Raw genomic sequence first — 72,089 nt, 5'->3', positions numbered from 1 at the left:
TTTTGACTGGAATTTTTATTGTGAACAGGATTTAAACTTGGGCTGAAAATGTCGAGGTGTTTTTTTATAATTTCACAATGGTATACACTATAAAATCTTTTTGTAGTAGAAACCAAAAGCCATAAACAACTGACTGGAAACATTGTGTCTATTTTGATTCTATTTAGGTTCTATTTACTTAAATTTGAATTGTAAGCTGTCACGTATGCAGAGGAATTTGAAGTGCTAAAAGTATTTTCAATTAAACTAGGACAAAAGTTGATTAAGATAAGAAAAAAAATCTAGTCAAAAGTTTTTTGTATAAACTATACAAGACTAGAGAACTTCAGTCATCATAGATTAGAACAAAGAGAGGAAGGTCACCTTCCGAAGAAAATAGGATAGCCGGAAAAGTTGTAATTTTGTAAGAAATTTTAATCTTAACCCGCACCAGCACAGAACTGAAAAAAAAAAAATTATTTCAACCCGCTCCGCTCCGCCCTGCCCCGCCCCGCATATATCTAAACCCGCACTGCTCCGCACCTGCACTGCGCCATTGCCATCCCTAGCAGTAATACATATCAACAAATTAATAGTGAAATATCAAAGCGTTGTACTAGCTATCATATATATGACCATTTTTGTTATCTGGAAAAGATGGATAACGCCGAAGGTATGCCAAGGCAGTTATGACGATTGACGTGACCAAAATATGACTTGCAATATTGTGAGGAAAATAAATCATGGTGCATTAAATATTATTATGCAACATTTTCAGCCAGTATCTGATGGTTATATGTCCATGATATGAGACATATAAAGTTACACAGAAAATGAAAAAGAAAAATATATATATATATATCGAAGAAAAGGATGTTGTTTTACGTCAATCTATTTTTTGGTGAAAGACTTGGTCGCTGAAAAGCTAATAATTTTTTTTTTTAAAAAACTTAAGCGGGGTGTTACGGGTGGACATGGGTGTAGGTGCGAGGCAGGTGAACGCAGGTCCAAATACTATGCGGAGTGGGGTGGGTTGAGAGTTTGCCGGTTAAGACCCCTCCCCACTCCTTCCCCCCGCCCAAATTCCTAAACTAGGATCTCTTATCTCTCACCCGAGAATAGGGATGACAAATGGGGTGGTGCGGGTGCAAGACGGATTTAAAACTATGCGGGACGGGACGAGTTTAAGCTATGCGATGTGAGATGGGTGCAGAGCAGGTTAAGATTATTTTTTAAAAGACCGATGCGGTGCTGGGCAGATTGCGGGTCTAGGCAGGTTTATGCGGGGTTGCATAAATTTTCTAGATTTGGCCTATTGTACAAGTTATCCGGTGCGGCAAACCTTAACCAGCTTGTTTAAATATTTGATAATTCATAGAAATAAAAATAAATCATTTTGTAATTTTTTTTTCAAATATACCTTTTAGTGAAATGTTAATTAAGTTAGAAATTTTGAAAAAAAGAAAAAAGTTAGACATTCTAGGGAATATAAAATGTTGTTCAGACAAATATTTTTATGATTAAATTATTAACGTTTGTCACTTAAATAATCATCTAATGAAAGTTCGTTACACAAAAAATACTATTTTAATTTTTGTCACTTAAAAAATCATATAACTAAATCCTGAATTTATATTTATATTAAACTAAACTTCATTTTTATTTCGAAATTAAAAGCATACAACATAATACAGCCAATCAGAATTGTAGAAGTTTGAAGCCACCGATTCCCACATTTGTTTTCAAATTCCAATACCATCGGCAATAGTGTTCTGGTTTTTGTCATTTTTAGTATTCGCTCTTTTTCATACAAAATGAGGGAATCCTCAATTCTAATTGAACAAATTTAGTAACATAGCAACAAAAGAGCCTTTCATTTTTTGGTTATGAAATTGAAAATCAAGCAAAAAATTAATTAAGAAAAACTAGGAAAATGAAAAGAAAAAAAAAATAACTATGCGGGCAGATGAATGCAGGTGCAAATGCTATGCGGTGCGGGGCAAGGCGGGCGGGTTGAAACCTTCGCGGGTTTAGGCGGGTTTGCCCTGCAACCGCATCGTGTCGTTTGCCATCCGACCCAAGAATACAACTTATTCAAACTGTTTGCAACTAATTTTCAACATATGAAAAATAAACTGCAATCACAAAATAAGAGAAAAATATTTTTACTAATTAATTATGAGTACAATTCTTCTTCTTCCTTGATTCTTCTCTCCTGATTATTTCCGTGATTCAAAGGCTGAAACCGATTATTTCTCGAATGTAGGATGATACAGACCTTCTGAGGTTAGTATTTGATCTTCAGCTCCTTGAACTATTTGCGTGACAGTGGTTTAAAGGTAGTCTCTGAGGTCTAATTAATTACAATTCTTAGATCATTAGTTTACTTATTGTCAAATTGAGTCCTTAGTTATTTGCTGTTAAGTCCCTGAAGGTAGAAGCGTAATTAGCTGCTTTCTTTATATTCCTTTGCACTCTCCATTTCTTGAATGAAAAATCAAATTTTATCTTTCGCTTGTTCGGGAATCGCTACATTTGGTATCAGAGCCGACAATTCTCGGTTGGCCATCGGTGTTAATGGCGGAGAGACAGAAAAATATGGAGTCCGGCGGAGGTTCGAATCAGTTAGAGCAACAGATCCAAGCTTTCATTGATAGATCGAACAGAAAGTGCAGCATATAGAAGAACGATATCAACATCTTTGCAAGACTTCGTATAGTTCACCAAATCAGTGTGGGGTTCAAAGGTCGCAGAGTGGGCAACGGGTTGCCAGCGACCCATTCACATATCATCAGTATTCGGGTGCAAATACACATTCCTATCGAGAGTTCTCCGAGGTTGAGCATTACAATGAAAATCCATATGCATACACTTACTTTCATCAGTATTACAGTCTAGCTCATCAGTATCACAGTCCAGACCTAAGTTCCAATTCCTATGGCTGTGAGTATCACTATGGCGACTCACATCCGTACTCTTATCATGTTCCACATGCTTGTCAGATTGACAATAATAACCCAGGTTTTTATTTCGTTCAATTCCGTGATGGTTCGGTAGAGTCGATGACTGCGGCATGGCTGGAGAGCTTGCTTAACTCTAGTGCCAAGCATTTGGAGACTGGTCACCCTTTAGCAAGCGATGAGTCACCAATGAAAGATGATGATTTAGCAAAGGAACATTCTGAAAATATCGAATACCAGCTGTTCGACAAATTGCCCCAAAAGAACGGAACTGAATCCCTGGTTAAGTTTCAGTCTACAAACGAGAAGGAGGAGATAATGGTGGATGTGGTAGGTTCTGAGGTGTTTGCTAATGGAGTCGGGGGTAATTCCACTGGCCTTGGGCAAGAGGATTCGGGAAAAGGAGTCGACACTTTGGATGAGTATAGGGACTTACAATCAAGGTATGCTGAGGAAACTTCAGGTCAAGCAGGTCAACAGGATGGGGGAAAGGTAATTGAAGATGCAGGATTAATTATCATTTTTCCACCAGGTGTTTCGCCAGTTGCTACGCCAGTATTGGGCGCTAAAATTTCTGATGTACATTATACATCCCTTGCATTTTCCAATTGCAATAAGGACCAGGTTTTTGAAATTGATCCAGATGTTGTGAAACCAGAGAATTGGAATAAGGAGGTTCCAGTTGGGATCAAAAGTGAATATGAGGAAAGTTCTGTAAATGAAGAGAGCCAAGTGTTTCACAATTGTTCCCACGAAGATAAAGCTGGATTTCCGGCTACTATAGTGACGTTAACCGATCTTTTCCTTACAAAAGCTCAAAGTGAACTCAATTGCGAGAGTTTTGTATTAGCTGAACTCTGGTTATATGAGCTAGGGGGAAGGTTCTCTAGTGCTATTGATCAAGCCACACGGGTTGATTAATACAATATTTGGATAGACTGTATTATTTGCCATCGTTTCATGATATCATGCACCAGCAATATGAAGAATAAACTTGCAATATTATAAAGAAAATTATGATACAAGGTAGAATTATCTATATTATATTAAAAGCACGAAGGCCCTTAGCGAAATGTCGTTCGCCTTTTTCACCCCTTTAAAATAGAATTTATACGGGCCAAAATAGTGATTTAATTATCTTTATATATATATATGATTAATTATTTAATTTACTTTCCTAATATTTTGGAATACTTATTTTAATTATTTTCCTAATATTTAGGACTTTTATTTAGAAAAGTAAAAAATTACATTGATTCCTAAAATTCCTACCATAAATAAATGAGAAAAGTGTTATAAAATAAAAGCAATTTAGTAAAACATGAACAAGAAATAGAGATAGAGAGAATGAAGAGATTTTCTTCTTCAATTGTGTATTTTTCCTATCTATTACAAGGCCTTTATATAGGCATAAAAAGTGAAGAAAATATGTCATGGAATATGTCATTGAACATACAAATTATGTCATTGAATATGTCATTAAGCATTTTAGATGAAGATCATGGAAGAAGAGTAGACATCCACCATAATGTGATATTCATCATAACACTCCCCCTTGGATGTCCATAGATAATGTGCCTTGTTAAAACTCTCTAAAAAATATTGGGATGTACATAGTTATTTATGATATGCATTGCTTGCTGCCTCATTAAAAACCTTACCAGGAAAACCCAGTGGGACAAAACCTTGGTTAAGGAAAAGAGTGCAGCGTATAGTTACTCCCCCTGATGAAAAATCACTTAATGTCTCGAAGATGACGCATTCCAATCTTATATATCAGCTTTTCAAATATTGAGGTTGGTAATGCCTTAGTGAACAGATCAGCCAAATTATCACTTGAACGAACTTGTTGTACATCTATTTCACCATTCTTCTGAAGATCATGAGTGAAAAAGAATTTTGGTGAAATGTGTTTTGTTCTATCTCCTTTGATATATCCTCCTTTCAATTGAGCTATGCATGCAGCATTGTCTTCATACAATATTGTTGGAATATTCTCTTTCGAAGAAAAACCACATGTTTGCTGAATGTGTTGAGTTATAGATCTTAACCAAACGCATTCTCGACTTGCTTCGTGAATGGCTATTATCTCTGCATGATTTGAAGAAGTAGCAACCATAGTTTGTTTTGTCGAACGCCATGATATGGCTGTACCTCCACTTGTAAATAAATAGCCTGTCTGAGATCGACCTTTGTGTGGATCAGACAAATATCCTGCATCTGCATAACCAATCAATGATGGCTTGGATTCGTTTGAATAAAATAAACCCATATCAATGGTCCCTTGGAGGTATCTGAATATATGTTTAATACCATTCCAGTGTCTTTGTGTTGGCGAAGTACTAAATCTTGCCAATAAACTTACTGAGAAAGCTATATCTGGTCGGGAATTATTGGCAAGATACATTAATGCCCCAATTGCACTAAGATATGGTACTTCGACACCAAGAAGCTCTTCATCATTTTCATGAGGTCGGAATGGATCTTTCTTTATATCAAGTGATCTCACAACCATCGGGGTACTCAATGGATGTGCTTTATCCATATAGAATCGCTTTAAAATCTTTTCGGTGTATGTTGATTGATGGACAAATATTTCATCTTTCATATACTCAATTTGTAGACCAAGACAAAATTTTGTCTTTCCAAGATCTTTCATTTCAAATTCTTTCTTCAAACAGTCTACTGTTTTTGGAAGCTCCCCAGGAGTTCCAATGATATTTAAATCATCAACATACACAGCGATTATAACAAATTCAGATCCAGACCTTTTTATAAAGACACAAGGACAAATTGGATCATTCTTGTACCCTTCTTTCAACAGGTATTCACTCAGGCGATTGTACCACATACGACCTGATTGTTTCAATCCGTATAAAGATTTCTGAAGCTTTATTGAACAAGTTTCTCGAAAACTTTTATATGCTTCTGGCACTTTAAATCCCTCAGGTACTTTCATAAAAATTTTGTTGTCTAATGATCCATACAAATAGGCTGTAACAACATCCATTAGATGCATATCAAGTTTTTCTTGCACTGCCATATTTATGAGATACCTGAAGGTGATAGCATCCACTACAGGAGAATATGTCTCCATATAATCAATTCCAGGCCTTTGGGAAAACCCTTGTGCCACAAGTCGTGCTTTATATCTAACGACTTCATTTTTATCATTTCGTTTCCGCACAAAAACCCATTTATACCCTACTGGCTTTATGCCTTCAGGTGTTCGAACTATGGGTCCGAAGACTTCACGTTTTCCAAGTGAAGTTAACTCTGCCTGGATAGCATCTTTCCATTTTGGCCAATCATTTCTCTGTCTACATTCATTGACAGATTTTGGTTCAAGATCCTCATCTTGTTGCATTATTTCAACAGCAACATTATAAGCAAAAATGTTATCGATAACAACATTATTTCGGTTCCATCTTTTCCCGGTTGAGACGTAACTTATTGATATCTCTTCATTTTCATTATTTTCAGGTACCTGGACCTCCCCTAAGGTCTTATCATTTGTTACGTCTTGGGGCTCTTCTTGAGCCACTACCTCCGTGTTATGTTCACTTTGATCATTTGCTCCTTTTCTTCTTCGAGGATTTTTATCTTTAGAACCGATTGGTCTACCACGTTTCAAGCATGGCTTAGACTCATTTGCTTTAATTAATTGTCCTGCCGGGATATCAACTCGAATTGGTGCATTAGCAGCTGGAATATGTGACTTGGTCACCCTTGGTAGGTCAGTGAATGCATCTGGCAATTGATTTGCAATATTTTGCATATGAATAATCTTTTGAACCTCTTGTTCACATTGATTTGTTCGAGGATCTAAATGAGACAGTGATAATGCATTCCAATCTATATTCTTTTTCAGCTGCTTATTTTCTCCCCCTAATGTTGGATATACTGATTCATCAAAATGGCAATCAGAAAATCTTGCCGTAAATAAATCTCCAGTCATCGGCTCTAGATATTTTATAATTGAAGCAGATTCATATCCAACATATATCCCCAACCTTCTTTGAGGACCCATCTTTGTGCGTTGTGGTGGAGCAATTGGAACATATATCGCACAACCAAAGATCCTAAGATGAGAAATATTTGGCTCCTGACCAAAAGCCAATTGCAATGGGGAGACTTTATGATAACTTGTGGGCCTTATCCGCACAAGTGATGCTGCGTGCAAAATAGCATGACCCCATACTGAAATGGGAAGTTTTGTTCTCATAAGCATTGGTCTAGCAATTAATTGGAGGCGTTTGATCAATGATTCTGCTAGACCATTTTGTGTATGAACATGAGCAACCGGATGCTCAATTGTTATCCCAGTTGAAATACAATAATCATTAAAGGCTTGGGATGTAAACTCACCAGCATTATCAAGACGGATTGTCTTAATTGCATAATCTGGAAATTGTGCTCTTAGCTTTATTATTTGAGCCAACAATCTCGCAAATGCCATATTGCGAGTTGATAGTAAGCACACATGTGACCATCTTGTAGATGCATCTATCAAAACCATATAATATTTGAATGGTCCACATGGAGGGTGAATGGGCCCACATATATCACCTTGTATACGTTCCAGAAATGCAAGGGATTCCATCCTAACTTTAATAGTTGATGGTCTAATAATTAATTTTCCTTGAGAACATGCAACACAAGAGAATTCCTTAAATTGAAGAATTTTCTGATTCTTCATTGCATGTCCATGTGAATTCTCAATTATTTTACGCATCATATTAGAACCAGGATGGCCCAACCGGTCATGCCAAATAATAAAATTATCTTGATTAGTAAACTTCTTGTTTACTACGGCATGTGTTTCAATCCTGCTAATACTTGTGTAGTATAAGCCGGAGGAAAAAGCGGGTAACATTTCAAGCACATATTTCTTACCGGACGTTATTGTAGTAATATAAAGATATTCAATCTTTTCATCATTTGTAGTCTCAATATGATAGCCATTTTGGCGAATATCTTTGAAACTTAATAAGTTTCTTTGAGATTTACTACAATATAGTGCTTCATCAATAGCCAAATTTGTTCCTCCTGGTAGTAATAAATTGGCTCTTCCAGAACCTTCAATTAATCTTGTACTACCGGATATTGTATTAACATTCGCTTCTTTCATTACCAAATAAGAGAAATATCTCTTATCTTTTAAAATAGTGTGTGTTGTAGCACTATCCAAAAGACATATATCATCTTTATTAATCTTGAGTCCAACTGAAGACTGTGGAATTTTCATATTCTTCATAAAAAAGACAAATAATACATCATAAGAAATATGAAAGACAAGCAAAAAAAAACATTAAGAAATACATTAGAAATATAGAAACTAGCAATACAGATGCATTAGGAAAATACACTCAAGAAAAAATAAACTAGTTGCAAACATAAACATAACAACTTTTATAACTTCATTCCCCAGTAAGATGATTCATTCTTCAGTCAATATCCTCAAAGAAGTCTCCAACTTCTAAATGAGTAATATTTGTTAGGCCTTCAAAATCATCATCTTTATATGCAGGATGTGCCTTAGAATCATATTTATTTGAGGGACCTGCTTCATCATTATTATTTTGAAAGGTCAAGTGTGCCTCCACATTATTTTCTTTTTTCTTGAGGGAGGCTTGATAAAGTTTGACAAAATGTTCTGGCGTACGACAAATGCGCGCCCAATGACCTCTCATACCACATCGGTGACACATACTAGCTTTACCTTTTGAATGATTAATTTGAGAACCCTTATTGTTCTCCAATTTATTTCCACCATAATGACGATAATTGTTTCGCCCCCTGCCACGTCCACGTTTATGACCATGTCCACGACCACGGTAATTATTTTGTTTTCTTTCAAACTTATCATATGTTGCTACAGCATTCACTTCCGGAAATGGAGCTGACCCAGTAGGACGGGCTTCATGATTTTTCATTAATAGAGTATTATTCTGCTCAGCCACAAGTAGGCATGTGATTAACTCAGAATATTTCTTAAAACCTTTTTCATGGTATTGTTGTTGTAGCACCACATTTGAAACGTGAAAAGTAGAAAATGTTTTTTCCAATAAGTCCTCATCTGTGATAGTGTCTCCACATAATTTTATAGAGAACTTACTTTAAAGATAGCAGAATTATACTCACTTACAGTTTTAAAGTCTTGCAACCTTAAATGTATCCACTCATACCGAGCTTTTGGTAATACCGTAAGTTTTAGGTGGTCATATCGATCCTTCAAATTAATCCATAATTCAAGTGGATCTTTTACTGTTAAATATTCAGTTTTTAACCCTTCATGTAAATGATGGCGAAGGAAAATCATGGCTTTCGCTTTATCCTGATTTGATGCTTCATTTCCTTGTATAATCGTATTTCCAAGACCTTTAGCGTCGAGGTGAATTTCAGCATCAAGGACCCATGATAAATAGTTCTTCCCGGTGATGTCAAGTGCCACAAATTCAAGTTTTGATAAATTTGACATAGTGAAAACTATCATAAAAGATGAATAAGTTAGAGAAATAATTATAATAATAAACAATTAATGAAACAAATCGATTAAGGTAAAAGAAATAAAAATAAAGCTATATCATGTTAGCAATCTACTATTTCATTTTATTCATGCCATAAAATAGAAACTATATATTGTTTCATTTCACTTTATATTATTGATATATATATATATGTTAATAGAATTTAACGTTTTATTAGTTGCAGTGACTAGATAATGTATACACTACATACATATGCATACATTTTTTTTAATGGTATTGTGTCAGGTGTGAAAAACAACATGATAAACAAAAATATGAAAAAGGGAACAACAACATGAATGATGTAAATTATCAAAAATTGCAAAGAAAAATTTAGGTTGTAAGAATTAAGCATATGATATATGTACTGCCATAAATAAAATGATTATAATGATACATACCTCAATAAAATATGGCTCAACTTAGCTGGAGTTAAGAATAAAATTAGAGTTTCGTGCTGATAACGTGTTATAAAATAAAAGCAATTTAGTAAAACATGAACAAGAAATAGAGATAGAGAGAATGAAGAGATTTTCTTCTTCAATTGTGTATTTTTCCTATCTATTACAAGGCCTTTATATAGGCATAAAAAGTGAAGAAAATATGTCATGGAATATGTCATTGAACATACAAATTATGTCATTGAATATGTCATTAAGCATTTTAGATGAAGATCATGGAAGAAGAGTAGGCATCCACCATAATGTGATATTCATCATAACAAAAAGTATGTTTTAGAGAAGGAAATAAACTGTTTTCAATTCCTAAAACATAAGTTAATGAAAAGAATATACATATATTTTCAAGAAGGAATCAAATTATTTTAAATTCTAAATTTCTCCTATACGTAGAGTAAAAAAAATATATTAAAAGGAAAGTCTTAACCACTTTTGGTATGAGTAAGGTTTCGGCAACTTTGCTGCTTGTCAAACAAAACTTAGAATCTTTTTTTTTTTTACCTTCTTTATTTACATGTTAAATTTTTACTTACTAATTATACATACAAAATAATAATACTATTATAATAGACTAAACATATTCATAATACTTTCTAATAGCAAAGATCCTCTCTTTATTATTCCATTTTTTTAACTGTATTCTTATTATATGCAATTAATTACCTTTTTAGTTTATTTCCTAAAAAGAAGTATAAAGGTTATAGAGGAACTGAAAGTGAAAAATATTAATACTACAGGTATTTTACATTGTTCTTACTCTGTTTGGGTTTCTCAATCAAATACAAAACTCATGGATCGAAATTACAATGAGGCATATGAGGATTTATGTGGAGTAATATTTTTTTAGTTATAGAGTTAGCTAAACAAAATCAATATTGTCATTTTTTTAAAACTTACACTTTCCTTTAATTTTTATGTTATAAGGAAGATATATTTCTAAATAATATTTACGTCATTTGCGAAAAATATTACTCATTGTTATGGTACTGGGTACACGCGCAACACACATATAATTTCTAATATTTTAGAACAGTTAGTTAGTTAATTACATAATATTTAGGAGTTGAAAATCAAGTAAAATTTTGCATATTAAATTTTTCCTTATTTGAACTGGATTGAAAGTTCTTATATTTAGAACTTTAAATAATTAAATTTTACCTTATATAAATATTACATTTAAACTATATATAAATTATAAACAAAATGAACAAATGAGATAATAAAAAATATGAAATAACGAGGAAGTATAGGGTTTTGGATAATAATGGAGGTGGTCAAAATCTTTTTATAAAATTTTATATGCTTTGATTTATATAAAATAATTATCAATTATTCCAGTAAGATAATTTATAAGATATTTTAATTTTTCTAAATAAGGTTAAATTTGGATGAATATAAGTGGGGTTTTTTACTACAATTATGGCTTGCATTTAATTTAGAATTTATTTATAGTATATAGTGATTGTTAATTCTTTGAGATTTACGATGTATTTCTATTGCTTTTTTTTTCTTCTTCTAGACCATGTCATACATGGATTTTTTTTACCTAATTGATTTTTTGTCATTTGAAAAAAAAAATCTTATGAATAAGAATATAACTACAACTTAATATTTAAAATTTGGTATGAGTAATATGTTTAAATATTAATCTCACTTGAATAGTGACTCTTCAAAATCAAATACACACTTCTAATTCTAATTTCCGTCATTAGAAATAAATTTTCAGTCGAATTATTGACTGATGATTGAGTATTTATGTTGGGCAGTTTCTTTTTTTAAAGAGATAATTATGCATGATCAACATTCATCATTTTCAGAAATTTATATTGTTATTTTATAATTTAAAGATAAATTAAAAACAAAATTTTAATTATTGAGATAGGTACACGCGCAAAGCGCGTACACAAAGGCTAGTCTTTAAAAAAGTGTCTGGTGCTAATCGATACATTTGGTGCGCCCAAAATTACTTCGGCATGTATAAAGGAAATTTGTTAGAGGACACGGCAATACTACTGGTGAACATGGACAGTAATTCGCTGGACACATGGCAAGCAATGGTGTTAATATGCTCAAGAGAGAGCGACATGAAGCCTCGCTTTCCAATGATAGAATGTTTATTAGCGGCAAAGACTAATCCATTGGATGTAAGCAGTTCTGAAGTAATCCGTGATGCTAATAAGACATTAGTGTTGTGGTTTTCGCAATTTACGTGTTCGAACAGGAAAGTAATTATGGCTAATGATATTGGAGGAGGCACCTCTCTTCAATCAGGATGTGAAGACAGTGATGGTACCTTTGAGGTGCTGCCTACTGTGAGTATTATCTATATTAGTGATCACACTGTTCAAATGAAAATGGCGATGCAATGTACTGTATATTGGAGTACAGCGAGCGTTGTACACCTGGTTGTTTGGGTATGTAGGGTTGTGACTTCTATTGCTAGAGTTCAACAGCAACTAGAAGTTTTGCATTGGTCATCAGAATCATTGAGCGAAGAATTGGCTCAGCGTGGGTATAAATGTCGCTGGACACTGGCCAAGGAACCACTACTCTAGTAACAAGGTTTGAACGTTGTGAGACCTGGTGCATGAAGGAGATGTTTGATAGGACAATAGATGTTGGAGTTAAGGCTGCAGAATTAATTGGGCAAATGATTTATGATCTTGTTAGCTTTTTAGTTACATTGGTTTCTTGTAGCTATGCCTGCTCATTAATTTATGTGTGGAAAACATTGGCATCAAGGAGCGAAGACCAAAAGACGAAGCCTCAACAACTGCATTTTGCTTGTACAGGGGAATTGTTGAGAAATTTTGAACAAATGGAGAATGTTTTAGATGTCAGTATTAAGTTGACAAAAATGAGACCTCTTCATTCAGGTTGCAAATTTTTTGATATCCTTGAAGTGGTAGCATCTTTTGGTGAAATTTTCATTCTTGTAGTATTTGGCACTTGCACATATAATGAATTTCACACTTCTGTCATATCACTTCTTTCATCTTCTAGTGGCATAGAGGGGAATCATTCTGAGATTAAAATCAAGGGGAATTCTGGACTAACTTGGCAATCACATTGTGGTTACCGAAAGAAGGCTATATTCCTTATTGACGAGATGGTAAAAAACAAGCAGCTATAACTGGTTCTGTTTCTTTTGTTAGTCATTGTGTATTAATTCAAGAAAGAAAATTTTATTGGTTTGTTCACAAGAATTCAAGAGGGATCGGTGTTCTCCTAAATGCAAATGGGGATAGTAATTCAATCAAAGCTTTTGAACTTGTTAAAGCTAAAGCATTTATAATGGAGTTTGCGGTTGTGATGGTTTTTACTTTGTTTATTGGTAGTGGAAGCATATTGGTCTTGGTAGTTGCTGGTTACATTCATCATAGATGTTGGTGGCGGAGAGTATTACTGCAATGTGTTTATAATACTGTTCAAGGTGGTCCTCTTTGTAAAGAAGCTGGTGAAGAAACCAGAAAATGTTGTCTATTGCATATTGCTTCTTTTCTTCCTAGCATTGAAGCTATTAGTGTTTTTGACTTGAATGAATTCTTCCAATGTCTAATGGGTTCCTTCTATCAGATTTTACATGTGCAATTGATTGCCAATGATATTTTGAGTAACAAAATGCAAGGAAGTGGGCATAAGAAGGTCACTTCTGCTACAAATAAGTACACACTGATTTTTTCTCTATTTGCAAGTCAGCCATGATTACGACTTTACAAGACTATTCTGTTGCAATTTGCAGTATCCAAACCTTGAGGACAAGGTTTGTTTTAAAGAGGGATGGAATGTAACAGTGGAGACTTATTGTGGTTTTGAAGATAAATACTGGTCTTTAGAGGTTTAGTCTTTGAGGTCTAATTAATTACAATTCTTAGATCATTAGTTTACTTATTGTCAAATTGAGTCCTTAGTTATTTGCTGTTAAGTCCCTGAAGGTAGAAGCGTAATTAGCGTCCACGTGTCTGGTTTGTTAGGAAGTTATTTCTGCTTTCTTTATATTCCTTTGCACTCGTCCATTTCCAGCGATGTTGAATGAAAAATCAAATTTTATCTTCTTGTTTTCTCTATTTTCTTTTCATTGCTTTCTTAGTTCATTTTTATGGCTTTTCTCGTTCGGGAATCGCTACAATTTGATGGTCAAGAAGTATCTGGCCGTATTTTGATGTTTTTGTGAATATCCCAAGAGTTTATGGGATTTTCGAGATATCTCTTCAAGGGAATATGTATCCCTTTATATATGTGTGAGTTAGGCTTTAGGGTAGAGTAACCTCCAATAAACCCTAATAGACTCCTAGGATTTAAAGAGTCCTGTAGTTTCTTTAATCCCTTAACATTTCGATGTCTGCACAAACATTCCGACATTCCAAATTAAAAGAACTATAATTCTTACAAAGGTATGCCTGATTGATAACTTCACTGGCTACAGATTGATTGCAACTGCTACCTCGTGCCACCCAACTAGCACCAGAAAATATTTAACCCCATCATCTGATCAGTCGGTCATGTTAAAGAATTCTAAGTAGCCATCAGAATTTGGAAACTGACACTTCTCCCTAAGCTAAATGCCAAAGCATGCCGACACAACAGAGAAATAGTTCACATGGTATATGGAAAACCATCAAAAGAACAAAATTCTTGAATAAAGAGAAGCTTAAGTTCCTGAAAATGATTGTATCATAAACTTCATCACTCAGTCACCAGAAAACTGATAATTCTTTACAGGCTACACCACAGTTCTAATTGGTTATTTCTTCTCTGCTTCAGCTGCTCTCTTCAGCCTGGCTCCAATGTGTCGTGCATTTGTACGCTCGATACGCAGCTTGCCATAGGCATTGAATGATTTCATCTCATCTGGGACCTTGACAAGGTCAACAGCTAGTTGCTCCCTAGTCAAGATAGAGAGTTCGATTTCAAATCAGTTAACTTTATTGACCTATAAATTGTTAGAATATACTATAAGCCATGCGTATTGTTATAGTATTTTTTATGAACAATTATTTATTTACTTGTTTAAATTCAATAAAGTTTCATTTTAAATAGATCATGTGTTGGTTTGTGCGTCCATTGCTTACATAGTAGATGATTTAGTGTATAGAGTTTAGCTTATACACAGAAGATTAAATCATCGGTTCTTGTAAGACATAAAAGTTAATGTTCACAATCTAATAATGGAATTGGACAAATCATCGGAATGATTGTAGCACAAGATTATAATTTATCTTGATTATGGGAATGGTTTAATTCCAACTTCTTGTGCTAGTACATTTTGTATGTATTGAACGGATCAAGTAGAGATGAGTATTTTATACTGACTTTATAGAATAATTTCTCTAGTCCATTTAATGTACTTATACTCTTAATCCTGATATAATTATTATTAGTTGTGTATGTCACTTGTTGTTTTGATTTATTAAAAGGCGAGATTCTTTCGCGAGTCAATAAGCCTGGTAAATTGGATAACAATGATATACATTGGCGAAGTAATAATTAGTTGATGGAATCCATGTCTCGATTTTGAGATTGATGATACTCCTTTATGAAAGCTTATAAGTTTTCATGTGTAAACCCGGCCGGTGGATTTTGTATCCGACACATGAAATAAGTTAAGTGTAAGTCTAAAGGAAGTAATCAATAAATTAAATAGTCAGTAATTTAATTTGATTGATTAGTATCTGAATCTTAACATGGGGAGTTAAATAAGGTTTTATGGAAGAATTTCGAAATTGAACTAAGGAGTGCAATTACGAATTTTTAGTGGAACAATTCGTAATTTATTATGATGGAAATTAGTTTCAGAATTTCGAAATTAATATCATAATAGGAAGCCTTGTTAATTAAATTATGTGGTCCCTACTGTGCCTAAATAATAGAAAATAGTGGAAACTGTTACTTAGTGGGAAAGAAAACGTGGAAACCGTCCCTTAGTGGGAGAAGGAAACCTAACAGGTTTTGAAAACGGTTTTGACCTAAAAACGCAGCTATATATATGGATATAAGGGCTGGATGTTTTTTACATGATTCTGACTGCGGTTTCTACTAGAATTTTGCCCACCCAAAATTCTCTATTTTCGGTTATTGTTTGGGTAACACAGTAGAAGACTGTGGAAATCTGCTAGTGTGTTTTCAACTGAGGAACTGGAGAACGACATAGATTTGTTGTGTTTACGCTTCAAGAGGTAATCCTAAAATCTCCATACGTGCTAGTTGTTTAGATTACACGTGAATAAGATTCTGTTATTGCTTCCGCTGTGGTATATATTCCAACATCACCGGCCTGCAAGAGAGAGTTCAAGGTAAATTTTAGGCATAATGTGTTCAGACACCAAAGCAGGAATCCTGAACTAGCAGGGCAAAGAATAATTATTTTCAAATTTACCTTGACTTTCTTAGCACGCCTAGGAAGGATGACAAGCTTAGCCTCGTAAGTCTTAAGCCTCTGGATATTGGTTTGGAGACCTTCCAAGGATCTATTCCTGCGGCGATGATCAACAGCAATGCCGATGGTTGGTGCTAGTTTCTTGGGAACACCAGCTGCCTGAAATCTAAAGCTACTTATTAATGGGGGAAATCAAATGTACAAGTGCTTTGATGATAGGCTATAATTACGTGTTTTAGTTGATTATTACACTCTAATTTACTGCACTTTAGTTGAGTTTGCGCTTTAATCGCTAGTGTTTTGCACTAATTATATGTTTTATGCCTTGTAGGTGTGATTCCGAGCTATATAGATGTTATGGAATGAATTTAAGTGATTTTAAGCTTTTAAGTCAGAGTAAAAGCTCAAGGAATTAAGCCGGGATCGTGTTCGGGGGTCAAATTTGATAGTTGAGAACAAACGAAGACTCGATGAGGCATATTGCGCACTATCTAGTAAAATGCACATAACTTTTTAATAAGAACTCCATTTTGGCTGCATAATATATGGTTGGAAAGATAACTCAAAGGGATACAACTTTCATGTTTTGCGTTTTTCCAAATTCCAAACGGAACAGGATGAAAACCCGCGGTTTCACCGCGACCGCGGCAGAACCGCGGCAGAGTGCAGACGCAGACAATTGAAGAATCAGAGACCATGTTTGGCCGCGAATGCGGTAGAACCGCGGCAGGAGGCGGAAATTTCAGGGACTAAAGTGCAAAACATGGGATTTTTAACCCAAAACCCTATTTTTAAACACTAGACTCTGCCCAAGAGAGGAGGTATTGATTTTTAGAGTATCTTGGCAAGAAAAACAATTGTGAGAGATCACCCAAAACATATTTCTTCTTTTCTTTGATTTTGATTGCTAGTTTATGATGGATCTTATCTTAGTTTGTTTACCCATAGTTATGAGTAGCTAAATCTTTTGTCTAAGGTTTTGATGGAACCTATTGGGGGATGAACTTCTTGTTTATGTGAATACAAATTGCTAGTTTCATTCTTTATTTATTCAACTATGTTCTTATTGTAGTTAATTGACAGGATCCTCAATTAGCTATGCCTATTTAGTGTGCATAACTCGGGAGAGAGTGCATATTTAGGTTATTGTTGAATAACACCACTCCTAAAGTATAAGAGGAATCTATAACTGCGGGTTTAAAGGCGGGATTAGGGATAACGAAGCCTTGGGTGCAATCTTAAGTGAACTGTGTTAATTAAAGCTAGCTAGTGTATCTCGGGAGAGTGCAATAGTATATTACTGTGATTACTCGGGAGAAATTTATGGTAAGACGAGCGTTCATGATTGATAGAGAAGTGTTGGTACATTTGTATGAAGCATAAACAAAAGGGATTCCATCAATAGGGGAAATCTTTACCTTAGCTTTATCTCATCATTGTTTACAACCTTAGCATTTTAGTTTACAACTTGTTTAATTTACTTGCAATCTTAGTTACTAAAGAAACCATCAACTTGTGATTCAAACATTTGGGAAGCTGGTTCTGAAGAGTTTAGTGGGTCTAAAGATTGTGATTGATAGGTTAACTCTCTGTGGGATTCGACTCCGGACTTGTAAATCGGATCATATTTGCAACGACCGCATTGTCCTTTTTATAAGGCATAGTTGGGCGTGATCAAATTTTGGCGCTGTTGCCGGGGAGTTAACGGAATTATCAATTACCATTGATAGAAATACCAAAATTCTTAGTATGGTCAGTTTTCTCTATACCCAACTTGTGAATATTTGTGTAATTAATTTTTCTTACCTTAGTCTATTTTTATTGTTTGGGTCTTGTTTATTTTTTTAGTTTTGAAAAATGGCATCATATAATAAAAATTGGTGGGATGGTAGTTGTTCATACTGTGATGACCCTTGTCTTTATTGTGGAGGACCACACTCATGGCAAAATTGTTTAAATTTTCCCGGGGGTGGATTGTGCACACAATCTCAAACCCATGAGTGGAGTATTCGTGATAAGTGTGGTTTTCAAAATGGTCATTGGTCCTTCCCTTCCCTAAGCCCCGCTATGATGATTCTATTGTTTTTGATGAAAATGATAGGGCTAACGAATTGGAAGAAGTTGAGCATGGCCGAAAGGGAGAGTTCAAGCTCATGTTGGAGTACTTACTTGAAGGGGGACACACAGAACAAAGTGTCTTGGAGGAGCTTTTGGAAAATAGTCTCCAAAATTCCTTGGCACTTAATCAAAACCAAGAACTCTCAAATGCCCAAAATGAGAAAATAATGCTCATGTTGGAGACCATTCTTGAAAATGAGGAAGAATGTGAGCTAAAATTTGAAGAGTCAAGAATTGAACCTCCGCCAACCGACCCCATGAGTATCAATGATGCCGAGAAAAACATGGACTTAGAATCAACCGGTGTAAATAAAAATCTGGTTGAGAATGACTCTAGTCCGGGGGAAGAAGAGGATGTCAGAATAGAAAAATTGCAAAATGACGGTTTGAAGTCACATTCCAAGCATTTTTCAACATTAGAATTGTGTAGTGATATAAAAATTGAACTACATGAGTCCGTGAGGGACTGCAAGGAGGAAAGGCAACAACCATACATTTTACAATTTGAGGAAACAAAAAACCAAAATGACATTCCTCACATGAGAGCCAAGAAGTGCAAAATGAAGAATTTAAGGCTCGGCTCGATAATCAACTTACCACCCCCTATCGCTCGTGGTCACAAGCTTGATTCCAAGCTAGGTACACAGTTCATATCGTCCAAGTGGCGAGAAAAGTGGTAAAATTACTTGTGTCGTGCTGCGACTTTAAATCAAGCGCTTGTTGGGAGGCAACCCTATTTTATTTTATTTGTATTTATTATTGTATTATTCTTGTAGTGTAGATTTTTTATTTTTAGGAACATGGAACACAAAGTCATTGGAAGGATGTAACAAAAAACCATTGGTTGGAACTAAGTGTGAGGTACCCGCACGAAGGACCAAGATTGGGAGAAGTTTGAGTACCCCATGAGCTGCTAGTGCTTCGGCCTTTAGCCTACCAGGGAGTTTCTTTTACCCTCTTATTAGTATGGTGTGCATTGGAGACAATGCACAATTTTAAGTGTGGGGTGGGAGACTAGCCTTGATACTGTATTGTAGTGTACATAGACATGGAACATGTTCTAATATTGTATATGTGTTGTTGCGTATAGTTGACTGTACTCACATTAGGAGTAACTAACTTGGACCAACGACGGACGCTTGTCGACGGGTCTCTTGAGGGTCAAAGTAGGATCTAAAAAAAAACAAAGGTACAGGACTCTTCTTGAGGACGGACCACTTGGACAGTACTCTTGAGGGAAGTAGTCCATGTAGCTTCTTTTTATTTTATTTTATTGTTCTTTTCTAGGTAGTGTAGTAATTCCCCCTTGGTTTTTCTTTAAACCACGGTTCTTTTCCAAGGGTTTTATTTGAACCGGGTATAGTTAGTTTTTTTTTTTGGGAGTAGGAGCCATTGTGTTGTGTTTTGAAGTGAAGCAATATCTCTTGACTTTGTTATGCCTTGAGAATAGTGAGTACTTTGGTTGTGACACTTAGGCTCAGTTTTTGACTCTTGTAGAAGTACCTTAAATTGTATTATCTTAACTTTGCTCAACTGCTTTGACTAGAGTGTCTTGATGAATCCAATCCTGAGTGAGTTATGTGCCATGCGTGTGTGAGGTTTGTTGTATTCTGTGCATTGCATTTGATGTCTAGAACTTGCCCTGTGTGTTTGCAAAGCGAAATAGTAGTTTGTTCAGTCTTGGAAGTGATATAGGCATTTCTTTGTTGAGCCAGATATCTATATTTTACCCGCCTAATTGTTATATATCGTAGTTAACCCCTTTGAGCCTGTAATCCTGTTTCTTTGGCAACCACATTACAAGCCTTACCCAATTGCTTGAATTAACCATCTTTGTGAACCATTGTAACCTCTCATGAGCACTTGAATTGTTTATGAACTTTCTAAAAGTTAAAGTGTGAGGTGGTTGGTTTGGCTTTTGATTGGAACCAATGAAATAAGGAGAAAGGTGCACTGATTTGAAAAGGCAAGAGCCACTTGAATTGAAAAAAAAGGAAAAGAAAAAAAAATATTCTTTGATAGTGGTGACTCTTGATATAATTGAGCTTAAATAATGTGGGAGTTGATGTATATTGATGTGAAGGTGGAGTTTGGTTTGACATAAGTATGGAGTTTGAATGTTAAATTATATATATTAAAGTGCTTAGGGAGGTGTAGTCACTCTTATATCTAAATGTATCCTACCCGTCCCGTAACCTACATTACAACCAAATAAAGTCCTAATTGATCCTAGATTGAATGAGCTCGATTAGTGGAGTAGTACACTACGGGCAAGCTTATGGTGCATCTTTTGTGACATATGAATATTATTTCTGAGAGTGAGTGAATTCTTTCTATCTTGGGTTCCTAATTGTTCTTAAATTTTATTGTGTGGAACCACTTTTTTTTTGTTGTGTAAGGGCACTTGATTCATGAAGGAAAGATAATGTCAGTGACCTCTATATTAGAGTAAGTGGGTGAGTTGTGAATAATACGTGGTACTTGTGAGTCAAATCTTGAGGTGACGATGCTACGCTTTTGTGCTTAGTCTATTTTAAATATTCTTGGTGTGATGAATTAGGAAAATTGCTTTAAAAAGGTCGTGTCTATATAAAGTGTAGTTTGATTACTCGCGGACGAGCAATGGTTTAAGTGTGGGGTGTTGATGATAGGCTATAATTACGTGTTTTAGTTGATTATTACACTCTAATTTACTGCACTTTAGTTGAGTTTGCGCTTTAATCGCTAGTATTTTGCACTAATTATATGTTTTATGCCTTGTAGGTGTGATTCCGAGCTATATAGATATTATGGAATGAATTTAAGTGATTTTAAGCTTTGAAGTCAGAGTAAAAGCTCAAGGAATTAAGTCGGGATCGTGTTCGGGGGTCAAATTTGATAGTTGAGAACAAACGAAGACTCGATGAGGCATATTGCGCACTGTTTAGTAAAATGCACATAACTTTTTAATAAGAACTCCATTTTTGGCTAAATAATATATGGTTGGAAAGATAACTCAAAGGGATACAACTTTCATGTTTTGCGTTTTTCCATATTCCAAACGGAACAGGATGAAAAACTGCGGTTTCACCGCGACCGCGGCAGAACCGCGGCAGAGTGCAGACACAGACAATTGAAGAATCAGAGGCCATGTTTGGCCGCGGTTTGACCGCGACCGCAGTAGAACCGCGGTAGGAGGCGGAAATTTCAGGGACTAAAGTGCAAAACATGGGATTTTTAGCCCAAAACCCTATTTTTAAACACTAGACTCCGCCCAAGAGAAGAGGTATTGATTTTTAGAGTATCTTGGCAAGAAAAACAATTGTGAGAGATCACCCAAAACATCTTTCTTCTTTTCTTTGATTTTGATTGCTAGTTTATGATGGATCTTATCTTAGTTTGTTTACTCATAGTTATGAGTAGCTAAATCTTTTGTCTAAGATTTTGATGGAACCTATTGGGGGATGAACTTCTTGTTTATGTGAATACAAATTGCTAGTTTCATTCTTTATTTATTCAACTATGTTCTTGTTGTAGTTAATTGACAGGATCCTCAATTAGTTGTGCCTATTTAGTGTGCATAACTCAGGAGAGAGTGCATATTTAGGTTATTGTTGAATAACACCTGTCACACCTCCTTTTTCCGCACCCGAGGGGCGCAAGGGAGTTTTTTCCAATTAAAGGACAATCGAGACGGGATTGGTTTATTTATTTCAGAGTCGCCACTTGGGAGATTTAGGGTGTCCCAAGTCACCAATTTTAATCCCGAATCGAGGAAAAGAAATGACTCTATATTACAGTCTGCGTACCAGAAATCTAGATAAGGAATTCTGTTAACCCGGGAGAAGGTGTTAGGCATTCCCGAGTTCCGTGGTTCTAGCACGGTCGCTCAACTATTATATTTGGCTTGATTATCTGATTTTATACAAGTATGAACTTATGTGCCGATTTTATCTTTTAACCGCTTTTATCATTCACTGTTATTTTTATAGGACTTGCAACGTTGTGAAAATGTATCTCGAACCGCGTTACAATCAATGTACCCGTGGTCGTCGACACACTTTGACTCCGTTGAGATTTGGATTTGGGTCACATCAATGTGCACCCGAGTTTAAGGAAATTAAATTATTAAAGGCGTGCCTAAAGCGACTAGCGTATTTATTTTGGGTAAGACCGTGGAATTTGACTAAACGGTCCATCCCGAAGTCCAGATAATTTTTAAAGCAAACATTTACTGAGGGCCCCGCAATTTGTATTTTATCTGGCGAGGCTCATCTCATTCTTATTTTTAAAAATGAATTTGCAACGTCGTGGAAATGCATCTCGGACCACGCCACAATCAATGCGCCCGTGACTAGAGACACATTTCGACTCCGTTGAGATTTGGATTTGGGTCACATAAATGTGCACCCGAGTTTAAGGAAATTAATTTATTAAAGGCGCGCCTAAAGAGTCTAACGCATTGTTATTTTAGGAGAGTTGTGATATTTGATAAACAACCCGTCCTGGAAACTAAATGCTTCGATGATATACATTTAACAAGGGCCCCGCATCTTATGCGTTTTTGTTTGTCGAGGCTCATCTTGTCTTTATTTTTGAAAGGATGTCCTATAACAATTACGTTTCTTATCGTGTTCATCTCTACTAATTGAAAACAGAAATAGCCTTAGTCGATTACATGCTTGCGAGCTTATTTATAACAGGATTTAAAGTGCTTTTACAGAATAATAAAACGTGACTGCACTTATGGACAACTGGTCGAAAATTTTGGGCCCAAACCTAGCTCATGCGAGATGGACAGACTTGGGCCCCTGTTTTTCCGATACAGGCCTAACTGATTTGTTTCGATTTGGGCTCGGCCTTCATGAGGTCGAGGCCTAGAACTGATTCTTTGTTCTTTATCAATTTATATGTGACAATATGGCAAAAGGGGAAAGAACTTTAACTCATGTGGATAGTTTTCCTATTTGGCCTACATTAGAGAATATACTACACCATCAAACTAAGTCTAAAATACAACTTATTACACTGGGAATGTTTTTCACCTAACAGTATACATACGTGACTATCATTCATTAACCTACATTGATATACTGAGCATGTAGGCTACTTCTATTATCCAAACGAAAATGTAACTATTTCATGACATTTAATGTAACAGTTCATGTATATATAAAAACAATCTGCAGGTCCTCTCTTTTGCATTCATGCTCAAACTCTCAGTTACATTGGTGGTATCAATTGTGTACCTGGTAAGGAAAGGAAAGGAAGAAGGAGAGTGATCAGTTGAGTAGTATGCAACGAATACAGCAGCAACAGACACACAGCAACAACACAGCAACAACCAACCAAGTGTTTTCCACAGCCACAGACAAACAACAATGTTTCCCAGAACCAAAGAGGACCAGCAAATAGTCGAGTACCAAACCAGTGAACCCAGAAAAGAATGATGAAGCAACAACAGAGTATTCAATACAGCAACACTACCAATTCAACAACCAGAAACAGCTCAGTCAATGTAAACAACAGAACTTGGCCAAGACAACTTGACCAAAATGCACTCTTATACAACTTTCAAACAGTGTTTGGTTGCAATGTCTTACTGGAACTCTCTTATGTTTTCAGTCTTTTCTTTTAACTCACAAACCTTTCTTAAGACTTAAAGATTCCAGCCTCAAGACTCAAAATTCTTCCTTTTTCTGAAGACTAAAAGTCCAACCCCATTTTAGTTTTCGAATGGCCTATTTATAAGCCAAAATGACCAAGTGCAGTTAAGCTGCCTGCCCTGCCAATTGGCAGAATGTCCATACCCTTTAAGCCCATGCCTAAGCATCTTTGGTGCCAGCCCCTTTGTTCCCCATGCTTGGCTTTTGTTTAATCAAGAGTTATGGGCATCATTTTATTATTCATTTTAAACCCCATACTCTTGTGTCTTGTTCCCCATTGGTATTAGTTTAATCCCAAATTAGTACCCTACTTGTCAGCTCATTTAAACTAATCATTTTTGTTCTTTTCAAACCCCAGACTACCCCTGTCAACCTTGATTATTACTGCCCCTGCCTATTGCAGCATCAGGGCATTTTTGAACTGATGAAAGTTCAAATTCAAGACTGCCTGGACTGAACCTTTTTAGTCAGTTTTACAATGCAAACAAACCATTTCAAACAATGCTGGGGCATTCAGTCAGTGGCAAAGTTCAATTAGTCATGCGACATTATTAGCTCATTCGATTTATTAGTTATAGAAAACTAATCGACGACATTTATCGAGTCGACTATACTAATTATAACAGGTAATAATCAGTCGTTCAAATAAACAACACATACAGGGACCTAAAGGGCTTCGGACAACTTGGTCAGTCACTAGGAACCTATATAAGTTTATTCATGCGACGACCATACTAATCGGACATGCTTATCATAGGACACATTTAAATCATACACAGAAAACAATCGACCAAATAAAAGGTCTTTACAGAGATGAAAGAAATTAAGAAACTATCAGAAAATAACAAACAATTACCACAAAGCATGCTAATGACTTAATCAGCAGTTAATATAAACGAAAAGGGAAAGAAAAACTTACCGACAAAGTTTGAAATCAAAATGGACCCAAATCAGACTCAACTTCGAACTCTTGAGGCCGAACAAACTTTAATCAGGGTGTTCTCACATGAGAACACCTTGATTAAGGTCTATTAGACCTCAAACCCTTGTCAAGACCGGCCGGATTCCCCAGGTGCATGTGTTTCAAGTTCTGGATTTTCAGATCTGGACTTTTAGGAGTTGTGGGTAGATTCGGACCAAACCAAGCTTGGTTTGGTCACGAGGAAGGTCAGGGGAGTGTCTGGTATGAGGATGGGGTGGTTTGGCATAGTTCCGGGTTCGACTCAAATCTTCAAATGAAGATTCGAGACGAACGAGAGTGATTCGAGGCAAATGGATAGTAGATCCATGTTCAGGACAGTGAGGTGGTCCTAGGGTGTTCAGGAGGTGGCCACCGGCGTTCGTGCCGCCGGCTTTAATGGCGAAGGAGACTAGGGCGGCTGCTAGGGTTCGGGGGTTTCAGGTTTGAGTTTGGGGACGATGAAGGGTGGGGTTGGTATAGGGGGTGCGGGGTATGATAGGAGGCTTATATATGGGGAGGCTGATTGGATCTGAGCCGTTAGATCATATGATCTCAACGGCTTGGATCTGAGGGTGAGAAATGAGACGGGGTCGTTTGGTAGTTAAACGGGGTCGTTTGGTTTAAGTGAGGGGTTGGGTCGGATTGGTTATTGGGTCGGGTTTGAACACGGGTTGCTGAAAGGGGTTCTGAGCCGTCGGATTGGCCTGGACGGACGGCTCAGATTGATTTGCCTGAAACGGCGTCGTTTCAGGAGATGCCTGGGCAGCCGGATTTGGACTGGGTCTGAGTGCTGGTTGGGCCTGTTATTTTTTGTTTAATTTCTTTTGGCCCAAACCGATTTCCTTCACTTTTTGTTTTCTAATTTCATTTTTCTTTTAAAACAAAAATAAAAATAACAAATAATAAAATAATGAAATTAAAACTAAGCAACCATGCAACATTTTAACACAATTATCACAAAAATATTTAAGTAAGTTAGCTAAAAGCCTAGAACGAACGATGGACACATATATATATATTTTTTGAATTTTCTTTTACTGACCGAATTATGTTTTAATCATCCTGACATACATATTTTGTATTTTGTCTGCTAATGATTAAATGCAAAAATGGACAGATCCACAAATGACTAACAACACATGTCACGAAAACTCGAACAATTGTACAGCGAAACCATTTGTCACTATTTTTATTTTCTTTTGGAGCGATTGCTCGTAAAGCAAAAATCGCGTGCTTACAGCTGCCCCTCTTTGCATGAAGACACGAAGGGTTTTCGCGCAAAGATAAAGCGAGCGATTTTTGCCCGTCCGAATACTCCGTGTGAAGCATTTTTTGAAAAAGATTTGACCGAACCTTTGCTTCAGAGGTTTCCTACATATCCTGGGCTGAACAGGAATCAGGTCAATGTAGTTAGGGAAATTTTGGTAGCTGGGACTACCGTGTGACTGTAGTGCTTGCTGCTGTTGTGCGTTGTTCTATGCTGCTGTAGGATGTTACTGCTCAATCGATCTCCCTGTTACATTGCTTTAAAAAGGAAAAACAAGAAGCTAAGCTAGACTGAGGATCATGAAATCTTGTCCATCTTCAACTTGTTCTGGTTGCCTTGCTTTCTTGTCGGCTAACGCTTTCCTCTGATGCCTTTATCTTGTGACTTTGGGAGATGACGTTGGTCCTTCGCTGACGTTTGAATGCCAGTTTTCATCACTTCGCTTGGTCCGCTGGGAACATGCCCTCTTCTTCAAGCCTTTCAATTGTTTTCTCTGGTGGTATGGCTTTTCAACAAAATTGTTATGCTGGGCATGCTATAACGTTCCCAAACTGCTTCTTTTGAGGCGCGTTCCTTTTTCCTTTTGAATTGCGCGCTTGCCTCTGCAGTTGTCTGCTTCTTGGTGCTGGGAATTTTATTGTTTCCCGTTTGGGGATCTCTGTTGTACCCTTCCGTCTTCAGGTGGGGTGACTGATTCCAAAATCTAGAGCTAGAAGTATTCCCGCATTATACTGGTGGGCGACCTAGAATTTAAATGTATTCCCGCATTATACTGGTGGGCAACCTAGAACTTAAAAGTATTCCCGCATTATACTGGTGGGCGACCTAGAACTTAAAAGTATTCCCGCATTATACTGGTGGGCGACCTAGAACTTAAATGTATTCCCGCATTATACTGATGGGCGACCTAGAACTTAAAATGTATTCCCGCATTATACTGGTGGGCGACCTAGAACTGAAAATGTATTCCCGCATTATACTGGTGGGCGACCTAGAACTTAAAATGTATTCCCGCATTATACTGGTGGGCGACCTAGAACTGAAATGTATTCCCGCATTATACTGGTGGGCGACCTAGAACTTAAATGTATTCCCGCATTATACTGGTGGGCGACCTAGAACTTAAAATGTATTCCCGCATTATACTGGTGGGCGACCTAGAACTTAAAAGTATTCCCGCATTATACTGGTGGGCGACCTAGAACTTAAAAGTATTCCCGCATTATACTGGTGGGCGACCTAGAACTTAAATGTATTCCCGCATTATACTGGTGGGCGACCTAGAACTTAAAATGTATTCCCGCATTATACTGGTGGGCGACCTAGAACTGAAATGTATTCCCGCATTATACTGGTGGGCGACCTAGAACTTAAAATGTATTCCCGCATTATACTGGTGGGCGACCTAGAACTTAAATGTATTCCCGCATTATACTGGTGGGCGACCTAGAACTTAAAATGTATTCCCGCATTATACTGGTGGGCGACCTAGAACTTAAATGTATTCCCGCATTATACTGGTGGGCAACCTAGAACTTAAAATGTATTCCCGCATTATACTGGTGGGCGACCTAGAACTTAAAATGTATTCCCGCATTATACTGGTGGGCGACCTAGAACTTAAAATGTATTCCCGCATTATACTGGTGGGCGACCTAGAACTGAAATGTATTCCCGCATTATACTGGTGGGCGACCTAGAACTGAAATGTATTCCCGCATTATACTGGTGGGCGACCTAGAACTTAAATGTATTGCCGCATTATACTGGTGGGCGACCTAGAACTTAAATGTATTCCCGCATTATACTGGTGGGCGACCTAGAACTTAAATGTATTAAAATTGCTTCCCCGTTCTTCCGAGAAAATTTCGACAATTGGCAGAAAATTTTCTGCCCCGGTTTTTGGTGACTTCCCTGGCGTTGCATCTTGCTGCCATCATCAATTCTTTTGTTCTCCTGCAACAGACAAAAGGATTTAGTCAGTTTTAATTGTGGTGGTAGAGGGTGCCTTTCTGGCGAGCAATTTTTCTCTCTTCCTCTTTTCTTGCTCTTTGTCCCCATAATTGGTTGGCGGGCAAAGTTGCCCGTTGGGGGTCTCTAGCATGCTGGGGATTGGTTTTCAATTTATCCCCTTTTCTGCTTTCTCTTTAAACACATGATGTGGGAGTCTGCTTCTAACTCCCGAAACCACTCCCTTTTTGGAGCTTACTTCTTCCAAAATTTCCGGGCACAATCACTGCATTGCCCGGGACCGGCCTTTAAGACTGTTTGTATTATCCTGCATTGGATGAATTCCCCTTCGGTTTCTGGTAGTAAGCTTTGAAAAATCCTTTCAAGACACATTTTAGGGAAAGAAATAAAAGATATGGAAAGGAGAAAATCTTTCTGAACCAATATTTTTTGTGGGAGGAGACAATCAAAAGAACTTATCTGGAGGACATGACTGGTCCCCGTGATCATGACGTGCACCATAGATTCCCGACCCAGTCTATTTGTATCAATCGATTTGCCGGATGGTCTGACTTGCTGGGGATGATAAATGACTGTCCATGCTGTTGCGAATGTGGTAGCTTTTGTTGATTCGTCTTGTCGCCTCATAGTGCCCTTCGAGGGGTTTTCACTAATGAGACTCTCTCTTTTCTCTCATCTCCCGGCGCCTTATGGTGCCTGTGAAGGTTTTCACCAATAAGACTCTCTCATTTCATATCCCTCATCTTACATCGCCTCTCGGTGCCTGCGAAGGTTTTCACCGATGAGACTCTCTCATTTTATTTCTTTCGAGGAATCGGGGCGTTGTAGATACGACCCTCTCTTCTGGAGATTCCTTTGACTATCAATTCATTCCCAGTCTTACGATCCTCTTCTTTGCTGGGGATTGGTGTATTATTCTCGGTCTTATTTGCCTGACTCGACATCTCTTGAACATTGATCGGGAGGTCTTTTGGACGTTGATGTTTGTTTTGGTGCGGAGTTAAAGAAAGATTATGAAAAATGAAAATAATTTGATGGGTGATGCGCTACAACATTTGGAATCAAATCTTTGTTGGAACTTAAAACATAACCTCTGCCCCAGTTTTCTTACTTGGGGAATTTATTTTTTACACTTATGTTGTGTTATGTGCGTTACGCACGCTGTGCCTATTATGCACACTATTATGCATTCTACATTTACTATGATGCATACTGTGACCGAGCCGTGAGGCGCCTACGTATCCTCTTTGAGGAATCAGGTCAAACGTAGTTCCCTCTTTTTTTCTTTTCCTTCTTTTCATTTTCTTTCTCTTTTCTTTTTCTCTTTTTTTTTTCCATGTCTTTTCCATTAGTGATTCCAAAAGAGGGGTATGAAAGAATTACTTAGGCTCAAAGGGGGAAGCAAGGGTTAAAAGTGTTTGGATAGAAGAAAGAATTGCCTCCGTCATCTCATTATCCAACAAATGCCAAATACAAACAAATAAACCAAAAATTGCCATAACTAAAGAAATTATGCATAATATCTCTTGACTGCATCTGAATTGATAGCCATGTCGACACATCTACCCTCGACATCTGTCAAACACAAAGCACCGTTGGACAATACTCTGGTCACGATATAAGGCCCTTGCCAATTTGGGGCGAATTTGCCTTTTGCCTCGACCTGATGTGGGAGGATCTTCTTTAATACCAACTGCCCTACTTCAAACTTCCTGGGGCGCACCTTCTTATTATACGCTCTTGCCATTCTCTTCTGGTACAGCTGACCATGCATACTACCGCCAATCATTTCTCATCTATCAGGCTCAACTGTTCCAATCGAGCTTTGACCCATTCATCGTCATCAATCCCGGCTTCAGCGGCAATTCGGAGGGACGGAATTTCGACCTCCGCTGGTATCACGGCCTCAGTTCCATACACCAACAAATAAGGAGTTGTGCCTATGGAAGTCCGGACGGTAGTGCGGTAACCCAACAAAGCAAAGGGTAATTTCTCGTGCCATTGTCTGGATCCTTCCACCATCTTCCACAGTATCTTCTTGATATTCTTGCTGGCTGCTTTGACTGCTCCATTCGCCTTGGGACGATATGGGGTGGAATTGCGGTGTATAATCTTGAATTGTTGGCATACCTCTCTCATCAGGCTGCTATTAAGATTCGCACCGTTATCCGTGATGATCACTTTTGGGATCCCAAATCTGCAGATGATTTGGGAGTGAACAAAGTCCACCACTGCCTTCTTGGTTACTGATTTGAAGGTTTTAGCCTCAACCCATTTGGTGAAGTAATCAATGGTCACTAGGATGAACCTATGACCGTTGGACGCTGCTGGCTCGATGGGCCCAATGACATCCATGCCCCATGCTACAAACGGCCAGGGTGCTGACATCGTATGTAACTCTGTTGGCGGAGAATGAATCAAATCTCCATGTATCTGGCACTGATGGCATTTCCTCACGAAAGTGATACAGTCGTGTTCCATGGTGAGCCAATAACACCCTGTTCGAAGGATCTTTCTTGCCAACACATACCCGCTCATGTGTGGTCCACAAACTCCAGCATGTACTTCTGCCATAACCGACGTTGCCTGCCCGGCATCTATGCATCTCAACAATCCCAAATCCGGGGTTCTTTTGTACAATATTCCCCCACTGAGGAAGAAACCATTCGACAAACGCCGAAGGGCTCTTTTTTGGTCTCCAGAGGCATGTTCTGGATATATCCCCATCCTGAGGTATTCCTTGATATCATGAAACCAGGGTTCGCCATCTGCTTCTTCTTCTATGGCATTGCAGTAGGCGTGCTGATCACAGACCTGGATGTGTAGAGGATCAACATACATTTTGTCAGGGTGGTGCAGCATTGATGCTAAGGTGGCTAAGGCATCCGCAACCTTATTGTGAACTCTCGGGATGTGTTTGAACTTTACCGATCGAAATTGCTTGCTCAGATCATGCAAGCATTGTCGGTATGGTACGAGTTTTAGATCTCGTGTTTCCCATTCTCCCTGAATTTGATGTATCAAGAGGTCCGAGTCTCCCAAGACCAAGACGTCTTGGACATCCATGTCAGCAGCCAGGCGCAGACCCAGAATGCAAGCCTCATACTCGGCCATATTGTTGGTGCAATAGAAGCGTAGTTGAGCCGTAACAGGATAATGCCGTCCTGTTTCAGAAATGAGTACTGCTCCTATTCCAAGCCCTTTTGCGTTTGCAGCTCCATCGAAGAAAAGCTTCCAACCTGGTTCCTCAGATAATTCCAAATCATTCGTATGCATCACCTCTTCGTCAGGAAAATACGTTCTTAAGGGCTTGTATTTTTTATCAACGGGATTCTCCGCCAAATGGTCTGCCAGTGCTTGGGCTTTCATGGCCGTCCTCGTTACGTAGATGATATCAAATTCTGTGAGCAGAATTTGCCACTTTGCCAACCTTCCCATGGGCATAGGTTTCTGAAAGATATACTTCAGTGGGTCCAAGCGGGATATGAGATAAGTAGTATATGAAGACAGGTAGTGCTTCAACTTCTGAGCCACCCAAGTTAGGGCGCAGCATGTTTTCTCGAGTTGAGTGTACTTGACCTCATGCACTGTGAATTTCTTGTTAAGATAGTAGATGGCCTGCTCCTTCCTTCCTGTGTCATCATGTTGCCCCAGTACACAACCAAATGAATTTTCCAAGACCGTCAGGTAAAGGATTAGGGGTTTCCCGGGCTTAGGCGGGACCAATACGGGTGGATTAGACAGATACCCTTTGATTTGGTCGAAAGCCTCCTGACACTCGGCCATCCAACCTACCGCAGCATCCTTTTTCAGCAGCCGAAATATGGGCTCACAAGTTGCTGTGAGTTGAGCGATGAACCTGCTGATGTAATTGAGTCTACCCAGCAAACTTATTACCTCTGTTTTGTTCCTTGGCGGTGGCAAATCTCGGATGGATTCAATTTTGGATGGGTCTAACTCAATCCCCCGTCGACTGACGATGAATCCTAGCAACTTTCCTGATGGAACCCCGAATGCGCATTTGGCCGGGTTAAGCTTGATCATACCTCCGGAGTCTTTGGAAAAATCTCCTTAGGTCTGCTACATGGTCCTCCTGACGCCAAGATTTGATGATCACATCATCGACGTACACCTCGATTTCCTTGTGTATCATGTCATGAAACACAGCAGTCATTGCTCGCATGTACGTCGCCCCGGCGTTCTTTAACCCGAATGGCATTACCCGATAGCAGTAGGTCCCCCATGGCGTAATAAACGTTGTCTTCTCAGCATCCTCCTCGTCCATTAGGATCTGATGATAACCCGCATAGCAATCCACAAAGGATCCGATCTCGCGCCCAGCGCAGTTATCGATCAGGATATGAATGTTGGGTAGCGGGAAATTGTCCTTGGGACTTGCTTTGTTGAGGTTGCGGTAATCAACGCATACCTTGATTTTTCCATCCTTCTTTGGGACCGGTACCACATTGGCCAACCACTCGGGATATCGAGTGACCCGAATGACCTTCGATTGCAACTGCTTGATCACTTCTTCTTTGATCTTTACACTCATTTCTGTTTTAAATTTTCTTAGTTTTTGCTTGACCGGAGGGTATGCCGGGTCAGTGGGTAATTTGTGAACCACTAAATTGGTGCTTAATCCAGGCATATCATCATATGACCATGCAAAAACATCTTTGAATTCCCTGAGAGTTTTGATCAATTCTGCTCTGACATTCGGCTCAATGTGGATGCTAATTTTGGTATCTTGGACGTTATCAGCGTCTCCTAAATTCACAGCCTCGGTGTCATTTAGGTTAGGCTTGGGTTTCTCTTCAAATTGGCACAGTTCTCTGTTTATTTCTTCGAAGGCTTCACCTTCGTCACATTCAGATTCATCATCACAAACGATCTTTTGCATCATTGAGTCGGTTTCAGATTGATTTATTAGACTAGGTCGAAGATCCGCTGTGCATGCCATGTCATTAGAACCAGTAAAAAGAGAACTGTTCAGAAAGAAAAAGAACAAAACAAAAAATTAAAATGGGACAAAAGAAAAGAACTTTATTAAATTTGCGGGACAAAAGGATTCACACTTTTACAAAACGAAAGTAAAATTTGGATTACACCCTTGAATAATCCGATCAAACAAACAAACAAATAAAACATTAATCAAAGCCTACTACCAAGACTCCCCTCGGACAGGAAGAGGAGTAACCGTCCAATTGTTGGTCTTGGCCTCAGGCCCCACAAATTGTATCTCTGCTCTGCTGGAACCTTCTCCAGCTTCCACCATACTGACATCCGCGAATAGCCTCTCAAAACTCTGATTCAGGTCTTCATTTATACCGATCAAAGGTCCTCGAATCTTTGGGATCGCTGACCCCTTGGCACTTGCTTTAACAAAAGACCTTGAGAGGCGTGGCACTGGTTTAGGCAGAAACCAGACCCTCTTCTTCATTTTTCGCGCTTGCTTCCTGTCTGCTGCGGTTGGTTTGAACCCCAATCCGAAAGTTTCCAGATTTTTAGGAAGGGAGACAGGTTGGACTATCCCTTGAAGCTCGACTCCCAGGCCTTTTCCCGGTACAAATCCATTACCCAACATTTCCGAGACCATCATGACTGTTGCGGCAGCTACCCTAGGGTGCGGGATGATTTCTCCTTCAGAAATTTTGTTGGTCGACCCTGTATCGAGAATCTGGTAGAACCCAGGACCTTTGTCATCAGCGGTCTCTATGAAAGGTACAATGGTTCCGCCCATGGTGCATGTTGTATCCTCGCCGTGTAACACGACCTCTTGTCTTTCCTACTCGAACTTCACCGTCTGATGTAGGGTGGAAGGCACCGCTTTGGCTGCATGAATCCAGGGTCGTCCTAACAGCAGATTGTAAGAAACTGTGGCATCTAACACCTGGAATTCCATGGTAAACAGGACCGGCCCAATGGTCAGTTCAAGTACAACATCCCCCACAGTGGCTGTTCCGTTTCCGTCAAACCCCCGGACACAGATGCTATTCTCCCGGATTCTTCCACGGTCGATCTTTAACTGGTCCAGGGTGGATAATGGACAAATATTGGCGCTTGAGCCGTTATCCACCAATACTCGAGTTACCACCGAGTCTTCACATTTGACAGCTAGGTATAGAGCTTTGTTATGCTCTGTACCTTCCACCGGCAGGTCATCATCTGAGAATGTTACCCTGTTCACCTCGAAGATCTTGCTGGCAATGGTTTCCAGGTGGTTTACAGAAATCTCACTGGGTACATGAGCCTCGTTTAATATCTTCAACAGGGCCCGACGATGCTCCTCAGAATGGATCAGCAACGACAACAGTGAGATCTGGGCCGGTGTTTTTCTCAGCTGTTCGACCACAGAATAGTCATGTACTTTCATCTTCCTCAGGAATTCTTCAGCCTCTTCTTCGGACACTGGCTTCTTGGTTGCCACTGGGTTGGTTTTTCTTAGCTCCACCGGAGCAAAACATCGACCTGATCGAGTCAGCCCTTGCGCTTCACAACTGACTTCTTCCACCTGTTTTCCTTGGTACGTCACCACTGCCTTTTCATATTTCCAAGGCACCGCCCTGCTGTCAATCATCGGCAGTTGGACCACAGGCTTTATGGTCACCCGTTCTCTACATACCCCTTTCAACACGACTGCCGGTGTGGGCAGGATCCCTGGTATTACCAACTTGCTTGGCTCGGGTTTGCTTGCTATGATGGACGGGCTCTTCCCCAATATCACTACCGGCTTGACGCCTTCTCCCTGCGATTGTACACTCGTTCCTCCACTAGTTAAGACTTCTTTCGGGGCGGCTTGGATCATCATCACTGTTTGTGAGGGTTTTCTTAATTCTCCTCCCTCACACACCAACTCAATCATGTGAGTTTCGTGGTGCGCTGGCAGTGGGTTTTGGTTGATGTTAGGAGCCTCCGGTGTTTGGACCTCGATCTTATTGGTGTCAATAAGATCCTGTATGGCATGCCTTAACTTCCAGCACTTCTCGGTATCGTGCCCGAGCATCCCTGAACAGTATTCACAACTGATTGAACGATCCAAATTCTGAGGCGGGGGATTTGGCATCTGGATTTCCCCGGAAGCCTGCCCCTGAAGGGTTTCTATATGTCTTGGGTGGAGGGTAGGTGTTTTGTGGTGGTGCATATATGTTCTGGGGAGCCGGTGCACGCCATTGTGGGCGAATCGGAGGCTGAGTATATACCTGGGCTTGGTGTACGGAACAATGTGGTTCTCGAGGAGGATAGAAATTTTGTGGTGGGTTGTATGGGTAGTTTGACCTGTGAGGCCTGGGTTGGTTGTAGTGCGGCCTTCCAGCCCTGGACCAACTGCCTGCCTCGATTGTGGCAACCTCTTCTTTCTTTCTTCTCAGCGCACCTCCCGTGCCGCTTTGAATAGCCTGGGTTGTGGCCTTGAGTGCCGAATAGTTCAAGATCTTGTCCGACCTCAAACCCTCTTCTATCATGACCCCTATTTTGACCACCTCGTTGAAAGATTTTCCAACCGTTGTCACCAAGTGACCAAAGTAGGTTGGATCCAATGTCTGCAAAAAATAGTCCACCATCTCTCCCTCTCTCATGGGAGGATCGACTCTAGCTGCTTGTTCTCTCCAGCGGAACCCGAACTCGTGAAAATTTTCCCCGGGTTTCTTCCCAGTTCTCAATAACGTGAGACGGTCAGGGACTATCTCCAGATTGTACTGGAAATGACCTGCAAAAGCCTGCGCCAGGTCATCCCACGTGTACCACCTGCTGAAATCCTGCCTAGTATACCATTCCAGTGCGGATCCGCTCAGACTTTGGCCGAAATAAGCTATCAAGAGCTCATCCTTGCCTCCTGCCCCTCTCATTTTACTACAGAATCCCCGCAAATGTGCCATGGGATCACCGTGCCCTTCATATAAATCAAACTTGGGCATCTTGAACCCAGCCGGGAGTTGGACATCCGGGAAAGGGCACAGATCTTTGTATGCCACGCTGACTTGATTGCCCAGCCCGTGCAAGTTCCTGAAGGATTGCTCCAGGCTTTTGAACTTTCTCAACACTTCATCCTGTTCAGGGGCCTTAACCGGCTTCTCAACCTCTGCCGGTACTTCCAAATGTGGATTGTAAGCCTGTGGTTCGGGTGCATGGAATGTAGGCTCAGGGGGATAGTATTGGGTATCGTGAGCCTGAAACAATGGCTCAATGGTCGTTCGCTGCAAAGGGGCTGATGCAGGTCCCACAAAAATGGGAATATTGGGTGTTGGGAGAGGTTGATGGGGTGGTGGAGCTTGGGAATCATGAGGGCTTCTTTCTTGATGATAGAGGGGATTTGGGCGGCTTGTGGAAGGGCCAGAGTGAGGGTACTCCGTCATGTGTCCCAGTGTTTCAGGACTCTTTTGTGTTTTGGCTAGGGCTAGTTGCATTGCATTCATTTCTAGTCCCATCCTTTCAATCTTTTCCATCGCTTCTTTTAACAACTGGCTCATCGGCCTTTCTTCCTCATTGCTATTCTCCGAAGTAGTCATGCTTGTTGCTACCGGTCCTTTGGATCTGGTTTGGTATGAATGTGTTGCCAGAATTCTTTAACAACTAACTGTCTGATATCAGACAACAACAAACTTTGTTAGTGTTAGAGCTTAACAGATTTGATCATAACACATAGAGGATGCAATGCACCTAGGCAGCTAACCGTTTCTACATGCTTTGCTTCAAACAACATGCGTCATCCCGGTTTGCTCCTTCGTCTCTTTAAAGTATTTTGCGAAACCCTACGTTTTATTTTATTTACATTTTCTTTTATTTATTAAAAGCGGTCGAATCTTATGGGGATTGCCTACGTATCACGTCCCCGCGTGAATCAGACCAGGCGTAGTTCTGCCTCGAAGTAAAGACACATGGAAATTCTTCCGGAGTCGCTTAATTTCATTTATCAAAATTTGCTATTACACATTACTTCAAACAAAATAGCAACAGTACAGACTCCAGGGTTTTAAACTTGGTTTGAGGAAAAGAAAACAACATTGGGGAAACAACAAACAAAACAACCAGGACTCGATCAACAACTAATTTTCCAACTTAGGGACCCACGAGGCATCTTTCGGCCCTTTCGCGGCCCTAGGTGTAAGGTCTCTTTGCAAGCTCTTCAACTCGTTCATAATCCGATGGACGCAGCCCATGATGGAAGCAATGAGGGTTTCCCGAGGTGTCTGCTCGCATGCCAAACATTTTAGGTAGATGTAATGCCCGACTTCGTCAATTCTTGCTCGAATGTTGTCCCTTTCTGCGAACAATTGCCTTATCTGTCGTCTCTTTAATCCTAGCGTTTGTGCATTGGCGGCGAGCTGATCCTGGAATATATCCATTTGCCTTTCCATCCTTGTCATTGCATTGTAATAGCGTCTCCGGTCGGCCTGGGCATCTTGTGTTTGCTTGAAGATCCGCTCTTGCAAAGCGGAATTTGTTTCCTTTGCTGCTTTGACGCTCAGTTCACAATTCCTCATGACTTGCTGTAGGCGCTTTCTCTGGGCCATTGTACCTTCTGCCCATTTGACCCTCATCCTTGCTATGCAAGCCTTTGATTGGTCTAATTCTACTTGGCTCTGGATGACCTGATTTCTCAAACTGGCTATCAATCTTTCGTCGGAGCAGCGCCTCTGTCGGTCGATGTTATTCTTATTGGCTTGGCGAAGGCGGGCCCTCAGGGTTTGGTTCTCTTGGGCTAACTTGTCTTTTTCAGCCTGCTCTTGGGTGACTTGTACGTTGTTCTCGAATACCATCCTTTCAATTTGCCGCTTCAGCTTCCTAATTTCAACCAGGTAACCTTCCTCTTTTGCGAGCCAGTCCCATTGTTCTTGTGATGACTCAACAAAATTTCGGAGGTGAGGCCGTTTGGTTGGCCATTTTACGATGTTCTTCTTGTTCTGCCAAGTGAGATAGGCCGGCGAGACTTCACCCCTAGACACATCATTTACTCGGGTATTTGCCGTTAAGTACTGGCATTCACTCTATATGCAACGAACTGTCTTTTCAGGAAATTGGCCGTCACTGCTGACCTCGACTGCATAAGTGCTGAGATATTCGTCCGGGTGTAGTACTTGACATCTTCCCAACTATCTCATTACCCTGTAAGGGGCATAAGGTTGAATACCCCTGAGTCCCATCAAGAGGAAGTGAGGACCAGTGGCGGGCATGTATATGATTTCTTCCACAGAAAGCCAACCCAAAGTCCAGTTTATTTGGTCTGCGGTGATGATCCGGAGATAGGATATCCATTCTTCAAACCCTCCCGGTGATCGGAAACCTGAAACCCTTAGGCTATAACCCTCGATGCAGCGCCCATTTGTAGACATGTAGCGCATATACTGAGGGTGGTGACACAAGTGTTCGATCATCCACATCTGTAACAACAAGTTGCACCCTTCAAAGAAGTCTGCTCCAGCCTTACAAGTCGTAAGGGCTCGGTATATTTCTGACATTATCATGGGAGCAAGGATGCTTTTATCGTTGGTAATCAGGATTTTGACGATTCCAGCCACCTTTAGGTCGATATTTCTATCTTTTCGGGGAAACACCACAAGGCCCAAAAACGCCACCATAAAAGCGAACCGCCTATGCTCATTCCATTTTACCAGATTTCCCCTGCTGCAAATACCACTTTCTGGGTCATTAAATCCTCCTTTGCTCCCGTACCTCTGGTATATGAATTGTGGGGTAGAAAAACCTCTATCCAGTTCAGCGTATGGGACTCCTTTGCTTATCTTCAACAGATCCATGAATTTGTGTGAATTCACAGCCCTTGGAGCGATCAGGTATTTGTGTCTCAAACCTTCAGTGACGTCCATGTAACCCGCCATTTCTTCTAAGGTTGGGGTGAGTTCAAAATCTGAGAAACGGAACACGTTGTGGGCCGGATCCCAAAATGTAACCAAAGCCTTTATGATGTCGCACCGAGGCCTGACTTTCAACAAATCAACCAAACCTCCCAGGTGCAGTTTGACCTTGTCTTGCTCTGACTTTTCCAAATCCTCCCACCATAATCGCACTTCCAGGGGGATTTTGCTTCTAACTGTTACCGGCAAACTTGGACTCATGCTCATTCTGCATGTTTATTGGGGTGATTAAGCAAAGATCCAGACTCATTGGACTCAAATACACAAATTGACACACTATTTTTTCTAGAAAAACGAAATTTTGGTTGTTTCTGAAAAGTACGATGTTACCTTAAAACTTTCGTTATTTGGTTTGTACCTATATTTTGAAAAACAAGTTGAGCCCGATGGGGGTTGCCTACGTATCCCGCACCATGCGAGAATCAAACTGACGTAGTTCGGGCATAAATCGAATCTTGGGGACACACTATTTTTCTCTTAAAAATGAATCAAAGACTCCTTTTTTTTTCTTTTTAAAACAAATTAATAAGACACACATTTTTTCTTTTTTTCAAAATTCTGGCAGAGCTTTAATCATTTTTGTGACTTTTCAAGAATAAATAATTAACCCCTTAACCGTTATTCCTCTTCCTTTTCCAAACATTCCCGATATTCAGAAACCGGTCAGCATGCAAGCCTTGAAACAAGTAAATGCATAAAGCGAACAGGATGTAGCAGGATGGTCTTTATTCTCAGGTTGCCTGTCCTAGACGGACCCAACCCCTATGCTGAGTCCCCTAAGTCAAATGCGCATGATGCAAATAAGCGTTCCTACTAGGGATCCGGCATGAAGTTATATTATGCTATGCTGTAAAACCTAGGTGTTTGTTCTAGACCTGGCTTACCCGAGCGGACAACTCGAGCCAAGGATGGGAGCTGTGTACCGGTAACCAAAAGGCCATCCGATTTTGCAACTCCTCCGAATCCTCGTTCTATTTTGGGCATATGACACTAACAGAAAGAAGCCACGACCAGCGTGCGCTCCTTAAGAGAGAAGAGAAGGGTTTCGGCACAGTTTATATGTACAGTTCCAACAATATCAAAGCAGTAAAAGCAGCATTTAGCACATTAGGCTCAAAACATATAATAAAATTAGATAATAAATAATAACAATTATTCTAAGCTCGAATTCTTAACCCTGAACCAGTGGTTCTGGGTTTATGGTCCCCAGCAGAGTCGCCAGAGCTGTCACACCTCCTTTTTCCGCACCCGAGGGGCGCAGGGGAGTTTTTTCCAATTAAAGGACAATCGAGACGGGATTGGTTTATTTATTTCAGAGTCGCCACTTGGGAGATTTAGGGTGTCCCAAGTCACCAATTTTAATCCCGAATCGAGGAAAAGAAATGACTCTATATTACAGTCTGCGTACCAGAAATCTAGATAAGGAATTCTGTTAACCCGGGAGAAGGTGTTAGGCATTCCCGAGTTCCGTGGTTCTAGCACGGTCGCTCAACTATTATATTTGGCTTGATTATCTGATTTTATACAAGTATGAACTTATGTGCCGATTTTATCTTTTAACCGCTTTTATCATTCACTGTTATTTTTATAGGACTTGCAACGTTGTGAAAATGTATCTCGAACCGCGTTACAATCAATGTACCAGTGGTCGTCGACACACTTTGACTCCGTTGAGATTTGGATTTGGGTCACATCAATGTGCACCCGAGTTTAAGGAAATTAAATTATTAAAGGCGTGCCTAAAGCGACTAGCGTATTTATTTTGGGTAAGACCGTGGAATTTGACTAAACGGTCCATCCCGAAGTCCAGATAATTTTTAAAGCAAACATTTACTGAGGGCCCCGCAATTTGTATTTTATCTGGCGAGGCTCATCTCATTCTTATTTTTAAAAATGAATTTGCAACGTCGTGGAAATGCATCTCGGGCCACGCCACAATCAATGCGCCCGTGACTAGAGACACATTTCGACTCCGTTGAGATTTGGATTTGGGTCACATAAATGTGCACCCGAGTTTAAGGAAATTAATTTATTAAAGGCGCGCCTAAAGAGTCTAACGCATTGTTATTTTAGGAGAGTTGTGAGATTTGATAAACAACCCGTCCTGGAAACTAAATGCTTCGATGATATACATTTAACAAGGGCCCCGCATCTTATGCGTTTTTGTTTGTCGAGGCTCATCTTGTATTTATTTTTGAAAGGATGTCCTATAACAATTACGTTTCTTATCGCGTTCATCTCTACTAATTGAAAACAGAAATAGCCTTAGTCGATTACATGCTTGCGAGCTTATTTATAACAGGATTTAAAGTGCTTTTACAGAATAATAAAACGTGACTACACTTATGGACAACTGGTCGAAAATTTTGGGCCCAAACCTAGCTCATGCGAGATGGCCAGACTTGGGCCCCTGTTTTTCCGATACAGGCCTAACTGATTTGTTTCGATTTGGGCTCGGCCTTCATGAGGTCGAGGCCTAGAACTGATTCTTTGTTCTTTATCAATTTATATGTGACAATCTGGTAAAAGGGGAAAGAACTTTAACTCATGTGGATAGTTTTCCTATTTGGCCTACATTAGAGAATATACTACACCATCAGACTAAGTCTAAAATACAACTTATTACACTGGGAATGTTTTTCACCTAACAGCATACATACGTGACTATCATTCATTAACCTACATTGATATACTGAGCATGTAGGCTACTTCTATTATCCAAACGAAAATGTAACTATTTCATGACATTTAATGTAACAGTTCATGTATATATAAAAACAATCTGCAGGTCCTCTCTTTTGCATTCATGCTCAAACTCTCAGTTACATTGGTGGTATCAATTGTGTACCTGGTAAGGAAAGGAAAGGAAGAAGGAGAGTGATCAGTTGAGTAGTATGCAACGAATACAGCAGCAACAGACACACAGCAACAACACAGCAACAACCAACCAAGTGTTTTCCACAGCCACAGACAAACAACAATGTTTCCCAGAACCAAAGAGGACCAGCAAATAGTCGAGTACCAAACCAGTGAACCCAGAAAAGAATGATGAAGCAACAACAGAGTATTCAATACAGCAACACTACCAATTCAACAACCAGAAACAGCTCAGTCAATGCAAACAACAGAACTTGGCCAAGACAACTTGACCAAAATGCACTCTTATACAACTTTCAAACAGTGTTTGGTTGCAATGTCTTACTGGAACTCTCTTATGTTTTCAGTCTTTTCTTTTAACTCACAAACCTTTCTTAAGACTTAAAGATTCCAGCCTCAAGACTCAAAATTCTTCCTTTTTCTGAAAACTAAAAGTCCAGCCCCATTTTAGTTTTCGAATGGCCTATTTATAAGCCAAAATGACCAAGTGCAGTTAAGCTGCCTGCCCTGCCAATTGGCAGAATGTCCATACCCTTTAAGCCCATGCCTAAGCATCTTTGGTGCCAGCCCCTTTGTTCCCCATGCTTGGCTTTTGTTTAATCAAGAGTTATGGGCATCATTTTATTATTCATTTTAAACCTCATACTCTTGTGTCTTGTTCCCCATTGGTATTAGTTTAATCCCAAATTAGTACCCTACTTGTCAGCTCATTTAAACTAATCATTTTTGTTCTTTTCAAACCCCAGACTACCCCTGTCAACCTTGATTATTACTGCCCCTGCCTATTGCAGCATCAGGGCATTTTTGAACTGATGAAAGTTCAAATTCAAGACTGCCTGGACTGAACCTTTTCAGTCAGTTTTACAATGCAAACAAACCATTTCAAACAATGCTGGGGCATTTAGTCAGTGGCAAAGTTCAATTAGTCATGCGACATTATTAGCTCATTCGATTTATTAGTTATAGAAAACTAATCGACGACATTTATCGAGTCGACTATACTAATTATAACAGGTAATAATCAGTCGTTCAAATAAACAACACATACAGGGACCTAAAGGGCTTCGGACAACTTGGTCAGTCACTAGGAACCTATATAAGTTTATTCATGCGACGACCATACTAATCGGACATGCTTATCATAGGACACATTTAAATCATACACAGAAAACAATCGACCAAATAAAAGGTCTTTACAGAGATGAAAGAAATTAAGAAACTATCAGAAAATAACAAACAATTACCACAAAGCATGCTAATGACTTAATCAGCAGTTAATATAAACGAAAAGGGAAAGAAAAACTTACCGACAAAGTTTGAAATCAAAATGGACCCAAATCAGACTCAGCTTCGAACTCTTGAGGCCGAACAAACTTTAATCAGGGTGTTCTCACATGAGAACACCTTGATTAAGGTCTATTAGACCTCAAACCCTTGTCAAGACCGGCCGGATTCCCCAGGTGCATGTGTTTCAAGTTCTGGATTTTCAGATCTGGATTTTTAGGAGTTGTGGGTAGATTCGGACCAAACCAAGCTTGGTTTGGTCACGAGGAAGGTCAGGGGAGTGTCTGGTATGAGGATGGGGTGGTTTGGCATAGTTCCGGGTTCGACTCAAATCTTCAAATGAAGATTCGAGATGAACGAGAGTGATTCGAGGCAAATGGATAGTAGATCCATGTTCAGGACAGTGAGGTGGTCCTAGGGTGTTCAGGAGGTGGCCACCGGCGTTCGTGCCGCCGGCTTTAATGGCGAAGGAGACTAGGGCGGCTGCTAGGGTTCGGGGGTTTCAGGTTTGAGTTTAGGGACGATGAAGGGGGGTTCGGATAGGGGGCGTGGGGTGAAGGGTTGGGTTTATATATGGGGAGGCTGATTGGATCTGAGCCGTTAGATCATATGATCTCAACGGCTTGGATCTGAGGGTGAGAAATGAGACGGGGTCGTTTGGTAGTTAAACGGGGTCGTTTGGTTTAAGTGAGGGGTTGGGTCGGATTGGTTATTGGGTCGGGTTTGAACACGGGTTGCTGAAAGGGGTTCTGAGCCGTCGGATTGGCCTGGACGGACGGCTCAGATTGATTTTCCTGAAACGGCGTCGTTTCAGGAGATGCCTGGGTAGCCGGATTTGGACTGGGTCTGAGTGCTGGTTGGGCCTGTTATTTTTTGTTTAATTTCTTTTGGCCCAAACCGATTTCCTTCACTTTTTGTTTTCTAATTTCATTTTTCTTTTAAAACAAAAATAAAAATAACAAATAATAAAATAATGAAATTAAAACTAAGCAACCATGCAACATTTTAACACAATTATCACAAAAATATTTAAGTAAGTTAGCTAAAAGCCTAGAACGAACGATGCACACATATATATATATTTTTTGAATTTTCTTTTACTGACCGAATTATGTTTTAATCATCCTGACATACATATTTTGTATTTTGTCTGCTAATGATTAAATGCAAAAATGGACAGATCCACAAATGACTAACAACACATGTCACGAAAACTCGAACAATTGTACAGCGAAACCATTTGTCACTATTTTTATTTTCTTTTGGAGCGATTGCTCGTAAAGCAAAAATCGCGTGCTTACAACACCACTCCTAAAGTATAAGAGGAATCTATAACTGCGGGTTTAAAGGCGGGATTAGGGATAACGAAGCCTTGGGTGCAATCTTAAGTGAACTGTGTTAATTAAAGCTAGCTAGTGTATCTCGGGAGAGTGCAATAGTATATTACTGTGATTACTCGGGAGAGATTTATGGTAAGACGAGCGTTCATGATTGATAGAGAAGTGTTGGTACATTTGTATGAAGCATAAACAGAAGGGATTCCATCAATAGGGGAAATCTTTACCTTAGCTTTATCTCATCATTGTTTACAACCTTAGCATTTTAGTTTACAACCTGTTTAATTTACTTGCAATCTTAGTTACTAAAGAAACCATCAACTTGTGATTCAAACATTTGGGAAGCTGGTTCTGAAGAGTTTAGTGGGTCTAAAGATTGTGATTGATAGGTTAACTCTCTGTGGGATTCGACTCCGGACTTGTAAACCGGATTATATTTGCAACGACCGCATTGTCCTTTTTATAAGGCATAGTTGGGCGTGATCATGCTTCAAAATAATAGGCAGTTTAAATAAAAGTATCTGGACAATGAAGAACATGACTAACAAATAGAATTTCCATTTGTATCAATGGCATGGCTATTGTTCTTTTCTATGGGGACAGGGTGGTGAAGAGGAGTAAATGACATTCAACAAGTAACTAGAATCTCACTTTCAGTTCTTCAAGAGAAAATCCCCTCCCAGCATGGACTTTCATGTTGTATTTAAGTGTTTGTTCACGAACAATAGGTCGAAGTGATCCCGCAGTTGGCCTAGGGAAGATCTTCACAGCCTTCTGCTGCATAGCTGAAGACAACAGAACAAAGACAGGTAGGAAAATGTTAATACTGTTCAACAAAAATTGAATTTCAAAAAGAAAAGGATCATGCCAGGTAGTCCAACAAAATGGTAGCTTACCAGCACGTCTCCTTGTTTTCCTTGCTGGTTGGTTGAACCAAGTCCTTACATAGTTTTGCCAATGCTTCTTGAAGTGCCCGTTGGGTATAACGTTGTTGTGATTCAAGTCTTACCTGAAATTGAACAGAAATGTAATATCTCAAACAAACATCACAAAGCTAGCTGCTCTTGTGAACTAACTAGCATAAAACTCTCATTTGTCTTTCCACAAACACAATCCACTTTCGGCTGGTAGTAAAAGTTCCATTTTTGATAGCACAAACTAGGCAACAGCCGGGAAAAGCCACCCAAACCAAACCAAAAAAACGTTCGATTCCCAAATCTAAAGGTCAGATTAATACAAACTATAGGTCACATTAAGGTTGTATTATGGGCCGGGCCCGGGCCTAAATGAGCTAAACGGGCCAGGTCAAACGGTCTCGGGCTCTGGCGGGCCGGTCTCTGGTGGTCCTGGAGGGTAGAACCGGCCCACTACAGGCCTAAGCCCACATGGTCCGGGCTAAATGGGTCGGGCCCACGAGCCTAAACGGGCTTTTCATAAATAATAAATTATGTAAATATTAACAACTATTTTTTATGCTTACATAATATGCACATTATATTTTTATTATCCCGTTTCTTCTTTATTTTAACAGTACAACACAAACACAAACATAGAAACTTAACATAACTTAAATTCAGTACAACTAATGAAAACACATGACACGGGAAACATAAAGATACACTACTAGGCTCAACACGTACATGTCATTGTTTAGTCACCACCTCCTAGTATTCTCTGCTCCAACCACTTAAATTTTTCTTCTAGCTTATTTTTTTCTTCTTCCACCTCTTTGAGTTTCTCCTTCAACTCCGCAACTTCTCGTTTGGATTGTCGCTCTCTTTCCCACCGCTTCAAACACAAACGATAAAGATACTGCAACTTTTCTTTGTAGTATTCCTGCTGACAGGGTTCATCAATCCATACTTCAAAATTGCAAACAGGTTCGTTGGGAACCCTATAAAACTTGTTCATACACGCCCAGTAGCGGCGTCCAGCTTCACCATTATCCCAACAGTCTTGCATCATGCATTTTTTGCTGCACTCACACCTTGGCACATAAAGGGGTTCAGACATTTGTTAAAGCATAAAGAAAAACCTTGCTTTTATGGAAATATTTGCTATTGATTATTGTTAAGTGCAGAAAATAACTAGAATGCGTCCGTTATTTGTAGACAAGCCAACACACAAAACGTAGTATTGTACCGCGCTATGCATATTCACTTTTTATGAAACGAAACAGCTTTTTTGCAGTCGATCACCTTTTCAGACCGACAAGACAACACACAAAAAGTAGTCCACCACCACCTATACATATTCACTTTTTCTCAAACGAAACAACTTTTTTGCAGTCGGTCAGCTTTTCAGACCGACAAGACAACACGCAAAAAGTAGTCCACCACCACCTATACATATTCACTTTTTCTGAAACGAAACAGCTTTTACAATTTATGCTTTTAAGTTGATTTGAGACAATTTGTGTTAAATAATATAGCTTATATAAATTATATAGCTTGTCTTATAATTATATAGCTTATATATATACATAGCTAATGTTATATCGAAATTCGAATATAACTTATATACTATACACTTAGGGAGCGTTTGGTAGGAGGTATTAGAAAAAATAATGCAAGCTTTAGCTCTGTGCATTATTAATACCTCGTTTGGTATATTTTTTCAACCTTTGTATAACTAATACCTTGGTATTATGCTATGTATACGCAATGCATAAGAAACCATGACATTAGTAATGCAAGGGTTTTTAATGCTTGCATAAACATGGGGAAAGACCTAATTGCCCCCCTCAAATCCCTAATCAAAGCATTTCCCTATATTATTAGCAAACAGATTTCCTCTGTACGCTTTGGCCATGGAAAAGCACAGTTATTTTTTTATCTATAAAATGTTAATTTTTATAGCTAAAGTTAAAAATTATGGAGGGTACTTTTGTAAACACCCAATTTTTAAAAAATTATGCAATGTTTTAATACACCAAACAAACAGTGGATAAAAAATAATCTCAGCATAACTAATGTCAGCATAACTAATGCCAGCATTACTAATACCAGCATTACTAATACACTCTATTCAACACTATTTTTATACCTCCTACCAAACTATACACTTAGTAGTTAGTATATTGTCGTATATAGTATATTGTCTTATATAAGATTGTATACATTGACTATATATATATGCTTAAGATGAACTCGGTATCAAAGCTGCAAATTAAAGTTTACATTTAATACTTCAAATTAAAGTTCAATGCCTTCAACATAATACTTCAAATTAATCTAACAAACTAAAACATTAAGCATAATACGTCTAATAATTTTAAAATAACACAAATTGTCTCAAATCAACTTAAAATCTTAAATACGAATGTCTGGAGAACGCGCAAGACAACTCTTTATATGCCTCCTTAAACTGCTTGTGCCCTCTTTTGGACGACGAGTGTAGACTCGACCACAGTTCTTGCACTTTATTATGTAAACTTCTTCATTTTATTCTACCACATTAAAGTGTTCCAAAATAAATGGGTGCAATCTAGAATCACCGGGCATGATTTAACTTGAATTAAAAATTTGAGTTTGAGAGATGAGTGAAGACTTGAATACTTCCATTTGAGTTTGAGAAATGAGAGATTGATGATTTTGTGAGTAAAAATGAAAGAATAAGAGAGCATTTATAGTTGAGAATAGGGAAAAGATGTAATTATAAAAAGTTTAGAGTTAAAATAAAGTTTGGGGGCCAAATGACTATTTTTTAAAAAGCCAAACGGCTAAAATGGCAGGCCAACGGCTAGTTTTAAAACTTCTAACCGTTGGCCTATTTTTTTTAAAAAAAAATGAAAAATAGCCATTGGGCCCATTTGGCCCGGTTGACCCAGGCCCGCTTGTCGGTCCCGGGCTCGCGGTCTTTTTTGGGAGGACCTGCCCACAATGAGCTTTTAGGACCGTTAGGGACTGGCCCGTTTGCTAGCGGTCCCGGGCTGAGCCCGCCCACAATACAGCCTTAGGTCACATAAATCAACAAAAATATCTAACCAGGTTTTAAGATACTGTATAAAAAAAGAAATATAGTCCAATAACACCTCCAAATTCCTCCTACTATTGAACAAAGACTTCGCAAAACACCCCGATTTCAACATCTATTAAATTGTACAAGTTTATTAAGGCATAACTATAAGCAAATCGTACTGTATCATAACTAACAAAACCGAGACACTACAAATAAACACAAATAAATCCAAAATTCTCAGTTAACAAATACTCTAAAAGGGTCTGAACAGACGACGATTCAGAAAATCTTTCAAAAACAACTTCATACCAATAGTACAAACAAAAGCCTATTCGCTATTTGTCATTGTGGATAATTGAGATTACATCACATGCGCTGTAAATTGATATTCGGAAACAGCCTCTCTATCCCCTCGGGAAAGGGGTAAGGTCTGCGTACACACTACCCTGGGATTTCACTGGGTGGTTGTTGTTGTTGTTATTGCACTGTAAATTGATAAGCAGGAAGCAGCCTACTCCATGTACTGACAACTAAAGGCCTCCGAAACCAGCAGGGACTATTTATTTAAGTAGAAAGGATTTCATTCTCTGTAAACATTTAAGACTAAATAACTCATCGCATTCGAAATCACCGCACATATTGATCATCCAATTAGCAATTAGATGCGCCGTTTCTTTGGGAGGCGGCATCCATTATGGGGACGTCGTGTTGTGTCCTCAATGAATACCACAGGATTCTTATCTCCACGAGAATGAGTATAGCCCTCTCTGAAGCTTAGGATTGCTTGTTTCTTTTTCTTAAAGAAAGTAAAGCCATTTACTTTCATGACCACTGACCTCAAGCCCCGGTCTCTGGCTTCACGCCCAACATGTTCTGCAGTTGATTCAGCAGCATATCTTGCAATTTTTGTTCCTTTTCCTGTTATCTTACCTGCAGTAGCCCCAAACTTTTTGTTCCCTTTTGAATCCGTCACAGTAACAAAGGCGTTGTTGCGAAGAACCTTTATATGAACAATATCAGCATCCTGCTCGACATGATACCTAGAAAGTGGAGCACCACCCAGAATACCCCTCGTATTGTCCTCCGTAAGTCCTCTAACAAAGTCCATTGGTCTAGAATTGTTTCCCATCTCAGCTTCCTTTGGGCTTTCAGAATGTATGAAACACCTCCTCCCAGCATTATATGGTGAATAAACATTCATTCCCAAGACTGAGTGCTCATTACTGCATATTTTGCTTTCAGTCTTCCCTTGAATACCTGCAGAAAAATGAACCATTGAGCCAAAAGTTCAAGAATTACTGCTTATCTAAGACCAGAATAAGAGACGGGCATATGCATGCCAGGTATACACAATACTGTTTTGCAGATGCATATTAAGAAGCTGGAAAAAACCAAGTAAGAGAGATTCCTGGATCTACTAAATACAAGTGAGTTAGACATTGTAATAGATTCAAACACATCTACACAATTACAAATCACAAGGTTCTACCACTGCTGGATACAATTACCTTTCTATTACTCAAGCCATTAGTAATGGAGACCGAGACCCTAATTGTAAAATTCACAAGTTCTGCTCCACCTCCTTAGAAGTTCCCTTATAAGGTTGATGGAAGCATTTTTCTTTCTCCCACACTTCGAAGAGTAACAGAAAAATCCAACAGGACAGGGAAAACCAATAGAGCAACATGTAAGAGAGTCAATTTCAACAAGTTCCCCTGATGGAAAGATTTGACAAAAACTATGTGGGCAACCAACAAGAAAACTTATTATTTGAAATGATTTTTTTTTTAAAAAAAAAAGAGAAACAGAAGGAAGGATTATCCTTAATGTTTTTATTTCTCTTACCTACTAAAGCAACAAAACAAATAAAGCGAAATCACGGCAGGTTATCATTGGGGTCTCTAAATGTTTTTTTACATGTTCTTATATGGAAAAACTACTCTAGATGGTCTTGTGTCTTCCATGCAGGACTTCTGTATCTCTTTATAATCCATATATTGATAGAAAGAGATGAAACACAAAAAACACTAGTCTTCTATTCTTTTTCTTTTTTTGAGAATGTAAGTAGCTTGTAATTGAAAAGGAGAAATTGCCCAACACCAAGCTGGTGCTAAGTCTCTACAAGTTATCAGGAGGCCTTCCACACAAAACGAAAAGGAAGGAATTCTGCAGTGACAAAACTATGCTTGCAGGGAATCAATGAAACCTAACATACTTTCCCTCATAGGTATGTTCTCTTTTATCTTCGTACCCCTAAAGTCTCAAGCGCTCAGCTGAACTCTTCCATTTACTTGGATCAAAATTTATCCATAAGACCATAACATTTGAAAAAAATTCAAAAATCCGCAAGCAAAAAAAAAACCCAACTATTATCTTCCATTTTGATAGTCCAATTTAATAAATTAAACTTTTGAGTTCTGCCCCCTTTATACTATCTTTTGATCCTCCTCAGGCTGTAGCTTTGAGAAGTCTTTGTTAAAGAGAAATATGAATAGTTTATCTACAATCATGCAATCTCTAATCCTCTGATATAATTTTAATAAAAGTCCGCATGGAGAAGCTTTCACTCTTCGACTGAGATTCAATAACCAAAAAAGGTACTGCCCTACCCTACAACTTTGAGACTAGCAAAGCACATCATTCAACTTATGTCAAGCATAAGTTTTAATCTTTGCATAAACGCTGTATTCATAAAACCATTTAAGTGGTATCACTAAAGGTACAAAATTTTAAGCTCGCAGCCATGGAAAGAAAATTGTAATGGTTCAAAATAAACTCCAAATACGCACACTTTCAATAATAAAGATATGCAATTTAATGAAGACAAGTACGAATCATTTAATAGTACCCACCATAATTTGGAAATGCAGAAAAGGTCCTGAAAGCTTGAGGGTGATGAGAAGAATGTAATTTGAAAGCATTGGCAGCCCATAAGACACTGCGTATAAGTTTCATCTTGCCTGTAACATTATGTAAATCACTTCACCTTAGTATTTATTTTGAACCCAAAAAAAAAAACAGTTTAGTACACACAATAAAAATGAAAATTAAACTTCAGTCAAAATCTAATCAACTCATAACAAACAATCACTCAAAAAAATCCATAGATGAGCAAATCAAAATATTCAAACATGTGCTCTTCGTCATCACTAAATACTATTCATCTGGTTATTTCTCTTTCACAAGAATAGGCATTCACATAAAGTTGATCTTTTTCAAGTTCTTTTGTTATTTTCTCCATGAATGCATTAACTTCACTTTGGAGAGATTTTAAACATGCCCTTCTACTTACACAATTTTCTACCAAGAATGAGGAGAAAAAAAACAAAATCCACTGTTGGCTGCTAGTAAAAATTCCATTTCTGAAAGCACAAACTAGTAAACAACCAGGAAAACAATGTTATCAAAGGCGAAAAGCGCAAAAACACTCAAAATTCTGCTGGGGCTTTAAACACAAATAAAGTGTGGGCTTTAATGAAGAAAGGCGCAAATGGAGAAAAACTACAAATATGTATGTGTTAGTCGAAGACTAATATTTATAAGCATGAATGCCAAATATATGGACAAAGAAATTGAAGAAAACTTTTGATAAGGTGAAATATCAATTGTTTAGTGTTGCCTCTTCAGGATTTCGCTTATTGGCAAGGAAAAATATGCGTTAGAGCCTTGACGACAACACTGAAGCGTAGCAGAGCGCTCAACTTGTTTGAGCATCACTTCAGAGCTTAAGCGCGCCTTTGATAACACTGCGGTAGAAGGTACACAAACCAAACCAAACCCAAAAAAAACGTATTGTTAGATTCCAAAAATGTAAAGGTCAGATTTATACCAACTACAGGTCACATAAATCAAAAAAATATCTAACCAGATTTTCAGATACTGTATAAAAAAGGAATATAGTCCAATCACACCTCCAAATTCCTCCTACAATGGAACAAACACTTCGCAAAACACCCTGATTTCAATATTTATTCAAAAGGCATAACCATAAGCAAATCGTACGATATCATAACTAACAAAACCGAGACACTACAAATAAACGCAAATAAATCCAAAATTCTCAGTTGACGTTCTACTCTAAAAGGGTCTGAAAAAACCCCAGAAAAGATTAGGTTCGTTAACCGAGACACATTTTCATATCAAACTCATTTGCAAATACAAATTCAGTAACACATAGCTTACAGATTCAACTGAGGAAAATAGCGAGCATAAATAGGATTGAAAATGAATGACAGATTATTCATAGAACTTTGGGATTTTTCTAGGAGAAAGAATGAGACATACCTGGTTAGCTAGTGCTTCTGGAGGCTATGGAATTACAAAGGCGAAGAAAGCGCTTTGATCTTTGAGATTTCCGAATGGGCTGTTAAATGGGCCAGATCGTTCTGTTCGGGAGAAATTAAAAAATAGCCGCGGCTTCAAAGTAATGGAAATTTAGCTACTATTCATGTAAGGATAAATTTGAACAAAAATACTATTTAAAATCCGAAAAAATACTTCAGCATAATATACTGGAGTTTCAGTATAATATACCGGTCCAGAATAATATACTGGAGTTTGGAGCCCGGTGCTCTAGTCTCCAGTATATTATACTGGAGCCAGCAAAGTATACTGGTCCAGCATAATATGCTGGAAGCTCATACACAGGTGCACCGAACTCCAGTATATTATGTTGGACCGGTCTCTATTGCAGCAAAATAATGGCTATTTTTCAATGACTTGGCAAACGTTGGCTATTTTGAATGACCAGTCCGAAAACTGGCTAGATCGTGCTATTTTAACGTTCTGTTCGACTTACAGTTTTCTTAGTTAAAATAGCACGGTCTAGCCAATTTTTGGACCGATCATTCAAAAATAGCCAGCGTTTCCCAAGTCATTGAAAAATAATCACTATTTTGCTGCAACAGAGACCTCCAGCATAATATACTGGAGTTCGGTGCACATGTGTATGAACTTCCAGCATATTATGTTGGACCAGTATACTTTGCTGGCTCCAGTATATTATGCTGGAGTATTTTTCCGGATTTTGAACAACATTTTCGTTCAGATTTATCTTTACATGAAAAGTAGCTAAATTTTGATTACTTTTAAAATCATGACTATTTTTGAATGACCACTTGTAGATCTGGCTATTTTTGAATTTCCCCCTTAAAAATTGCATATGGATATGAGTTAAAGATGAGGTAAATAGGCCCAGTTCACTTTATTGGACGGACAATTTCCATTAGTAAAAATAGCACGGTATAGTCAGTTTTCGGACTGGTCATTCAAAAATAGACAACTTTTACCAAGTCCATAAAAATAGCCATTATTTTGCTGCAACAGAAACCGATCCAGCATAATATACTGGAGTTCGGTGCACCTGTGTATGAACTCCAGCATATTATGCTGGACCAGTATACTTTGCTGGTTCCAGTATAATATACTGGAGACTGGAGCATCGGTGCTCCAAACTCCAGTATATTATGCTGGACCGGTATACTTGCTGAAACTCCAGTATATTATACTAGAGTTCTAGTGTACTTATGCTGGAACTCCATCATATTATGCTGGAGTTCCAGTATACTTATCCTGGAACTCCAGTATAATATGTTGGAGTTCAAGTATACTTATGTTGGAACTCCAGCATAATATACTTGTGTATTTTCTGGGTTTTGAAGAGTGTTTTCGCTCAGATTTATCTTTACATGAAAAGTGGCTAAATTTTTATTACTTTTGAAACTGTGTATTTTTGAACGACCAGTTATAAATCTGGCTATTTTTGAATTTCACTCTTTCCATTATGGCTCGTAAGAGTCTGTATACCTATTTAAATGGGAGTTTTATAGCTTTACCCACAAAAAACTAAACTAATTATCCTTACCTACCCATTAGCTTTTTATCCACCAAACTAATTACCCTTCCTATTCATTACAGCTTTTGTGAGTAATATTATTAGTGAAAGGAGATATGAAAATTTTATGGTGGCTATGCTTTCATAAAGTTAAATGGGAAATCGTGAGAGGCTATTGTTAAACCGTGAGATTAAATTGTGCCCATGATTTATTCTTGACACATTATATAAGGAGGAGGGAAGCGAGCCTGAGAAAGCCAACAAGAGGTTGAAATCATAGGCTGCCCATCAAAGTTAAGTATTGAGAAGAGAGAAATAATTATTATTTTCATCATCTGCTTCTAATACAATAAATAACATCTCCATGAAATTCCATCTAACACCTCTATAAAGGAATTTCTTTTTATAAAAAGCATGATAACTTTGTTAAAATATTTAAAAAGGATCCAATTAAAAAAATTTAAAAATTTAAAAATAACCCAATTATAATATCATATTGTATATTATAACAATATATTATTGTAGTAAACTTTATACTATTAAATTATATATTATACACCAAAATATCAAACAGTATATGAAAATAATATTTTGTGTTCTTTTTTTTCCGGGTAAACTTCCATTTCTATTTCACCAAAAAAAGATCATTACAATATAGGAATTGGTGACCAGTTCCTTGACTCTGTTCGACAACTGATTTCTCAAATATAACCTATACAAGGTTTCAATTTCATCTATAGCCTATACACAAACTTTAACCTATACAAGCTGCACCATAAACAAAGGGCAGTACATTTGATAGAATAAAGAGCTAGACTTGTCTAAGGATACCAATTCAATGTCTCCAAATGCTTCTGCCAGCTGATATGTGTATTGCCTTTGATATGTATATGGCTTGCATTCTCTGCATATTCTATCTGATGATGAGCTTCCACTTTGAAATCTGATTTTGTTCCTGTCTCTCCATATGAGGTATACCATCATCCCAAAAATAGCTCAGACAATTGTCCTTATTCCCTTCTTTTGCCTAGCACAGGTTGTCACCCATTTCAGCTCTTCTTGCCATGTTCTTATCTGTCTTGGACAACCAAGTCAATTCAATAATCTTTGCCAAATATTCTTCGTGTATGGACAACCAAAGAATAAATGATCAAAATGTTCATCACCCATGCCACAGAAAACATAAGTTTGAGGAACTTGAATACCAATTTTCTGTAGCCTCTCAATAGTAGGTAATCTCCCCTGTACATCTAACCATAAGTTGAATTTGTGTCGAGGGTGTATATGAGGTTATATAATCAGGCATTTCCAGTACACCCTTTGGACCTGAGGAATCTGCAACTTATATAGCTTTTTTATGCTGAATCTTCCATCTGGACTTTGCAATGTCATCTGTCTTGAATTCAGCTCTCCTTCCAAGGTAGGTAGCTCAAGGATAAGCTTCCTGAGTTCAAGAATTTTCCTCACTACCCAGGCTGCATTCTTGGGTATGGACATAGTGTCAATGGTTCTTGATGTAGTAAGCATGGATCCACTTAATCCAAAGGCAATCCTTCTTCTTGGTGATAGTCCATAAGTGTTTTGCCACTGCTGCTTTGTTCCAGTTGTACAAGTTTATAACATTTAGACCTCCCACTACTTGTGGCAAGCATATCTTGTCCCAAGACACCAGTGCTTTCCTAGAGATTTCTACTTGTCCTATCCATAAAAATGTTCTGCATGTGGCTTCAATCATTTTCAACACCTTCTTTTGGCAGTAAGAATATTTGTACCCAGTATGATTGTACACCAAAGATCACTGATTTTATGGGTTGTAGTCTTCCTGAGTATGATAGAAGCTTTGATGTCCAACAGTTTATACTTGCAGTAATATTTTCTACCAGTGGCCAACATTGGTTAATCGATAGCTTCCTTGATGCTAGTGGCACTCCCAGGTATTTGAATGGCAATGTGCCCTCATTGTATCCTAGCTTCTACGAGATGTCCTCTTTCAGATTTGCAGAAATACCAGCAAGGTAGATGGAACTCTTGTCTGCATTTGCTTGTAGTCCTGAGGCTTTTGAAAAATTCATAAAAGCCTGTTGGAGCAGCCTAATAGAAGGAAGGTCTGCCTTATAAAGCATCAGCAGATCATCAACAAAACACACATGGATCACTCCCAACTTTTTGCATCTAGGGTGGAAGTGGAACTCCTTGTTCAAAGCAACTGGTTAAATTGTCTCTGTAGATATTTCATGGCAAGCACAAACAGATAAGGTGACATAGGGTCACCTTGCCTTATTCCTCTTTGTCCTCCGAAGGGTTTAGTGAGCCCTCTATTTAGTGTTAAGAAATAAGTGACAGTTGTTATACACTCCATTATCCACTCAATGAACTTATGTGGGAATCCCAGTTCAATCGGCATTTTCAAAAAATACCAATCCAAAGTATCATATGCCTTCCTAAGGTCGATCTTAAGGACACACCTTGTAGAGATCCCTTTCCTTTTATAGCTTTTGAATAGTTCATGAGTGAACAAAATATTCTCAGTGATGCTTCTACCTTCAATGAAAGCTGATTGTGAACCTCCTACAAGATGAGCTATCACTTTCTTTAGTCTTCCAGTGATGGCTTTAGTGATGATCTTATATAAGGTTGTGCAACATGCTATAGGCCTAAAGTCCTTAACCTGGGTGGGGTTGGTGACTTTTGGGATCAGAGTGATAACAATACAATTTATAGCCTTATGCATATTTCCTGTTTGAAAGAAGGCTAGCACCGCACATCATCTTTTACCTCCTCCCATTGTTGAGCGGAGAATTCAATTGGAATTCCATCAACACCTAGTGCTTTGTCAGTTGGCATGCTTTTAATAGCATCAATTATTTCCTCTGTTGTGACATCTTTGATCAGCTCCAATTGTTGTTGTCTTGTTAGGTAGGGTCCTTTCTTAATCACCTCAGAATTTGGACAGGGGAGAATATGTGATGACTCTCCCATCAGCTTCTTTAAGAAAGAAAGAAATTGGTCTTCTACTTTCTTTGGTTCTGTGATTCTGATTCCTGCATCATTATGAATAGAAAGAATTGTGTTAGCATTTGTGTGCATCTTCCACTGAGCATGAAAGTATTTTGTATTGGCATCTCCATATTGTATCCGTATAGTTCGTGATTTTTGCCTTAAAACCTGTTCCTCTATATTACTCCACTTTTTCACTTCCATTAAAGCTTCTTTCTCATGTTCTATATAGCTTTAGCATAATGGTTGAAGGGAAATATGGTATTGTGCTAGTTCCAATTTCTATTTGGTTTAATTCAGCTTTTGTTGGTAAGAGGCCATATAAGCATTTAACTCCCTTAGTGCCTCCTTTAGCCTCTTAACTTTCTGCCATGTTCTGGACAGCCCTACATCTCCATAATCCTATGCCCACATTTCTTTCACAATCCTTGCAAAATCTGGGTGGTGAAGTACTGTTTGATATAGCTTAAAGGGTCTAGGATGCAAGTGTTGTTGTGGAGCTACAAAATTGCATTTCAGCAATATAGATGAGTGGTCTGAAACGCTAGGATTCAGATACTCTGCTTCAATATGGCCATATTTCATCAGCCAATTATAGTTCCCAAATGGCCAGTCTATCTTGCTGTAAACTCTTGCATTGTCATCTCTTTTATTACACCAAGTGTAGTGTCAAACTGTGCTCTTCAAGGGAGTTAATTGCAATTGATCTAATAGGTCCCTGAAACCCTGGATATCTGCCTGTGTTATGGGGGCTCCAATCCTATCATCTATGTGAAGCACATTGTTAAAATCACCACATACCAACCATTCAGTTGCAATGTTAGCTCCTATAGAAGCTAGCTTATTGTTGCCTCTGCATCAAATCATTATTACATAAATCACAGTGAGTAACAATCTTTTTTGACTATTTGGGTCTTCTACTTCACAATGGATGAATTGAGCATGTGCTTCTAATATTTGAAGCTTTATATGAGATTTCCACAGTAGCCAAATATGACCATTATAGGCATTGTCATAGTTGTAATGAGCTTGTCAATCCTTAGCTATCTTCTGTGTAATCCTCCTAGCTTTATTCACTTTTACTCTTGTCTCAACTATCCCCATAACTTCTACTTTGTACTTCTTTAGAAAGAGAGTCATCTCCTTCTGTTTAAAGGGCTTATTAAGCCCTCTTATGTTCTTCATTCAACATTAATCTATTACATTAAAATAGTATACTATTATAGTATATTATATACTATTACAGCATACTGTTGCAGTATATTGCACATTATTATAATATACCGTTACAATATATTATATACTATAATAGTATATAGTTGAATTATAGCTATATACTCCTACACTATAATAGTATACGATTGCATTATAACTATATACTCCTACAATATATTATATACCGTAATGGTATACTGTTAGGTAACTGTGTTCTTTTTCGATTATTACAGTATACCGTTGCAGTATATTATATACTATAACAGTATACTGTTGCAGTATAGCTATATACTCCTACAATATATTGTATACCGTAGCAGTATACTATTAGGTAATTGTGTTCTTCTTCGATTTTCAGCTGAAAGATTCGATCTCAATCACCTCAAATCAACTTCAAATATGATCAAATTTCAGTATGAGCTTCCAGAAGGTATTATAAGTAATATTTAATAACACCCACTTTGAATCAAACAAGAAATGGGGCCATGAATGGGGCCATTGTGGACCCTTAGTAGGTTGTTGGCTCAGTATGGTAGGATTAGAATTGGCTTGAGGTCTATTGTTAGGTGTAATGTGAATGTGTGCTCTACATCGGATCAGATATGTTCATTTAGCATAGCGTTGCTTATGGAGGGTCTTTGAGCGTTGGATTTTTGTCCTCAGCTATTCCATGTAATCCTCTATTATGCCATTTGGGTTGTGAGACGACTTGATTATTCGCACGTGTGTTTTCGTCTCATGTAACTCGTGGTGTTATGCGAGCAGGATGGCTCTCGAGACGCAGGTCATTTATTGCACCTTAGTTGTGCTTGGGTTTCGTAGCATATTGCGCTATCCGTCTCCCCAGGATTTGTATTATGCACTTGGCGTGCTTGTGGTCAATATTCGGGCATTTCGTAAGTATAAGCTGTCACACCTCCTTTTTACCTACACTCCACAAAGGGGCGTAAAGGGAGTTTTTCCAATTAAAGGACAATCGAAACGGGATTTATTATTTAATTCAGAGTCGCCACTTGGGAGATTTATGGTGTCCCAAGTCACCGGTTGAATCCCGAATCAAGGAAAAGATTAACTCTGTATTACAGTCCGCGAACCAAAAATCTGGACAAGGAATTCTGTTAACCCGGGAGAAGGTGTTAGGCATTCCCGAGTTCCGTGGTTCTAGCACGGTCGCTCAACTGTCACATTCGGCTTATTTATCTGACTTTAACAATTATGAACTTATATGCAAGTTTTAACTCTTTACCGCTTTTATTATTATCATTATTATTTTAACAGAGAATTGCAACGTTGTGAAGACGTATATCGAACCACGTCACATCAATGTACCCGTGATTATCGACATATTTCGACTCCTTTGGGATTTGGATTTGGGTCACATAAATGTGCACCCGAATTTGAGAAGGTAATGTTATTTAAAGTACGCGCCTAAAGAGATTAACGCATGGTTATTTTGGGAAAAGGCCGTGAAGTTCGCTAAGCGGCCGATCCCGAGTTCTAAGTAATTAATACATACATTTGTGAGGGCCCCGCAATCTATGCGTTTTACTAGGCGAGGCTCATCTCGTTTATTTTTAAAAGGACAATCCTAAAGTGACTACATTTTTCTATTAAGTTCGTCTCTAAAATAAAAGAGAAGAAGTCCTAATTAGTTACATGTCTATAAGCTCGTGCCTCTTATTAGTTATTAGATTAAGACAAATGCAAACGGAAAATTGCAACCGAGCTTGCTCAAAGGGAGATTGTATCGTTCCTTGTTCTATTAGTTAATAATACTAAAGTTGAGATTATGAATTGAACACGAGATTGACACACAACAATATCAAAACAAACTAACTATTCTTTGATTAATTTAAACTAGCATTATTAGATGAATGGGTTATTAGAAGAACCAAATGTAATACCAAGCCATTTTTGAACTCTTTTTACAACTGTCGAAAATACCTCGGTATTTGAAAATTGACGTTAGGCTAACATTATTCAAGTAACCATTTCGTTAGCTTTGAACCTATATGATGATACCTTCAATTCATTTGAATCCAAAAAAAACTTGGAAAAACGGTAGCTCACATGGTCTAGATACAGTCCAGTTAGGTACATTTACACGAACCAGTCTTATTACAGAAAACCAAACATTATATATATGCAACCCTATGACTCATTAATCAGTCAACTACATATTTAGACAAAGAAAGGAAAACTCTATTCGAGCACAAATCTAAACAGGAGGAATTCAACAGGAACAAAGCCTGGTCAACACTTCATTTCGCTTCAAGCCAAGAGTGTACAAATGTGTACCTGGAAGGAATACAATGGGGAAGAAGAGAGGAAGGTCAGCAACAGCAGTAGCAAACATCAGTTGCAACAACAATGCAACAAAAGATAACCAGCAGCGACTCAGGAAACCAGTTAAAATTCCCAGCAATACCAACAACAACACAAACACCCAGTAACTGACCCCAAAACAGCTTGATAGCAACCAAATATCAATCAAAACACAAGCAGAAACACCCCTAGAATTCAGTAATCAAGAAAAACTCGAAAATACAACTCCACAGTTAAAGCTGAAGCTCTTTTCAGTTTCAATGGGATAGCACTAGTTGAACTAGACTAACTCTTAAAACTCTCTTCCAGTTTTTCAGAATGTTCAACACCCTTAAGATTTCCAGAATGTTCTATTTTTTAACTGTGTCCAGCTCCTCTCCTTTATAGCCAAACCTTTTTTAACCCTTTAGCTCTTAGGAGCATTTCACTAATTAAGAGAGTATTTCTGCCCATGATATTCCCTGACAGCCACTACTACATGTTTTTCTCTTTTTTAATCCAAGGTTATGGGTGACTTAACTTATTTAATCAACTTCCCATGCCATTAAGCCTTGTTCCCCACTATTACTAAACAATTCATTAGTTTATTGGTACTTTAGTACCCTACTGTCAGACCACTAAATTTAGGCCATTCTCAAACCTTTTAAATCCCAAAATACCCTCCTAGAGTCCCTGAAATTGCAGCTATAACCAATTCTCCTAAGTTCTGAATGCAACCTTATGACTCACTACTATCTGGTTGACATTATCATACCAACACTGAATTCAAACCAATGTCAGATTTATTTTAGACCCTAAACAGTAAGATTCGATTCATCAATTGCTTAAGCTTGAATCAAATAGCAACAAAATAAAGGCCAAGGCTTTTAATGACTCAGAACACCCTTACAGGGCATGACACAGTAGGTTCAGGTGACAACCAAAACAACAGTTGTGATGAAGCAGTTCAACTGACCAAGCAATTCAAAACATTTCAAATGACCAAGCAATTCAAAACAATGTGACGAACGACTAAGCGATTCAAACATTGTGATGAACTAATCCTTAATTTTAGCGACCGGACAAACTTAATTTTAACGATTGTGAAAATCGGAAATGTTTAAAAACAAATCGACAAACTTACTAACTTCAACAAGTGACTGAAATTAACGAGTCAACACCAATTACCAAACCAAAACAAATTGACGAGAACTACTAAACTACAAACATGAACGGATTAATCGACGAAACTAATTATAACGTATGTTAATCAATCAGAAGAAAACTGGACCGAAAAAAAAGTCCGAAAGAGGAGAGAAATAAATTAAAAGGATGATGAAATACAATGAGGCTCAAACGGATAAACAACAAAAATGGAAAAGAAAAAGAAGACAAATACCTCAAAATTACAGGCTGAAACTCCAAACAGTTCCCCTTTCACTTCGACTCGAATTTTTGAGGTCCAAACGGACCTCAATCGAGTGTTCTCGACGGAAAACACTCGACTGAAGTTGATTAGGAACCTCAAATTTCCCCTTCACTCGGACCGGCTCCAGGTTTGATCCTCCTAGGGGTCTTCAATCGATTTAAAATCCGACCAGTTCTAGTAAAATTCGAGCCACGGTAGAGGTTGTTTGGGAACAAAAGAGGTCAGGTGGAGCTGGGCTGTGAACTTGGGACTGGTTGGGTAGTTTTAGGGTTTTTCTCGAATCTTCGACTGAAGATTCGAAACGAACCGGGATGATTCGAGGTTAAAGGGGTAGAGATTTGTGTTGAGGGTGGTTAGAAGGTTCATGGGTGTGAATTTTGTAGTCATCAGAGGAGGTGAGGTTTTAGGATGATTCTTCGATTGAAGATTCGAGAAGCTCGGGGATGATTCGAAGCAAGCCGAGTGTGGATTTGTGGAGGGGAGCGTCAGGTGGTCAAGGGGTGTTATTTTCATGGCCATCAGAGCCGGTGCCGCCGGGTTTACAGCGAAGGGGCGGGGTGGCGGCTCTAGGGTTTCGAGGGGTCGTCTCTGAGAGGTCTAAGAGAGACGATGGGGCGAGGGGGGTTTGGTTTAGGGGGCGGGGTAGGATTTAGGAATATATACCATGTGGGGAATTTAATCCCGGCCGTTAGATCAATTAAGATCAATGGCTAGGATCAAGGAGATTAACCAATACGATGTCATTTGGTTTAAGTAGGGGGTCGGTTTGAACCGGGTAACGGGCCGGGCCAGGGGATGGGTAAGGGAGACGGCTTTTGAGCCGTTGGATCATGCAGGATCAACGGCTGTGATTGATTGCCGTTGAAACGATGTCGTTCGAACGTCTGTGAGATTTGGACTGGTCTGGGCATCTGTTTGGGCCTGATTTTGATTTTAAAAAGTCGGCCCAGTTCCGAATTTATTCTTTATTCTTCATTTCTTCCTTTTCTTTTATTTTCCTTTTTAATTCCTATTTTACAAACAAAATCCTAGATTAAATCAAAAACCAAAATTAGCTTAAAAAAATACTAATTGACTCTTAATAATAAGTAAAATCTAAAATCAAACACTAATTAAAACACAATCACATAATCAGACATTAAATGCTAAAAATGCAAAAAATACACATTTTTGTGATTTTCATTAATTCCTGATTGTAAAATTAAATCCTAAATGCACATGCAACACCTATTTTTGCATCTTTCTTAATTAAAGTAGAAATAAACATGCACAGACAAAAATACAAATAAATCACAAACAACACAAAACTATTTTATTTTGAATTTTTGGGAGTAGTTCTTGTAGGGCAAAAATCATGTGCTCACAGCTGCCCCTCTTTGTCCGGAAACACAAAGAGTTTTCGTGCAAAGATAAAGTGAGCGTATACGAGCGATTTTTGCCCGTTCGGCTACTCCGTGTGAAACATTTTTGAAAGATTTGACCGAACCTCTGCTTCAAAGGTTTCCTACATATCCCTGGCTAAAGGGGAATCAGGTCAATGTAGTTCGGGAAGTTTCGGTAGCTGGGACTACCATGAAGCTGTAATTTTGCTGTTACTACTGCTGCATGCTGTTACTACTGCTTTCCGACCTCCTTATTACACCGTGCTAAAAGAAGACAAGAAGCTAGACTAAACTAGGGATTACAACATCTTATCTATCTTCAAACTTGCTCTTGTAGCCTTCCTTCTGATTTCTGCAGCGGAATTTATGCTAGGGATTATGAGCACGTGATTTTTGCTTCACGAAAACTACTCCAAAGGAAATCAAAAAATAAAACAAATTTCATCTGTGTACAATTTTGAGAATTTAAGTGATATTTTGGTAATTGTTTTGTCCGTAAATATTTACCCTTGTTGTGATTAGTTAAAAATACAAAAATATATGTTGCATGCATTTAGGAATTAATGGTACATTTAGGAATTAATCAACCATAATTTGGTTAAAAGAAAATCACAAAAAAAAATATGCATGTGTGTTTCTTGTCCTTATGTGATTTTATTTAATGTTTAATTTGTGTGTTAATTATTATAGGTGTTAAATAATATGTGTAATTTTACTTTTTGATTTTACAATTTATTTAGGATTTTTGTTCAATTTTGGTAATTAAAATAGAAAAGAAAAAGAGTTGAAAAAAATGAAAACTCGGATTAGGCCCAAAAAATCAGGCCCAAAACCAAGACGCAGACCCAGTCCAAACACCTTATGCCCGGTCCATTCCCACAATCACTGGAACGACGTCGTTCCGAGGCAATCAATCCCAGCCGTCGACCTTACATGATCCAATGTCTCAGAGTCCGTCCCCCTTACCCGTTCCCTGAACCCGACCCGTTGCCCGGTTTGAACCGACCCCCCTACTTAAACCAAATGACGCCGTGTTGGTTAACTCCTCTAATCCTGGCCATTGATCTTGATTGATCCAGCGGCCAGGATTAAACCACCCACCCCGTATAAGAACCCCAATCCCTCACCCCACACCCCTAAACCAAACCCCCCCTCACCTACTGTTCACCATCGTCCCAGAGACGACCCTTACAAACCCTAGCCACCTTAGGATTCCCCCACCGTAAACCCGGCAACCACGACGCCGATGACCACCAGACTAACACCCCTGAATCACCTTGACCCCCTGTCTCCAAATCCACACTAAGTTTACTTCAAATCTTCCTCGAACGTCTCGAATCTTCGTTTGAAGATTCGAGCAAAAACCAGATCTACACCTACTGACCCAAATTCATACCACAATACCTCCTGACCTCCCTCACACCCTAAATGCCATTGGTTCCGTTCGAATCTGACCGGAGCTGGACGAATCCCAAATCAAACCACAAAGAACCCTAAAAGACCAAAAGTTGAGATCTGTCCAAATTAAAAGACGATGTGGGGTCTAATCGACTTTAGTCGAAGTGTTCTCAGTTGAGAACACTAGATTAAAGTCCATTCGACCTCAAAAATGGCCGAGTCCGAGTTCGAGCCTGGGTCAGTTTTTGATTTCGAATCCCTGAGGTAATTTTTCCCTTTCTTTTGTTCTCTTACGAATTTTTATCTGTTTTTCATATTTAGTTTGGTTTGTTTTTGATTTTTCTATCAAGTCTGTGGATCTTGAGGTTATGTCTAGTTTGTTTTTGTGTGTTTTATTGATTGTTTGTTGTCTATTATAGCTTGTATAGTCGTTTAAATAAGTGTCGTCAATTAATTTGTTTAAAAAATTAGAGGGAATAGGATAGTAGCTCATTAATGTCCTCCATGTACGTTTGCCAGCCCTACATCTGTATGCTAACTTGTAATAAACCTGTTGAATATGTTCAGTTTTGTCTTTGAATTAGACTGCTCATTCATTCAATAACCCTATGATCTTCATAGTTTGCCATGGAAGCCTGATTGTCACTGCTTCATCATTTGCTCCCTGTTGGTTGTTTGATTTAAGTTAGTTAGGATTGGTTCCCAATTTGATCGACTTATTTCATCTGATTGACATCCCTGTGTGATCTGATTTTAAGTTGGACTTAGGTTGAGAATTGGATATAGCTGGAGAAACCTAACATGTCAACCTGAAATCAGTGTTGAGTTTAAGCTTATACAATTAGTAATCAGTGATTTGCTAAAATTAGAGGGGTTTTATATACTGACCAGTAGGGTTTAGGGTAATACAGTAATATGCAAGGGTTAAGGGGTAATTTTGGGAGTTTAATAGGATCTTAACAGGTTATAAGCTTAAGTCTGCCTAGTGGTAATTTGTTAACCTTAGTTTAATTGTCAGTGGGGAACAAGACATAAGAACATGGGAGTTTAAAATGAATACTCTAAACCCATGACTCTTGATTAGAACAATAGGACAAGCATGGGGAACAATATAGTGGGCATTAAGAAAAGACATTTAGGCATGGGGAATTAAGGGGTATGGGCAGTATAAAAGGCTGAAGGTATCAAGGCAGCTTGGCTGGCCTGTTTTGCTGATAAATAGGCTCATTTAGAACAAAAAAGGGGCTGGAGATTAAGTTTTTCAGAGAGGGAGAAAAAAACAGGAAGATTTCAGGAAAAAAAAAGTCCAGAGAATAGAGTTTATTTCCAGAACATATAGTCTGGATTTTTCACACAACAAGTCCAAAGAATAGAGTTGAATAGCCTGGTCTTTGAACCCTTAGAAGGTCAGTTTATCTTCAGAGAAATATAGAGTGAGATTGTGCTGGAATTTAAACATAATTCCAGAGGTATTGAGAGTTTGAGGCTAAGCTTTACACCAAGAGCCCGGGGTTGTTTCTCTTTGAGTTTTCAACAGTCAGAGGCTACTGCTTTCTTGCATCTGGTTCCTTTTCTCCTTTGCATGTACTTGTTTGGTATTGCTGGGCTGAAAACTGGATTTCTTGCTTTGGTTTTAAAGATCTGCTGCTGGTTTTTTTTGTTGCTGTTGATTGCTAGTTTTCTGTTGTTGCTGTTTTGCTGTGAATGCTACTGCTCAACTGATCACTCCTTTTCTTCTTCTTCTTTCCCAATACCAGGTACACCACTGATACACTGTCAATGTAAGCTGAAAGTTGAAACATGAATATAAAAATGAAGAGCTAAAATTGTTTTTTTCGAATTTGCTTCAGTTTGTACATTGAACATTAAGTTGTATATATAATAGTTCATATCTTTTACTAGGATAATGAAGGTAGTCATCATGTGTAACTAGCCATCATATATGGCAACTTAATGGCTCATTATCTATGTATGCTGGTAGCTAGAAAAGAAGTGATGGTGTAGTAAGCAATATCCTGATTTTTTAGTTGTGTCTGTGGTTAGCATGTCTTCCAAATGTACGTTAAGTATTAAACTGTCCGTTGCTAGATAATCTCACCTCATTTAGTAGGCTGCCTCGTTATAACTTGCAACAATACCGTTAGAGTAGATAGCACAAGTTTACATTTCAGCCTTATAAATGTCGAGCCTGAGTCGCATGAACTAACCAGGCCTTTATCGGAAAAGAAGTGGTCCAGGTCCAATCAATACTGTGTGCGCTGGGCCTGGGCCCATAATATCCAAACAAATGCCCATATACGCGTTCGTGTTTCGGATTTTGCGAATCATATTCGGAACCCAACTATAACTAACTCGTAAGCATGTAAATAAGGCTGGGCCCTTTTTCTTCTTTCATTGTTAGAGACAAACTTAATAGAAAATGTAGCCACTATATGACGACCTTTTAAAATAAAATGAGGCGCGCCTCGCCAAATAAATTACACCTCACTGGGGCCCTCAATAAATATATAACCATTGGTTAGACTTTGGAGTTGGCCGTTTAGTGAATTTCCACGGCCTTTCTTCTAAAATAACAATACGTTAGTTTCTTTAGGACGCGTCTTAATTAATCTTACCTTCTTAAATACGGGTGTGCATTTATGTGACCCAAATCCAAATCTCAACGGAGTCAGAATGTGTCTCTAATCACGGGTACATTGATTGTGACGTGGTTCGAGATGCGTGTCCACAACGTTGCAAATTCCCTAAAAAAATAAATATAATAATCAATAAATAATGAACGAGACGAGCCTCGACAAACAAGAATACTCAAAGTGCGGGGCCCTCAACAGATAGTTATTTTGAATGCGTAGATTTCGAGACAGGCCGCATAATGAACTTTACGGCTTTTCTCCAAATAACAACGCGCTAGTCTTTAGGCGCGTATTTAATAATGTTATCTTCTTAAACTCGGGTAGGCATTTATGTGACCCAAATCCAAATCTCAAAAGAGTTGAAATGCGCCAACAACCACGGGTGCATTGATGTGACGCGGTTCGAGATGTATTTCCACGATGTTGCAATTCTTGATGAAAATAATAATAATGACAAAAGCGGTTAAAAGTTAAAATTCGCACATAGGTTCAACATGCATTAAATAACATAATCAAGCCGAATATGACAGTTGAGCGACCGTTGCTAGAACCACGGAGCTCGGGAGTGCCTAACACCTTCTCTCGGGTTAACACAATTCCTTATCCGGATTTCTGGTTCGCGGACTGTTAAACAGAGTCATTCTTTTCCTCGATTCGGGATTAAACCGGTGACTTGGGACACCCTAAATCTCCCAAGTGGCGACTCTGAAATAAATAAACAAATCCCGTCTTGATTGTCCTTTAATTGAAAAAACTCCTTCACCCCTTGCGGGGACGGAAAAATGAGGTGTGACAGCTCTGGCGACTCTGCTGGGGATGACAACCCAGAACCACTGGTTTAGGGTTAGAAATTCGAGCTTAGAATAATTATTTTATTTGGCTTTGTTTATTATCTGATACTGTCATGAGATATGTGTTTCATATGCAAATGATGTGTGTTACCGCTTTGATATTATTTGACTGTATATATAAACTGTGCCGAACCCTTCTCTTCTTACCTCCGGGGATGCTGCTCACTGGTTTGAGACTCCCTATTATGTTAGTATCATACCAAGTAGAAAGAGGCTCGGATAAGCTACGAAGCCGGACGATCTCGCAGGTCCCCGGTAAGTTGCCCCCTCCTCGACTCGAGTGGTCCGCTCGGGTAAGCCAGGTCTAGAACAAAACTTAGTTTTGAAACTTAGTAAAACATGACTTCATGCCGGATCCCTAGTAGGAAACGTTTATTTGCATCACGTTGCATTTAACTTAGGGGGCTCAACACTGGGGTTGGGCCCGTCTAGGAAAAGCAACCTGAAACAAAAAAGACCAACCTGCTGCATCTGGTTTGTTGGCGCATTTAATTTGCTTCGAACTTGCATGTTGATCGGTGGGTGAAAACGGGAATTTTGAAAAATTGAGAGCTGCTCATTTTTTTGAAAAAAAAAAGAAAAAAGAAAAAAAAAACCAATGTCCAAATAATGTGAGAACTCTGCCAAAATTTTGATTTTTGAAGAAAGAAAATTGGATCTGTGATTTAATTAATTTTTCTTACCCGAACTACGTCGGTTTGGTTCTCACCGGATGTGAGATACGTAGGCAACCCTCATCGGGTCCAACTCCCCATTTTGCAAAAAACGACCAGAAAAATGACAAAATGTTGTCACTTTTATAAAAGAGTCAGGCGATGCCATTTTGCAAAAATAGCCGAATGTTCCCTAAAGGGGCGCCGGAAGGCTGACTTTGCATGAACAGCCACCTTTGGTCATTCTTTTACCTTTCGGCCGGTTAAATCCCTACAGCCTTAAAATCTTCATCCCTGATGAGTCAAAAGGCCGTATTTGGAAAATCAGTCTTTCTCTTCTCGGAAATTAAGGAAAAATGGGAAAATTAGTTTTTGAGTCAAATAAAGATTTTGCTTTTTGTCTAAATCACCTTAATAAATGTGCAGAATGAACACGAGTAGGAATTCATCTGGGGCCATTATAAACGGGATCCCTTTGGGCTTACGCATGTGGTGGAACGACTTGGATGAATCAGGGCGAGATACAGTCAAGATGTACTTACAAAACTTGGTTGGGTTACTGGACATTGATCCGCGAGGGGACATTATAAGGGCGTTAATTTCATTTTGGGACCCGACACACAATGTATTTCATTTCTCAGACTTTGAGCTCACACCGATGCTAGAGGAACTAGCAGGGTACATCGGATGTCCTAAAATCCCTATGAGAGAGCAGTATCTTATTGCACCAAGGACCGTGACCATACACAGGTTCTTAGACACCGTGAAGATCCGCAGAATTATACACAACCCAGAATTATCAGAGGGTTTTGTAGTTTGGCATTCCTCTACGACAGGTACAGTCATCTTGGAGGGTTCAACAATCCCGAGGGTAAGATCTGCAGCGGGGAAAGCCGGCTGAAATGGGAAAGACATAGGTGTATTGCTTTTATGGTAGCCTTTCTGGGTTTTCTGGTATTCCCTAGAAAGGATGGGAAAATTAACATCCAAGTCGTTGGGGTCATCAGCACTTTGCTCAAACAAGACAACAACACTCTGGCACCAATGATAATAGCAGACATCTTCCGCGCTCTCACTGTTTGCAAAACCGGAGGAGGTTTCTTTGAGGGTTGCAATGTACTTCTGCAAATGTGGATGATAGAACACCTATGTCATCGCCCTCAGTTTCTGAAATATGAGTCATTACAAAAGACTTGTATAGAAGAGTTTTCCACAAGGGTTGACGGGTTCAACCTGCCAGAAGGGGTCGCTGAATGGGTCACTCTGCTGCGTTCCGTCTCAGCAAACCAGATAGAATGGGCATTTGGGTGGCTACCCATAGATGAAATCATACACATGTCCGCCGCCGAATCTCATTTGTTGTTGATGGGTCTCCAAAGTATCCAGCCCTACGCGCTATACAGAGTATTGAGACAGTTGGGGCGATGCCAAATAGTCCCAAAGGAAGAGGATCTCAGTGGCCAGGTGGTCGAAATCGGGCCTGGTGGGCAGTTCCCTGAAGCAGTCGTTCGGAGAATCTGGAATGAATGTCAAACCCTGAAAGTAGATACTCGTGTACAAGATCGGGCCAAAGGCGAAGTATCGCCAAAATACCTCACATGGTACAGAAGAGAGCTTGAGCACCACAGACCAACTAAGAGAGCTCACATCCAAGACTTTGTAGAATCATCGCAAGCACAATGGGGTTGGCTAGCAAAAGAGAAAGAATATCGGGTCGAGATTGGCAAGCTAAAACAGCAAATTAAGGGGCTGAAATACCAAAGCAGCTTGCAAATTGATGCTGATACTGGAGAGAAAAGCAAGTTGACTCAAGAAAACAAGGCCCTGAGAGCCCGAATCCGCCAAGACAGAAAGAATGCCGGTGACCAACAGAAAAGTCGGTCCAACGAGAGGTTGATAGCAGAGTTGAGGAGTCAGGTCAGCAAAAGCCGAGAGGATTTGGAGAGATCCGAGGCTTGCATAGCGAGAATGCAGGTCAGATGGGCAAAAGGTACAATGGCACGGAGAAAGCATCTACAACAAGTCATAAGGGATTATGAAATGAGCATTGGACTATTAAGAGAGACAAACTCCACTCTTCAGGAGCGGGTCTTTAAACAAGCCCGAGATGCCCAAGCAGACAGAAGGCGCTGTTATGATGTGATGACCAGAATGAAAAAACAAATGGAGGGGTTCCAGGATCGACTCACCAACAATGCTCAAGCACTGGGACTAAAAAACCGGCGAATAGAGCAACTATTCAGGGAAAGGGACAACATCCGAGGTAGGATTGACGAGATTGGGCACTACATCTACATGAGATGCTTAGCATGTGAGCAAATGCCTCGTGATACCCTACTTGCCTCCGTCATGGGCTATGTCCACCGGATCATGAATGAGTTGAAAAGATTACAAAGGGGTCTTACACCAAAGCCCGCGGAAAGGCCGAACGATGCCTCGCGGGCACCTAGGTTGAAAGCTTTAATATCCATAGTTCTAGTCTTGTTTGTTGACTTTAGGGGTCTGTTATTCTCCCATATGCTTTTTTTTCTCTTTTCTTTTCTTCGTCGAGTCAGGTTAAGTATTGGAATCTGTATTTGCTGTTCTTTGTTTAAAACAAGTAGCTTGTAATAGAAAATTGTGGTGATAAATTGAATGATTCCAAAAGAATTTTTGTGTCTTTACTTTACGGCAGAACTACGCCCAGTCTGATTCACACGGGGACGTGATACGTAGGCAATCCACATAAGATTTGACCACCACTAAAAAAGTAAAAAAAGAAAAAAAAGAAAAGAAAAAAAGAGGGAAAAAGGAAAGAAGAAAA

General features: G+C 38.9%; 1 protein-coding gene and 1 pseudogene across 10 annotated transcripts; both read right to left on the bottom strand.

The window, feature by feature from the left end:
* Positions 1-14,671: 14,671 nt before the first annotated feature.
* Positions 14,672-46,644, bottom strand: LOC107767276 (large ribosomal subunit protein eL13y-like; annotated as a pseudogene).
* Positions 46,645-48,804: 2,160 nt separating this feature from the next.
* On the bottom strand, positions 48,805-53,012 carry LOC107767274 (small ribosomal subunit protein uS11m-like). 10 transcript variants are annotated; one of them, XM_075254641.1, is made up of 5 exons: positions 52,876-52,906; positions 52,457-52,532; positions 52,211-52,337; positions 51,444-51,551; positions 48,805-49,848 (listed from the first exon to the last, which is right to left on the bottom strand). In XM_075254641.1, exons 4-5 carry the CDS (start codon positions 51,544-51,546, stop codon positions 49,250-49,252), a joined length of 702 nt encoding a protein of 233 aa, XP_075110742.1. In that variant the 5' UTR covers positions 51,547-51,551; positions 52,211-52,337; positions 52,457-52,532; positions 52,876-52,906; the 3' UTR covers positions 48,805-49,249. The 10 variants fall into 10 exon arrangements, with proteins under 10 accessions (XP_075110742.1, XP_075110740.1, XP_016441687.1 ...); XM_075254639.1 differs by lacking the exon at positions 52,457-52,532 and having other exon boundaries at positions 52,175-52,337; positions 52,876-52,986; XM_016586201.2 differs by lacking the exon at positions 52,457-52,532 and having other exon boundaries at positions 52,876-52,986.
* Positions 53,013-72,089: the final 19,077 nt, after the last annotated feature.

This window comes from Nicotiana tabacum, chromosome 6 (genome assembly GCF_000715075.1).
Source record: "Nicotiana tabacum cultivar K326 chromosome 6, ASM71507v2, whole genome shotgun sequence".
Lineage (NCBI taxonomy): Eukaryota > Viridiplantae > Streptophyta > Magnoliopsida > Solanales > Solanaceae > Nicotiana > Nicotiana tabacum.
The sequence above is the reverse complement of the archived record's forward strand: the minus strand, read 5'-3'. Positions and strand labels throughout refer to the sequence as shown.

Coding starts and splice junctions, on each gene's coding strand:
- LOC107767274 (XM_016586203.2), bottom strand. CDS start 51,546: ATGAAACTTATACGCAGTGTCTTATGGGCTGCCAATGCTTTCAAATTA. Junction 49,849..51,443: donor TTCTGCATTTCCAAATTATG/GTGGGTACTATT, acceptor ATTTTTCTGCAG/GTATTCAAGGGAAGACTGAA.